This window comes from Astyanax mexicanus, chromosome 23, assembly GCF_023375975.1.
Source record: "Astyanax mexicanus isolate ESR-SI-001 chromosome 23, AstMex3_surface, whole genome shotgun sequence".
NCBI lineage: Eukaryota > Metazoa > Chordata > Actinopteri > Characiformes > Acestrorhamphidae > Astyanax > Astyanax mexicanus.
Genome location: NC_064430.1, coordinates 21,741,772 through 21,813,860, shown reverse-complemented (window position 1 = coordinate 21,813,860; position 72,089 = coordinate 21,741,772). Strand labels below are relative to the sequence as shown.

The 72,089-nt window shown below is 37.2% G+C and overlaps 1 protein-coding gene and 1 long non-coding RNA gene across 2 annotated transcripts; one reads left to right on the top strand and one right to left on the bottom strand.

Annotated features, from left to right (window-relative positions):
- The first annotated feature begins 8,968 nt into the window (after positions 1-8,968).
- On the top strand, positions 8,969-13,522 carry LOC125787222 (uncharacterized). The gene is made up of 3 exons (XR_007429139.1): positions 8,969-10,357; positions 11,130-11,263; positions 11,388-13,522. It is a non-coding gene; the product is annotated as an uncharacterized LOC125787222 (long non-coding RNA).
- Positions 13,523-18,953: 5,431 nt separating this feature from the next.
- On the bottom strand, positions 18,954-69,971 carry c3b.1 (complement component c3b, tandem duplicate 1). The gene is made up of 42 exons (XM_049471098.1): positions 69,960-69,971; positions 69,646-69,675; positions 68,568-68,760; positions 66,168-66,333; positions 63,595-63,665; positions 63,302-63,393; positions 63,132-63,214; positions 62,814-62,901; positions 61,494-61,596; positions 61,058-61,172; positions 60,430-60,545; positions 60,191-60,334; positions 59,897-60,112; positions 57,636-57,836; positions 54,974-55,132; positions 54,274-54,397; positions 52,302-52,370; positions 51,433-51,666; positions 49,550-49,988; positions 47,030-47,115; positions 46,464-46,603; positions 44,574-44,783; positions 43,959-44,025; positions 42,805-42,891; positions 42,518-42,721; positions 40,403-40,478; positions 40,163-40,322; positions 38,568-38,678; positions 36,999-37,143; positions 35,099-35,262; positions 34,390-34,545; positions 34,204-34,263; positions 32,815-32,905; positions 31,746-31,797; positions 31,252-31,339; positions 29,699-29,788; positions 28,322-28,427; positions 25,182-25,271; positions 24,460-24,543; positions 24,308-24,388; positions 21,599-21,746; positions 18,954-19,257 (listed from the first exon to the last, which is right to left on the bottom strand). Exons 6-42 carry the CDS (start codon positions 63,307-63,309, stop codon positions 19,113-19,115), a joined length of 4,740 nt encoding a protein of 1,579 aa, XP_049327055.1. The 5' UTR covers positions 63,310-63,393; positions 63,595-63,665; positions 66,168-66,333; positions 68,568-68,760; positions 69,646-69,675; positions 69,960-69,971; the 3' UTR covers positions 18,954-19,112.
- Positions 69,972-72,089: the final 2,118 nt, after the last annotated feature.

Here is a 72,089-nt window from a genome sequence, read left to right as displayed (position 1 = left end):
GGTTTCCAAGACTTATGGGAAAATACTTTCTGGGCTGACAAGACAAATTAAACAGTAAAACCTACAGTAAAATATGGTGGTGTTGGTTTGATGGTTTAAGGCTGTGTTGCTGCTTAATGGCCCGGGAAGACTGCCTGTAATAATTGGAACCATCCGTCAACCTGTTTGTGACCCTAAGCTGAAATGAACTTGGGTTCTGCAGCAGGACAATGATCCAAAACACACCAGCAAGTCCACCTCTGAATGACTGAAGAAAAAGAGAAATGAAGAATTTAATGGCCTTGTCAAAGTCCTGACCTGAAACCTATCAAGATGCTGTGGAATCATCTTAAACAGGACGTTTATGCTCAAAAACCGTCCAATGTTGCAGAATTACAACAATTCTGTAAAGAAGAGTAGAACCAAAACTCCTCCACAGCTCTGTAAAAGACTCATTGCAGGTTGCAGCAAACGCTTGATTGCAGTTGCAAGTGTGGAACAACCAGCTATTAGGTTTAGGGGGCAATCACTTTTCACACAGGGCCATGTAGGTTTGGATTCATTTAAAAACTGCATTTGTGTTTACTTGTGTTGTCATTGACTAATATTAAAAATCGTTTAATGATCTGAAACATTAAAGAGAGACAAACATGCAAAAAATAAGAAATCATTAAGGAGACAAACACTTTTTCACACCATTGTAGTTTATGTCAAGCACTTGTTCTTTTATAGCTCCTGTCTATACTCCTGTTGATTGTGGAGTATTGATAAGAGCAGAAATATAGACACAGTGAGATGCTCCATGTGGGGTCTAATAGGTGTTTTAGTAGCATAATGACAATACTCTTGCATTTCACTTTTAGTGTCCAGATAACACAGGACAGGCACATCAGTATGGAGGCTATAGCTACAGCTAGCTCACCTCCCTCCCACACAGAAGTCTGCATGTTGTACAGCACTGTTACAATTGGTAAAGAACCTTAACATCAAGCATTAATTACAGTATATTACAAAACTGGTGAGTACACCCCTTACAGACCTAAACCCAACTGAGCACCTGTGGGGCATCCTCACGTGAAAGGTGGGGGCGTCTAACATCCCCCAGCTTCTTGATGTCGTCAAGGTGTGGCAAAGGATTCCAGTAGCAGCCTGTGCAGTTCTGACACTTCGGGAACAATTTGGTCATTTTCACTTAGGGTTGCACCTACTTTTGTTGCCCGCCATTAACATTAATGACTGTGTGTTGAGTTATTTTGAGGGCAGAGTAATTATACACTGTTATACTGTAGCTATACTGACTACTTTACATTGCATCAAAGTATCATTCCTTCATAGTTGTCCCATGAAAAATTATATTAAAATATACTCAAAATTTTGAGGGGTGTACTCACTTTTGTGTGGTACTCACAAAAACTCACATAAACATTTCTCTAATACAATCAAGGTTCTTTAAAGGGACACTCACTAGGATTTTCTTAATTATCCATCCATGTTATGAAGAAAAAGATTTTTTTTTTTTTTTGGCATCGCAAAAAGAACAGTTACATCTGTTACATCAAGGAATGGTTCTTTAGATGGCCGAACGGTTCTGTAAACAACATGCTTCACAACATATCACAAACATGGTTCTTTATGGACGCATGGTATATTCTATGGCAGAGGTCACTAATAGGCGGACCGCGGTCCGGGTCCGGACCCAGACGTTGTCCAATCCGGACCCAAACCAATAAACTACTGAGAAGGATTTAATTCTGACCGTGTTCATTTAAAGAGGCGGAACGTTTATTGTCTTTACAGCGCAGTAAACTTACAGACCAATCACGTGTGCTGTAAAATCACCAAACGCTCTCCTCTGCCAATCAGATCTGTGCAGATGCGAGAGTGCGGAGCCACACAGGCGAAGCAGGCGGTGAGAAGTGGGATAATAAAGTGAGAAAGGCTCATTTTTTAGGTGCGCACCTAAAAAAGAAATAAAAAAAACTACCTTTATAAAACATACTAACAGTAATGTAACCTCGCGGTGTTACTTGGAGGAACTAAAGATAAACAACCAAGACAAGAGTCCAAAATATTCCACTTTACTCAACCTGATCAGAACTCAGCAAGAAAAAAAACTCCCTCGCTCGCAGGCGCGCTCTCTCTCTACTCCTAAAACAACCCTACCTCAAAACTAAGGCAACCCCCAGGGGACAAAAAGCATTGGCAACTCCCCCCATCAGTTTTACCCACAACAAGTCTGATACAGTAATAATATTAATTAGAATTTTTAAAAAGCTGATATTTTGGCCAAGTTCAGCAAACATTTCTCTATATATTGTACGATTTGTTTGTCATGACAGACAGGCGCAAATCTAATATGAATAAAATTAAATAGAATAAAACATTTTGAAACAAAGTTAACATACAGATTCACATTAATAGACTCGATAAGTTCAGGGTGTTTCCTTTTATTTTATGACAGGTTGATAATGTAATTATTGTGACAGACCTATTTAAAACAATACATATTGTTGAAATATACTGGTATGTGTAATTTGTTGTGTCTTTCAGTTGTTGATGACCTAAATCACTGACTGAACTACTAGGCTTCTTCAGTATACGGGATATAATACTGAATTAAGTTAAAAATGGCGACGGTCCGGACCTTGGCCTGGCAACATTTTCTCTAACTGGACCGAACTGAATTCTAATTAAATACCCCTGTTCTTTGGTATAGATTTTTAAAAAGAACATTTTATTAATGTTTTTTTTTTGTTTGTTTATCACATTTGTACACCTTTCTCTAGCTCACACATATGATGTTTTATTGAACTAACAGTGGTTCTTCTATGGTATCTCATAAAGAAAAAAAAAACACTGTTAGTAGCAGTGATGTCAGTAACGTGTTACTTAGTAACGCGTTACTCTAATCTGACTCTTTTTTTCAGTAACGAGTAATCTAACGCGTTACTATTTCCAATGCAGTAATCAGATTAAAGTTACTTATCCAAGTCACTGTGCGTTACTCTCTCTCTCTCTCTCTCCACCTCACACACACACACACACACACACACTCATGTAGGATTTTCTGGTATGAGAGAGGCAGTCAGACAGCTTGTCTTTCTTAAAGCTTTTCTGAATTAGTTTTTTTTCCGTTATGATCAACAGGAAGCCAGGTATGCGCCGGTCGCTGTCGACGTCCAGCAGGGATGAAATTATTCGCTGGTTTAAAGAGGAGCAGACCCTCAGAGTTTGTTTACAGCAAGGCGAGAGTCGAGTTGCCCCCTGGTTTCATGGTGAGTTCAAAGTTTGGGCCATCTGTGAGCTTTAATCCAAGAAAAACCTCTCTCTCTCTGTCTAAGTGTTCTGCTTCTAATTACTGGGTTTGTTATTATTATTATTTCAAAGGATTGATGCTATTTCTTTATATTTGTTTGCAATATTACTAACATAATAAATAATTATCTTACAGTCAATAAATTGAAATACGTGATTAAAAGTTTTTGATTTGAGCTCTTTCTCTTTGTACACAGGTATTATTACTCGTGAGGAGGCGGAGGATTTGCTGAAGTCAGGCTGCGCTGGAAGCTTCCTGGTCCGTGTTAGCGAGAGGATCTTTGGATATGTTCTTTCTTACAGAACATAGTCTATGACTCCTGCAAGTTTGGGCAAATTTCACTGCATTGTTTATTTGATATTAATTGTTTTTTTTTAATTCATGTTTAAAATTAAATTTCTCATGATTTTCCCATAATGCCAAAACAGGTCCACTACCATTTGAAAGAGTCTGTCCTAGGCTATCACCTCTGCAAGTTTGGGCAAATTTCATGCTTAAAATTAAATTTCTCATGATTTTCCTATAATGCCAAAACAGGTCGATGACCATTTGAAAGAGTACAACATAGGCTATCACCTCTGCAAGTTTGGGCAAAATTTACTGTATTTATTATTTTATAATATATATTTTTTTATGCTTAAAATATTTTTTTTTCATGATTTTCCCATAATGCCAAAACAGATCCATGACCGTTTGAAAGAGTCTGTCCTAGGCTATGACTCCTGCAAGTTTGGGCAAGTTGTACTGTTTTGTTTATTTTATCTTATCTTCATTTTGTTATATTCTATTTTTATTGTATTATTTTATTTTGTTGTCTTACTTTATTTATATATCTATTTTAACAACAGCTCTTGGGTGTAAACTGAATCGTGAGATCACAATTTCGTTCCACCTCATGAACCACATGTGATACGAATGACAGTAAAATCTCCTTGAATCCTTGAAAACAGGTCTAGTACCATTTGAAAGAGTCTGTCACCTCTGCAGGTTTGGGCAAATTTCACTGTTTTGTTTATTTTTAATACTTGCTAGTATCAGATGTAAATTCATTCTCCAATAAGCCATCACAGGGCCACTGTGAGGCAGTCCTATCAGTTCCATCAGCACTGCGTATTTCTGCAGGTTTCACTATAGATAGCCCCTTGCACTTGAGGTATTGGATTTAAGGTGATGGTTTTAAACTCACACCCCCTGTTTCTAGCACAGGTGTCTTTAACAGGTGATTTCTAGACTAGACTGTTTAGAAATATGCTGAGCAGTTTAATGGTGGAACAGTTAAGTGGACCTTTTTGTGTTATTTGTTTTGGCATTATTGGAAAATCATGAGAATTTTCATTTAAAGCATGGATTAAAAAAATAATAATAATATAAAATAAACAATACAGTAAAATCTACCCAAACTTTCAGTGGTCATAGCCTAGGACAGACTCTTTCAAATGGTAGTGGACCTGTTTTGGCATTATGGGAAAATCATGAGAAATATAATTTTAAACATGAATAATAAAAAACTAATTGATACAAAATAAACAATACAGTGAAATTTGCCCAAACTTGCAGGAGTCATAGCCTATGTTGTACTCTTTCAAATGGTCATGGACCTGTTTTGGCATTATGGGAAAATCAGTAGTAATTTAATTTTAAACATGAATAAAAAATAAAAATAAAATAATATAAAATAAACAATACAGTGAAATTTGGCCAAACTTGCAGGAGTCATAGCCTATGTTGTACTCTTTCAAATGGTCATGGACCTGTTTTGGCATTATGGGAAAATGATGAGAAATTTAATTTTAAACATAATAAAAAAATAAAACAAATGAATACAAAATTAACAATACAGTGAAATTTGCCCAAACTTGCAGGAGTCATAGCCTATGTTGTACTCTTTCAAATGGTCATGGACCTGTTTTGGCATTATGGGAAAATCATGAGTAATTTAATTTTAAACATGAATAAAAAAAAAAAAAAAATATATATATATATATATATATATATATATATATATATATATATATATATATATATATATATATATATATATAAAATAAACAATACAGTGAAATTTGCCCAAACGTGCAGGAGTCATAGCCTTGGACAGACTCTTTCAAATGGTACTGGAACTGTTTTGGCATTATAAGAAAATCATGAGAAATTTAATTTTAAACATGAATAAAAAAAATAAAAATAATATAAAATAAACAATACAGTGAAATATGCCCAAACTTGCAGAGGTGATAGCCTAGGACAGACTCTTTCAAATGGTAGTGGACCTGTTTTGGCATTATGGGAAAATCATGAGAAATTTAATTTTAAACATGAATAAAAAATAAAAATAAAATAATATAAAATAAACACTACAGTGAAATTTGCCCAAACTTGCAAGAGTCATAGCCTATGTTGTACTCTTTCAAATGGTCATGGACCTGTTTTGCCATTATGGGAAAATCATGAGTAATTTAATTTTAAACATGAATAAAAAAAAAAAATAATAATATAAAATAAACAATACAGTGAAATATGCCCAAACTTGCAGAGGTGATAGCCTAGGACAGACTCTTTCAAATGGTAGTGGAACTGTTTTGGCATTATGGGAAAATCATGAGAAATTGAATTTTAAGCATGATAAAAAAAAAATACAAAAATGAATATAAAATAAACAATACAGTGAAATTTGCCCAAACTTGCAGGAGTCATAGGCTAGAACATACTCTTTCAAATGGTAGTGAAGCTGTTTTGGCATTATGGGAAAATCATGAGAAATTTAATTTTAAGCATGAATAAAAATAAAAATGAATATAAAATAAACAATACAGTGAAATTTGCCAAAACTTGCAGGAGTCATAGCCTAGGTTGGACTCTTTCAAATGGTCATTGATCTGTTTTGGCATTATGGAAAAATCATGAGAAATTTAAACATGCATACATTTTTTTTATTAATATAAAATAAACAATACAGTGCAATTTACCCAAATTTGCAGAGGTAAGAGTCTAGGATGGACTCTTTTAAGAGGTACTGGATCTGTTTTGGCCTTTTGGGAAACTCATGAGAAATTTAATTTGAAGCATGGATTGAAAAAGTAATATTAATATAAAACTCTCTCTCTCTCTCTCTCTCTCTTAAAAACCGATTGGATTGTTATGGTATTATATCAAATAGATAATGTACTGCACTAAATCTACAGTGAGGTGAGTTATTTTAATCCGTTTTCTTCTCGTTTCTGGGCTTAATGTATGTCTGAATTAATATAACCGACTGAAACGTGTCTGTCTCGCTGTGTTTTTTAGCGTGCTCTCCTCCTGCGCGTCTGTTTACCGTAAAATCGCGCGTATACGCGCATCAAAGTTTAAAGCGCGGATGACTTGACTAGGAATTTCCGAAGCGCGGATAGCTTGACTCCGGTAAAACACCAGCATAGATATACTCCTTAATAACTGCCCACATCTTCCCCAAGGTACACAATAAGACACTTCAGCAGACACAGCCGGCCCATCGGGAATCCTCACGAATCTCCCGATTAGCCACTCCGGGCCTGGACACACTGACAAAGTTGTAATTAACTGATTTCCAATTTCCAGTCTTCATTATTCATCTTTTAATAATGCTTTTTCCGCCCAATTCCTTTGGAGGGGAGTGCAGACGTATGTTCTCAGTCTTCAAACTGATTGGGCATAAAAAAGGCCACTGCAAATTTCATATTTCTTTATTTGTGGATTTCATGCATCTGTTTGCCAGTATTCATGCCCTTAGTGCTGTCATTATCAGCCAGCATTGGCAGAGCAGCCAAAAAAATATTGAGAGCATGTGTGCTGTTTGACAAAAAGGTTAATTTATATAAAATAAAAAAACACTTGAGGCTTGTAGTGTAAAGACAGCCACTGACACTGGTGATTTTTTTTTTTTTAGATTTTATATAACATTTTATTATTTTATTGTTTATTCTATTATAATTCAGGTCTAAGTGATTCCTAAATGGCCAGTGAGTTTATTTAACTGCGACTGAGTGAATACAGCCCAAACCCAAGGTGTGTTAAAAACAGTCCGGTGTTCTGTCGAATTTTGCTACCCATCGATACATGCTTCCCAAAGGTACTGCGCATGCGCCGACCTACACAATTTAATTCTTTCTCGTGTTTTATGTATAATTAATCTGGTTTAGGGGGGGTTATGTGCATTAAACAACCTGGACGCACTATCATTGCACAGAAGTGTAAATGGAAACTAAAAATTACACTTATTATCATAAATAAATACAAAAGCAGTTTGTAATGAGCTATATTTACTATAACTTTGCCATGGTACAATGAATTATGCACTCCAAATCTAATAACGTACATCTACTGGAATATCACTGGGTACATGCCCTAAAATAGTGCTTCTTTTGTATTTTTACAGTTAAATATACATTGGGGCAGCACGGTTCGACAAGGTAGCAGAATTCGACAGAACACCGGCCCTCTTTCTCCAGTCCAGCTCCGCCCGCCCTCTCATCAACAGACTTTTGGAAGAAACCAAAGTCACTGGAAAAGAGGGGGAGATCTGAGATTTTGGAGGCATGATATTTAATATAATTAAAATAATATATTTCACCGTTCCTATTAAATTATGATTATTTACGTTTATATATCACGTTTTAATACAATATAACATATAATGAATATATTAAAACACACAAATTAAAAACCTTTCGGGCAACAAAAAAACCCTGAACCTAGTTTTGAATGGTCGTGGCTCCACTCCACTGAATCAGTAGCCACAAAAAAGACGTCCTTTTCTCCGGGAGCTGCATGGGGACTGCAGGAGTCCAAAGCCTCGCTGCGTTTTATGGGGAACAGTTATTAATATTGGGTCAAATAATCCAGTATTTCCCGAAATTTAGCGGCCGTCTGCGCATGCGCGAAATTTAGCGGCCGTCTGCGCATGCGCGAAATTTAGCGGCCGACTGCGCATGCGCGAAATTTAGCGGCCGACTGCGCATGCGCGAAATTTAGCGGCCGTCTGCGCATGCGCGAAATTTAGCGGCCGACTGCGCATGCGCGAAATTTAGCGGCCGTCTGCGCATGCGCGAAATTTAGCGGCCGACTGCGCATGCGCGAAATTTAGCGGCCGACTGCGCATGCGCGAAAATTAGCGGCCGACTGCGCATGCGCGAAATTTAGCGGCCGACTGCGCATGCGCGAAAATTAGCGGCCGACTGCGCATGCGCGAAAATTAGCGGCCGACTGCGCATGCGCGAAAATTAGCGGCCGACTGCGCATGCGCGAAATTTAGCGGCCGACTGCGCATGCGCGAAATTTAGCGGCCGACTGCGCATGCGCGAAAATTAGCGGCCGTCTGCGCATGCGCGAAAATTAGCGCATGCGCAGTCGGCCGCTAATTTTCGCGCATGCGCAGTCGGCCGCTAAATTTTCGCGCATGCGCAGTCGGCCGCTAAATTTCGCGCATGCGCAGTCGGCCGCTAAATTTCGCGCATGCGCAGTCGGCCGCCCCTTTTTTTTTTCTTTTCTTTTTTTTTCTTTTTTTTTATTCGTCTTGTGGGAACACACAGCTAAAATTAGGTAGAAATTAACTAAAAGTGTTTTGGTAAAAAGCTAGCTGACTTTTTAACACTAGCCAGATTACCATACTTTAATTCAGTATTAATAAGATTCAGAAGTTAAATATCTACAAAAACCCTGACGGATTACACCGGAGTACCGAGAGGAGCTCTCAGGCCTGTTAGGTATTTTAACTACCGTTAGCTAACTGGCTGTTTCAGGTCTCGGTGAAACGCGATCTGATTACTGAACTACAGCGTGGTTTAAAAGCTGCTGCTGATTGAGAAAAACACACCCTGTGCTGGGAGAGAAGGTCGTGAATCAGCTCTTAAACGGCGCTGGGTGTTTGTTTTGTTTCTGAACGAGCAGGTGCCGCTGCAACTGGATTTTATAAAGATATGAGAAAAGAATGCTTTCGTCGTGGATTTAACATGAAAAGGTAAGCTGCTGTTATGTTCTGATCTGTGCAGGCAGTTTATGCACTTAACGTAACTCCGTTAGACAACTAACTTACAGAGCTAGCGTTTGTTGTGTCTCCGGCTTAGTTTTCTGCAGTCCATGATTATTAGCTAAGGTGTTTAGTTTATTTTGACCCCAAACAGCAGCATTCACTGCATTTTGCATACTATTAACTAACCGCGTGAATCCACTGCACGTGCAAGTTAGCGTTAACTTCATCACGAACGAGTAACGGATTAGTAAACACACTCTTGTCTTTTTTTTGAATCCTCACAGTTTCTGTCAGAAAACACTGAAAGAAAACTTCTCTGTCTCTGTTTATACAGCGATGGTTTGGGTTTAAAGCTGGGTTTGTTGTGCTGGATGTTTGGTTAGGAGCAGGAGATTTTATAAGATGTGTGGCTGCATAATTGTGAACTGAGATCGCGGTCTGTGAAGTTACACCCGCAGCTAACCAGTGACTTTAAAAAACAAATAAACACAGCTGTTATTGGACTTTATGGGTTTAAAAATGAGTTAATTAATTTTAAAAGACTAGGCTACTAATGTTGGCCCTGCTGAGTCCAGCTGATCATCCAGAAATAAACATTACCTATGCTGGTCAAAAGCTATTTAAAGAGCTAACCTCCCAGGGTGTGTTTGTTTTTTTTCTGGTTTTGAGCATTTTTTTAAGGAGGGAGTGTACGTCTGTGCTGCAGTAGAAGAGTGTAATTTTAGAAAAGTTGCTGTATTTTTCTCACTGTCTTAGATAGTATAGACTTTAAACATGTTACTAAAAATTAACACTGGACCGTGTTTTTAAATACTTGCCATTCTGGATGTCCTGAACATTTTCATGCAGGCCTGTGTGTTTTAATAAATATATTTTTTATGTCGGTTAGTTTTATTTATATAAAGTAAGACCTGTAGACCTGTACTTTATTGGATAAATTGATACAGCTACCATGAACTGTTTTGTTTCTGTTCTGTAAAAGCTGGCCCAGTTCCAAAAGACACAACATCCTCAGTGTCCTGGAGCTCCAGCTGAAGCACTGGCCACTCCACCTTCTCCATCCCCACCCAAAAGAGGTTGATGAATATATGTTAATACATTAATAGCTTAATATTATTACTCTTATTTGTTCTTATTACTGACTTACCGGGGGAACTAATTAAGGGACGGAAACACACACAGAGAAATGTGTTGGCAGTGCTGTTGCTAATTGTACTGAGTGTCTGCAGTGTACTGGGAGGATTGTGCTGGGTGCTTATTGTTTCTCAGGTGGTAAATCATGTTTGTTGTTGAATGTGCATTTTTTTTCCTTCCCATCTTGTAAAATCCTGCCTTTGCAGTCCACTTTCCAAACAGAGAGGTGTAATACGCTGTTTCGATCTTACAGCTGCTGCTCACACTGCTAATAAATAAAAAACAAACACAGTTGATTTTATCGGAGCGCCAGTACCCAAACCCGACTGACTAAAACTTTCAATCGTAACCACCTTACACTTAACGATTGAGATGACACGACCGCAACTCAACTGCAGCTCGACTCTAGCCAGACTCTCGTGATTTTATCCTGACTCTGGAAATTTGTCTGCAACTGTGAAATCATTGGAAAATCGTTAGGTACCTGAACACTCTTCTCTCTTCACCCTTAATGTAGCAGCTACCCACTGGATAACTGTTTGCCTGTTCTATAGCGACTGTAATTTCCTTCTGTCTGTTTCTTACACTCTGTAGGTACTTATATATTTTTTTTTATTGAACGTGGCAGCGTGCCGACAATCACAAGTATTGCAAATGTTGGGATAAATTTCAGCCAATTTAACTTTACTATAATGTGCTCTGTGTACTCTGCAGGTACTTCTAAGGCAGCTAGTTGAAGGCGTGATTGAGGTCCATGCCAGAGGGGTTCTGCACTGTGACCTCAAGCCATATAACATCCTGGTTCAGATGTACAGTTAGGAACCACGCCTTCATCTTCTGTTCTTCTGGTATGGGTTTTCAGTGAACACTACAGGCAGAGAACTGTCTTCGTAGAAGCTACTATTACTGAATAGAGATTCAGGTCAAAAACATTCCTTAACGCTCAGTCACTGTCTCTAATTTAATTTTCAGGACCTTCCTCATGAGTGGTTTACCCATGAGGCCAAATCCTCCACAGTGTTGCAGATAGGAATCATCCTGCTGTGTGTGAGAGGTGACCCTTCAACACCAGCACGGAGATCACCTCAAAGAAGTCTCAGATCATCTCTCCACCATCTGCTCTATGACCCCTGGCTAAGTATACACCACGACACAGCCACCACATCAGGCACACCTCAGTCAGGTACCATATAAAACAATAATAATAATAATTTTAAAAAATCTATATTTTCAATCTGTAGTTTAGAGAGTTCTCTAGTAGAGCTGGGCGATTAATCGATTTTATCGATAAATTCGAATTTACAGTTAAGGACAATGTGTTTTTATGAAAATCGATTTTCTCTGAGTTTTCTTTTTCACCACAGACGCTCCTCTGTGTGCACAGAGTGAGCTTAGCTAGCTCCCTCCATACCTCCCTCCCTCCCGCGCGCGCACCCCCTGCCCCTCCCTCCCTCCCTCCCTCCCTCCCTCCCTTGCACGCACAAACACACACACACACATACACAAAACACATGACGGCGGAGCTTAAGAGCAACTAGCTCCGTGATCTGGAGTTGGTTCGGTTTTGCGGCGTCGGACAGGTCCTCGCTGTAAGGTGAACCAATTTATCACTATACCTTAAACAGAAGCATGTAGCGGAGTGGGAGAAGTGCTACTACCATAGGAATGAACGCAGCAGCAGCACCAGTTCACCATTCAACGTTAAACAAGGAACTGTCCCTGGCACATCTTCCAACCGTGTACCAGGTTTTGTATGCACTACAAGTTAAGATGTTTTGCATATTCATGAGAAAAGATCTCATTTTATAGAACACTGGCACTTATTTAAAAGCTTTTGCAATTCTAGCCCAATAGGGAAAAGTATTTACTTAAGAGCATTAAAATTGTACTTGTTTTCTATTGTCTACTTTGTAAGTTTTATCAAAAAAGGGCACCATTTCATTTATTTCTATTTGTTTTTAAGGGTGTGTTTATTCATTTATTTATTTTTTAAGTTTGAGGGTGCATTGTGTCAGTACCTAAACTATGTTGGAGAAAGCTTTCTAAAAGTCACTAGATGTTCTCACTGTTTACAATAGTTTTTTTTTTGCTTGTTTCTGGATGCACTTTAACCACAAATGGAACATTTTAAGTGAAAACAAATTAAATAAGAACTAGTTTTTAACCATTTCTTTATCATCTTTAGTTTGATTTTTAGTAGGGGGAAACAATCGATTTAAATCGAAAATTGGATAAAAAAAAAAAAAATCTAATATATATTTTTTTTTCGGCCATATCGCCCAGCTCTCTATACTCTAGTTTAGAGGGTTTTTTATAAAACACACCTAAGGAAAATAGCAGGTATTAATAAAGCTATTGATTCCATACTTTTAAAAAGGTAATGATTTTCTTTAACTATATAAATGTTTTAATCGTTTTGTGTATTGTATGCTTTTAATTGCTTCCTGTTTTGTATTTGTGTTCATGTACTTAAGGCTTTAATCCTTTTATCTTGATATTGTTTATCTTTTGATGTTTATTAATTACTTAACTGTATTTATCTTTATGTAGTATACTGTTAGTGTTTTAATCCATACACTTTTTGTATATATTTCTTTTATTGCTTAGTTACTTGCTTTTATTAATGGTTATTGTATTGGTGTTTTAGTCTTATTTTGGGCTTATATTCATTAAAAACATTTTAACGTTTGTCTTTTAGTGCTTTAATTAATTAATATTGTACTTACCTTTTACTATTTTACTATTAATCTTTCTGTACTTAATTCTGATATTTATACATTATTTTTTATTTAATTTTCTTTCAGCTTTGTATTACATTGTTTATTAATTGTATGTCTTTATACTGGATTTTATATTTGCATTGTATATATTTTTGTTTCATTTAATGTTTATGCTCTTTGTCTTTTTCAGATTTTTACATTTTTCAATTTGTGTATTGACCCAAGGAGTATGGGTTCCTCTCAAGGTTTCTATCTCTCTTTCTGAGAGAATTTTCTTTGCCGCTGTCTCCTTTATGCTTACTCAAAAGAGGTTTGGACACTTTTTTTTTTAACTGTTCTTAATTTTGTTTGTTTCTTAACTTTGTCAATAAATGTTTTTTATTTCTATCACTTGTGTCTGTTTATTTGATCACACTATCGCTAAGTTTCTTGAAATGTGTTTATGGAAAAAAAATGAATTTTAATATTTTATTAAATGTGGATTTGATGCCCACATTCAACCACTTTTTAACACTTCAACTAAACACTGAAAGAATCAATCAGAAATTATTGATTTATTATTAATGTAATGAATAGAGATGTTCTGAAGTTAAAAGCTGATTATCCCATGTGTCTCATATTCCCAAATATGATAAGGTTGATAAGGTCATGTCAGCTCCAAGGACAATTTCAGTTTTGTATTTCAGTGAAAGTTATTCCTTTAATTGAATTTATATAAATAATGTATCTGGTAATATACAAAGGCTCTCAGTGTTGTTACACCTTTTTGTTATACTTAAAACCAAAGTGTAATTTTCAACAACTCGCCTCTATGTGATGTTTGACCACTTAGGAATTACACTGACATTACTTCTACAAGTCATGGGATAGTAGGTTTGAGGCTGATCATGAAGTGTTACCTCAATGTATTGGCCAGTAATTTATTATTGAAGGTTATTCATTCAAATTTATTGTGACTGGTGGTCTGCCTACAATTGTCTGTGCAACTCTGAGAAATATCTATATACAACTTTTAAAACGAAGCTTTGGGATTTACATGTGCAAAATTAAGCCCTGCATACAGAAATATACTGATAACTTTCTGATGCTTTAAAAAATAAGAATCAAAGGAATCAAATTCCTAAAGATAAGCATTAGCATTTCAGAAGTACTGTCCGAGTTCAGCATACACACTAGAAAAACAGAGAAAAAAAATCACAGTTCTTACAGTCTGCCTGTCTTACCAGGTTCCATGAGACACTGCAGTATCCCTTTATTCATCCAATAACATAAATCATACATTAATAAAACATCTGTTTTATTAGAAATACTTGTTCAAATTACAAATTAGCACCCACAACTCCACAGAGGTTGGAGGACCATAATTTAATATAATTATATATTTAAGTTACATGATTTTGAGCATATTACTACATTATTTTGCCTTTCAAAAAATGCCAAGTGAGCAAATCAAATCTAAAACTTTTTTTATGTTCCCCCTCTGCATGTGATACATAGAGATCAGTAACATCTTTCAGTAAAAATGGTCTGTAAAACAATATGAAATTTGAAAAGGAAAAAAATACAAGCTACAAAAAATGTAAATTTCAAAATAAATTTATGGTGATCACTTGATTATGACAGAAATGGACACCTGCTAAAACCACATACCTATCCTTTAGGTTTGAGGTAAATCTGTCTACCACAAACCAAAATATACAATTACAGTAGAGGAATCCTGCTTTAAGATATTTGGCCTCAGATGCATCAGTAGCACTTTACAATTAATTTACATTGTTTAACCATACTTATGTTAGAATGCCTCAACTAATTATTATTATGACACTAGTTAAGATATTAATTCCTACAAAATGTTAAAACTGATATCGCAATTCATCTTTATTTACAACATTATTAAGCATTACAATTTAGAAATGTTAAATAATATTTACCACTTAATTACCACTTAATGTTTATTACAGTCGTAAGTACTGTTATTTTTTACCCTGATTGTAAAGAGTCATGATTGTAAAGAGATGCATCAGTAGCTGGGTAGAACAATATGAATATGACTGCTGTCTAAATAAATTAAAAAGGCATTTTTTTTACGGCAGCCTCACGCTGACACAGGGTCCCAAGCAGTGATGTTAGTAACGCGTTACTCTAATCTGACTCTTTTTTCAGTAACGAGTAATCTAACGCGTTACTATTTCCAATGCAGTAATCAGATTAAAGTTACTTATCCAAGTCACTGTGCGTTACCCTCTCTCTCTCTCTTTCTCTCTCTCTCTCCACCTCACACACACACACACACACCGCGTTCCCTTCCCCATCCCCCTCCGCTCTCCCCCAATCACACGCATCTCGCTTTCTCCCCTGTCTCTCTCTCTCTCGCGCTCGGCGTGTTTTTAGTTTCCGCCCATTCTCGTTTTTCCGCCAGTTCTCGGGCTCCCTATCTCTTTATAAAGGCGGGTTTTCCCGGCCGCGTCCCAATTCACTAGCCAGGGCAGCGGTCTGCACAGATCTGATTGGCAGAGGAGAGCGTTTGAAGATTTTACACCACACGTGATTGGTCTGCAAGTTTCCCATGACGCAGAGCGCGTATACCATAAAGACAAGAAAAGTTCTGACGCTTTAAATGAACACTGTCAAAATTAAATCCTTCTCAGTAGTTTATCGGTTTGGGTCCGCATTGAACAACGTCTGGGTCCGGACCCGGACCGCAGTCCGCATATATGTGATCCCTGGCCTCGACCATATACACGGTTTTGTTTTATCAAACCACTCCTTGCTGCCCTGCAGAGAACAACAGGTTCAATGTTCAGTTTTACAGTGTTAAATATGTCAGGTCAAGAAAGACTTTCTTTATTTTATATTGTTTTATAAAAACAAGTATTTATGTTAAGTGAAATCAAGAAAGACCATATTTTATTTTTTATTTAAAAAATTATTTATGTTAAGTTAATTCAAGAGAAATTGTCTTTTAATTTTATAAAAAATAAATAGTTCAACTTTAAATGTCTAGAGATACATTGATGCTGTTAAAAAATGCTTTTTCCAATAAAGGGAGTATTGGCAAAACTGGTTATAATTTAAGTTAAGGCGGCGGGACGTGGTGTCTGCAGCTGCTTAAAGTAACTAATAAAGTAACTTGTAAAGTAACTTAGTTACTTTTAAAATCAAGTAATCCATAAAGTAACTAAGTTACTTTTTAAAGGAGTAATCAGTAATCGGATTACTTTTTCAAAGTAACTATACCATCACTGGTTAGTAGTAGGTAAATGCTCCACACAGTCAGGCCAGCAGTCCAGACACCCCTGAGCTGCAGTCCCCACTGATCTACTGTAACTAAACTGCTCCCTCTCCTGTCCTGCTCAATCACCCGCAGCCTGCACTAAAGGAACAGTCCTGTAAACTCCTCACAGATCCTCATTTAACACCAAATGTCGTGCATCAGCCAAGACATGTGCACAGATCACTTTCAGACAATAAATAAAGCTTACTTAAGTAGACATTTTGGAGGGAGGGAGAGATACGTTTTAAAACTCCCCAGCAAACTGATTGGATGTTTCTGTGGAGAGGAAATTTCTTTGGGGGCTTTGATTTGGCTGCCTACCACGGGGCAAAAGAGTCTAAAAGCGGAGAGGGTGCGCATTTCTAGCGCAGAAAAACGGGCCAAAGAGTCTAAAAGTTGCCGTAGTTAAGTAGTTTTATATTAAGAGACATCATGAAATTAAACATCAATTTGAAAAATCTTAGTTTACACAACACTGTCAAAGATAAATGGTGTGTAAATGAAATAATCAGGAAAAAAGTATTATTTAAAGTGGTATATTTCATTATTTGTTTTATTACAGATTGTGGCCCGTGACTTCAAATATATTTCTCCTTCTGGCCCCCAACAAAAAAAGTTTGGACACCCCTGAACTACAGTAAAAGGCAGAAAGCGGAAGGTAGAAAACATTAGGTGTACAGTTAGCATGATGCTAACTGATGTAGATACGCATTTATTAGACATACTCTTTAGCAATTAGCCTCACAGCTCCAGGGCAGAACTTAAGAAACACACTAGATATGGCGAGGTGCCACGCTGCAGATCTGTTTATAGCAGTTGTTTAAAGTAAGACAGCTCCAGCTTCTGTTCTGCAAAACCTCATCCAGGGGGCAAACCTCAATAAGGGCTCATACACTAACATGCTTAGCCATACTCCATAAATAAATCCAGTAGCAGACTGGATCCTTACTGGGCAGAGGACTTGCCCTGGCGCTGAGAGAGTGAGTGTTTTGCTATAAACTGAGTCTGAGCTGTGCTGCAAACTGACCTGGCTAATGTCAACACCCCGCGGCATGTAAACACAGCGCCCGTCGGAACGCTCCTTAATCTTTAATCTGTTTAAATAATCACATAAAACCACACGAACCGGCAGCGCTGGGCGTGTGTTCCCAATCTAATTGAGCCGGGCAGACGTGATGGCAAGCACTGCTATTGTAGGAAGCTTTATTTAGATCTCTGAGTGTGAGTGTGTGTATAGGTGGATTTCCAGGCCTCTGTAGGCTTCTGTACAGTCATTAGCAAAAATCCCCTTATAGCCTAATGTAGAACACGTTCCGGTGTTTAGTTCTGGGCGATGAAACTGATCTCTGATATGGTTTCCACAATAATGATGATAAGCTCAGGGTGTTAAACAGCTCTAGTCCTATTTACACTGAGATAGACAGAGCTTGCAGCCTATTAGCACAAAGGACTAGCGTCAAACAAACATAGCAGCCAATCAGGATGCACCATATATGATCATTTAGATTCAAATCAGACACAAAGAGTATTACACTACCAGTCAAAAGTTTGGACATACCTCAGTGTGTTTTCTTATATTTTTATGATTTTATATTGCAAATGTAATATTGAAGATATTAAAGTTATACAGGAACACATGCTGAAATATTCTGCAAACAAAAATTGTTAAAATCTAAATATGTTTTATCATTTAGATTGTTCTAAGTAGCACATTTATCTTTGAGTTCAGATCTGCACACTTAGTATTTTAATCTCAGGGTCTTCATGAGGGAGAGTCACCTGGAATAGTTTTCTCAGAGTCTTGAAGGAAGGAGTTCCTGGAGGTGCTGAACAATAGCTGCTGCTTTTCCTTCACGCTGTGAAGCTCCAACTCATCCCAAATCACCTCAAATCACCATCTCAGTTTCAGGGTATTGTGAAGGACAAACATTTTTTTAATTTATTTATTTTTTACTACGTTATTCCAAATATGTCCCTTAATTGTTTTCATGTCTTTATTATTTGATCTGCAATGTAGAAAATAAAATAAACGAAGAAATAAAGATGTGTTACTTTTAATTTAAACCTTTTTCAGCAGAGAAGAAGATAAACCTGTTGTTTTCTCTGTTTTCTGGTCTAATTTAAAAGCAGAAAGCTACTCAAAACCAGGAAATCTTTTCATTCTGGGCAATGAAATCCCATCATTTATTCTTTCAGTTAGCTTATCTTAATCCAGTTTAAACACTGGACAGTGGCTGATTATCACCCTGTTAAATTAAATAAGCGTAAGATAATGACAGTATAGATAGTTCTGTTTGATTGAGCATGCACGCTCAGCACATGGCAGAGCGGAGAAAAAGTGGACCATACCATTTGCACAGCAGGCGTCCTGTGGACAGCAGACTGTTCTTATCGGAGACAAACTTATGTTTAAAAAATTACGACAAAAACACAAGTTTTTGTGTTCACTTTTAGTGGTGCTGGGACATGTTTTACAAAAAAGGGCTAGCTACGCCCATGAAAACCACACAGACTGGTGCTGATGATAGCAATGATAATGATCCAACAAGTTTATTACATTCACTTTATTAGCGCTTAGGAGTTTGTGTCATTTTTTGGAAAAATTATATAGTGTTTGAACATTGTTATAACTAAGCAGATAAACATCTTCAAAACAATCTGTGAAAGAGTTATACTACTCTAAAACTCCTTATTTGTTAGTTCTCAGTTCTGGCAGCCGGTTTTCAGAAATTTGCTGGTAAACGTCTCCAGCTCCTGACATTTGCTCTTCACAGCAGCCTGATTCACGCAGTCCTCGGAGGACGGCCAGTGCTCCATCCATGTGCTCTTACTCAGAATGTATGTGTACCTGCCGGGGAGAGAGCAAACACGTTAGCATGCTAGGATAGCACTGGCTTTAGTTTAGATACAGTTTAAGCAGTTACAGTCGAGGGCTTCATCTGAAGCAGGGGTGTCCAAACTACGGCCCGCGGGCCATTTGTGGCCCGTTTCCTTTTTTGGAGCGGCCCGCGAGGTATTTTAGAAATAGAATGAAAGTTGGCCCGCTGTTAAGCAGGTTTTTATAATATGAGATTCAAAGTTTGAACGCTAGGTGTCAGAAAAGGGCCAAAGAGTCGGAGAGGGTGCGCATTTCTAGCGCAGAAAAACAGGGCAAAAGAGTCTAAAAGCGGAGAGGGTGTGCATTTCTAGCACAGAAAAACGGGGCAAAACAGTCTAAAAGCGGAGAGGGTGCGCATTTCTAGCGCAGAAAAAAGGGGGAAAAGAGTCTAAAAGTGGAGAGGGTGCGCATTTCTAGAGCAGAAAAACGGGGCAAAAGAGTCTAAAAGCGGAGAGGGTGCGCATTTCTAGCGCAGAAAAACGGGCCAAAGAGTCTAAAAGTTGCCGTAATTAAGGAGTTTTATATTAAGAGACATCGTGAAATTAAACATCAATTTGAAAAATCTTAGTTTACACAACACTGTCAAAGATAAAGATAGTTAGTCAAGTAAAATGGTGTGTAAATGAAATAATAAGGAAAAAAAGTATTATTTAAAGTGGTATATTTTATTATTTGTTTTATTACAGAGTCTGTGGCCCGTGACTTCAAATATATTTCTCCTTCTGGCCCCCAACAAAAAAAGTTTGGAAACCCCTGATCTAAGATGTGTAATCTATTGTAGATCATATTGGTCTTTTAATTATTTATATGAACTGCATTAAGAGGGAGTCTGATTTTGGCAGGGAGACAGGATTTGGCACAACACCTAAAAAGACAGTCTGGCAGTATGACAACACACCTACAGTAGGTATGGAAAGTATTCAGACCCCTTTTAATGTTTTACTCTTTGTTTCATTTTTATTTCTCATTAATGTGCACTCAGCACCCCATCTGCACAGAAATAAACCAGAAATGTAGAAAATTGTGCAAATTTATTAAAAAAGAAAAACTGAAATATGGCACGGTCATAAGAATTCAGAATACATAAGAACTGCTGTGACACTTATATTTAACTCACATGCTGTCCATTTCTTCTGATCCTGCTTTAGATGGCTCTACTACTTTATTGGAGTCCAGCTGTGTTTATTTGAACTGATTGGATAAGACCTCACCGCTCTACAGTGGCTTGCAAAAGTATTCATACCCCTTGACCTTTTCCATATTTTGTCACATTACAACCACAAACATAAATATATTTTATTGGAATTTAATGTGAAAAACCAACACAAAGTGGTATACAGCTGTTAAGTAAAAAGTAAATTATACCTGATTCAACAATTACAAAACAAAACTGAAAAGTGTGTTGTGCAAAAGTATTCAGTCTGAGTCAGTATTTTGTCTGAGTGCAAACAATTGCCAGATAACTGCTAAATACTAAAACAAAAATTCCACCTGTGTGTAATCTAATCTCAGTACAAATACAGCTGCTCCGTGGCGGCCTCAGAATTTGGTTAAGAGAACATTGGGGGCGTAAACAGCATCATGAAGTCCAAAGAACACACCAGACATGTCAGGAATAAGAATATGGAGAAGATCAAAGCAGGCTTAGGCCATAATAAAGATTTTCCAAGCTTTGAACATCTCACTGAGCACTGTTCAATCTATTATCCGGAAATGCAAAGTGTATGGCACAACTGTAAACCTACCAAGACAAGGCCGTCCACCTAAACTTACAGGACGAACAAGAAGAGCACTGATCAGAGATGTAGCTAAGAGGTTCATGGTGACTCTGGATGAAATGCAGAGATGCACAGCTCAGGTGGGGGAATCTGTCCACAGGACAACTATCAGTCCTGCACTGCACAAATGTGGAAGAGTGGCAAGAGTAAAGCCATAAAAAGTCCAGTTTGCCAGAAGACATGCTGGGAACACAGCTCACATGTGGAACAAAGTGCATACAAAAGAAAATTTAACTTTTCGCAAGCCACTGTAACCAGTTACCACATTCCACCAATAGCGAAATTACACAAACATATTAAAACAGCATCTCATATAGGCTGCCTGTTTCGGTCGCACCTATGCCTATTGAAAATAAATGCATTATGATACAGTCCAAATATATTTAAGAACGTTTCTCTCGAGTTCTCTTGAGTCTCTGCCACAGATCAGGTCTGCTATGTCCTGGAGTGTGACGTGATGTGCAGATGTGATGAATCGAGTATAAACCATTAAACACAGGGTTTTATAGAACAGATGTGATGTGTGATGTTACCCGCTGGAGCTGCTGCCTGCGTGCCATATATCAGAGGGCGGGCCTATGATGAGATAGTCCTGCCCCTGCAGCAGGTTAAGCCCCTCCCTGCAGCCAGCGTGAGATAGAAAAACTCTAGTGTCCTGCTGCTTCAGGCCAACCTCGGTACCTGCACACACACACACACACGCAAACACACATATTCACATAGACATATACACTCCAAAAAACTGAATAAATTGTGGTTTAGATATAGCATGATTATTGTTTATTAAATAATCATATATTCATATATTATTATTATAGTTGCAAGAAAAAGTATGTGAACCCTTTGGGATTACTTAGATTTCTGCTTAAATTGGTCATTAAATGTGTTCTAATATTCATCTAAATCACAACAATAGACAAACACAGTCTGCTTAAACCAGACAAAAAATGATATGTTTGCATGGTTTTATTGAACACAACATGTTAACATTTACAGTTTAGGATGGAAAAAGTATGTGAACTCCTAGGCTAATGACTTTTCTAAGAGCTAATTGGAGCCAGGATGTGATGAGATTGGATGTGTTGGTTAAAGCTGCCCTGCCCTATAAAAAAAAACACACACCAGTATTGAGTTTGCTGTTTTTAAGAAGCATTGCTTGATGTGAATCATGCCTCGCACAAAAGATCAAGCGCTCAGAAGACCTGCGTTCAAGAATTGTTGACTTGCATGAAGCAGGAAAGGGTAACAAAAGTATCTATAAAAGCTTTGATGTTCACGTGTCCACGGTAAGACAGACGTTCTACAAATGGAGAAAGTTCAGCACTGTTGCTACTCTACCTAGGCATGGTCATCCTGTAAAGATGGCTGCAAGAGCACAGCACAGAATGATCAATGAGGTGAGGAAGAATCCTAGAGTGTCAGCTAAAGACTTACAGAAATCTCTGGCACATGCTTTTGATAACATTTGTGTTGACAAACGTACAATAAGGAAAACATAAAACAATGTCTGACACTACAGAGGAAGCCACTGCTGTCAAAAAAAAACATTGCTACACATTTTGCACGAGCACCTGGGTGTTCCACAGCACTACTGGCTAAATATACTGTGGACAGATGAAACCAAAATTGGGTTGTTTGGAAAGAACACGCAACGCTATGTGTGGAGAAAAAAGGCACAGCACACCATCATCAAAACCTCATCCCAACTGTGAAACATGGTGGAGAGAGCATCATGGTTTGGGGCTGCTTTTCTGCCTCAGGTTCTGGACGGATTTCTGTCATCAACGGAAAAATTAATTCCCAAGTTTACCAAGACATTTTGCAGGAAAACATAAGAACATCTGTCCACCAACTGAAGCTCAACAGAGGATGGATGATGCAACAGGACAACGACCCAAAACATAGAAGTATATCAACAACCAAACAGATGAAAATAAAATGCCTTCAAGAGAGTCCTGACCTCAGACCAATTGAGATGCTGTGGCACGACCTCAAGAGAGCGAGTCACACCAGATATCCCAAGAATATTGCTAAACTAAAACAGTTTAGTGAAGAGGAATGCTCCAAAATTCCTCCTGACTATTGTGCAGGTCTGATCTGCAACTACAGGAAATGTTTGGTTAAAGTTTTTGCTGCCAAAGGAGGATCAACCAGTTATTAAATCCAAAGGTTCACATACCTCCCACCCCCTCACTGTGAATGTTAACATGTTGTGTTCAATAAAACCATGCAAACATATATATATATATATATATATATATATATATATATATATATATATATATATATATATATATATATATATATATATATTTGTTTGTTATTAGTTTAAGCAGACTGTCTGTCTATTGTTGTGATTTAGATGAAGATCAGAACCCATTTAACCCTTGTGTGGTGTTCATATTTTTGTTACTCGTTTACTTTGTTACTTGTATTTAATTCAGCAAAATTAAGCAATTCTACATTAAAATGCTTTACACATGCTTGCTTCACCTAAATTGCAAGCAATATAAACAGCTTACATGGTTAATATTTGCCCTTTACCTTTCTTATGTTACATTTCTTTCAAAAAGTGCTACTCTTTTTTTATTAGTTTTTTAATAAAATGTAAAAGAAAATGAATTAAACTCAAGATATGAGTAGAAAATTTGTTTAGTTTCAGTTATTCAGTTGTTTAGTTATTAGCCCTTGGCCAAACATACTGTATGTAATATAAATGGTTAAAGGGGGAGGGGGGGGGGTGTACAGTGTGTGCTTATCGAAAATGTGTTTTGATATATGTTTTCCACAAAAAATGAGCCAATGCCAATGAGATTGAGTTAGAAAAAATATCTTTTTAGTATCATTTGATGAAAAATGAAAACGGGTCCCACAGACCCGAACACCACACAAGGGTTAAGACCAATTTATGCAGAAATCCAAGTAATGATACATTTATAAATATTTTTTACAGCATTTTGTAATACAATATATACAATTATAATAATTCTGAAATAACATTCATATAAAATAACAAGCTAGTATTTTTAAGAAATTAAAATATATTGGTAAAATTAGTAAAGAATTGTATTAATTTTGCCATATTTTATACATATTTGTGATTTTTTATTAGTAACTAAATACTAAAATATTAAATGTATTTGTAGTACTCGTGTCCAGTCACCAATGAAGGCTTCTGATCGTGAAATAATTCTATATATCTATATATTCTGTGAGTGTGATGAACACAGACAGGCCCTTACCCTCCTTTATGACCTGCAGGATCTCCATCTCGTATCTGTCGTACTGGCTGGTGTTGACGCTCAGCACTCTGACCTTGAACACTGGAGGAGAGACAGCAGGTTACAGAAGCACTGACACTCTTTCAGATAATGTGCTCAGCGGTCACACTTACCGTGGTGAATTCCAGTGCAGACAACTTTCTCCCGATCACTCACTGATGAAGACTCGCCCACAGCCTTAACGACACAGCAATCACCTGTACAAAGAGGAGGAGAGGGAAATGTGTTTCTGCCTCAGTGGGGTTGAGATCTGAAGAGTCTGACCTCTGCTAGCAAAGAACATTATATTTTTTTATTTTTCATCTTGCATGAAGCTGGAAAGGGTTACAAAGGTATCTATAAAACTCTCCCTAGACGTGGTCGTCCTGTAAAGATGACTGCAAGAGCCCAGTGCAGAATGATCAATGAGGTGAGGAAGAATCCTAGAGTGTCAGCTAAAGACTTACAGAAATCTCTGGCACATGCTAACATTTGTGTTGACAAATCTACAATAAGGAAAACATTAAACAAGAATAGAGTTCATGGGAGGACACCACGGAGGAACACAGCAATCACCTGTACAGAGAGGAGCAGAGGGAAATGTGTTTCTGCCTCAGTGGGGTTGAGATCAGAAGAGTCTGACCTCTGACAGCAAAGAACATTATATTTTTCATTTCATTTTCATATTGCTTTGACAAGCTCGCTTTTCTATCGGCAAAATGGCTGATATTCCCCAACAATTAATGCAATAATAATCTATTGTTGCTGTTCAAAAATTCATAGCCTGAATTTAGTGTCTTAAACCAAATGGAATTACAGGTGAACGAGTCTAAATGCATACAGACAGTGTTCTTACCCTGAGTGCAGCGGCAAGTGTTATCTTTGCAGATATGACTGAGCTGCTCTTTGTCTTCTGGAGGGGAGTAGAACACGCTGCATCTTTTATCTGTCACAAAACACACACACACACACACACACACACACACACACACACAAACAGTTCATACTACTTTTTCCTTCACCAGCACCTAACCATTTCGCACACATGCAGTACTAGTTATACACACACACAAATGGATGCACTGCATCATGCAAACCTGACTTTTACCTCAACAATAAACTGATTAAAGAATTAAATAACATTGCTGTTTCCTTAAATGAGCTGCTGCCATACCTTCACCGCGTGAGCACACAGGTCAGTATCCTCTGCTGAGACGTGCAATGCACCACGCTGTTATGATACGAATGCGCCAAAGTCAGAGCTCACCTGCCTCTTAAAGGATAACTAACATGCTGATTGTTTTATTTCACATTATGCCCAAAACACATCCATGATTAATAAAGTGTGTTTTCACACCAGCACTATTTGGTCCGGTTAAAACAGACTTGTTCATTTGTAACTTTAGTGCAGTTCCTTTGAGCAGGTGTGAAAACAGTAATCGCACTCGGGTGCGGATCAAAACAAATGCTAGTGGAGGTGGTCTCGGTCCGGTCCCAAACGAATTTTGGAGCGGTTCACTTGTGGTGAGAATGTGATCCAGTCTCGATCCGACCCAGATACCTAGCTTAACTGCTGATAAGAAGTCTCTGTACGGTTCCATGCACTTGCAGTCAGTCAATTTTACAATTACAAGTTTACAATTTTACACAGATACACGTGCTGGAACACAGAATATTCTCACTTTATTTACTTTCTTGCTCCCGCACCAGACAGCTCTACCAAGCAGAGGAGACGATGTGCTTGTGTGATTAATTGGTGCACATTTTGGTGCGTTTAAGTTTATGTCTGTATGAAATCAAACCAAACAGAGGGAGAAAACTTTCCAAACTCATAAACTGATCTGGACACCCCAAGACCATTAGTACATGTCTTTTGCACATTTCAAGCTGCACAAAATGTATTTTTCACACCCTTACAATACCAAAGACACACTGGCTGCGTCCAGAAACCCCAAAAGTGTCTCCTTTTTCCTACTGATCCTCCTCCTCTCCTCCGTGACCCGGAAACTGATTTCGTGACGCCATCTTGCCGCCTGTCCGAATACCGTAGGAGACGAAAGAAGCCGCTTAAAATCCTCCACGAAGAGGCTTCCAACGGAGGTTACATCAGTGTATCCTACTCCGGAAGACTTTTAAAGATTTTCCAATGACATCACTGCATCCACGCCCACAGAGCACGCGGAAATGGGGAAGACAACGCACAAATATACGTCATAAACATATTAATTAACTAGGTTCCTTATCTAATTAAACAGCCAGTAAAGCAGTAATATAATTTATAGTTTAGATAAACTGTATGCTCAGTAAAACTATATTTATGACCCTATGTGTAATATGTTATACATATGAATACATATATTATTTATAATATATATATATATATATATATATATATATATATATATATATATATATATATATATATATATATATAATTTTAATTAATTCATTTATTTACTTATTTATTTTAACTTAGGGACTGATGAGGAAACTGAATCCCTCATAAGGCTGAGGTCAGACAGGGCTGCCAGAGTCACTGGCCAGAGATGCGGCCAAAAATGCGGCTGGGAGTAAACAGGATTTCATTGGAATATCTAAATATTTAGCTGTGTGTGATAGTAATGTTCTGAAACATGTGCTGAAAGTGAGCGTTGTGATTCCTCCTCCTCCTCTCCTATCCTCGATTCCTCCATCTTCTTCTGGGGTAGGAGAGGAGGAGTAGTAAAGGAGGAGTAGGCATGGAGGAGTAGAAAAAATTTCTGGACGCAGCCACTGACATGCCCTAAATCAAGCTGCAAGGTGCACAATTGACATCTCGCCTATATATCGCTAAAACAGGGCCCATGGTGTTCACTGAGTGCTAAGTGGTAATTGGTGCAATGGCTCGGTAATATACATCTGCAAATCAGAAAAAACGTTTTGCCTGAATGAAACATGCGATGTGTTTCTCACATTGACTTTAATTTCTTTATGAATTGAATTAGACTGAACCTTTGACGAAAAGCCCACCTCCGCATTCTGATAGTCAGAACTTTTAGCCGATGCTCCCAATGATAGGGGCTTAGTGCTGCCCATGCAAAAAAATCTCAAAGTAGCTCCACACTTCATTGGTAGAATTAAGAGGGTCCTGACATTTAAAACGAGGCACTGAGAACTTCAAAGGTGCACAGGTAGTTTGCTCAAAACCCTGTTTATACACACAGTACCCTGAAGTACACATTGGATTTCTTTCACTATTTAATCTTATATTTGCTATTTATAGGTTTATGTTTGAGTAAAATGAACATTGTTGTTTTATTCTATAAACTACAGACAACATTTCTCCCAAATTCCAAATAAAAATATTGTCATTTAGAGAATTTATTTGCAGAAAATTAGAAATCACTTAAATAACAATAAAAGAGGCAGAGCTTTTAGACCTCAGATAATGCAAAGAAAAAAGTTCATATTCATAAAGTTTTAAGAGTTCAGAAATAAATATTTGGTGGAATAACCCTGGTTTTTAAAGACAATTTTCATACATCTTGGCATGTTCCTCTCCACCAGTCTTACACACTGCTTTTGGATAACTTTATGCCTTTACTCCTGGTGCAAAAATTCAAACAGTTCAGTTTGGTTTGATGGCTTCTGATCATCCATCTTCCTCTTGATTATATTCCAGAGGTTTTAAATTTGGTAAAATCAAATAAACACATCATTTTTAAGTGGTCTTTAAGTGGAGTGGATGTGTATTATCTTATCTATTTTATTCTTATTTTATAGTTTTTTTTACATAACAATTGCTCTTTTGGGTGGAACTGGACATTGATATTCCAATTTCATTCCACCTCATGTACCACATGTGATGCGAATTACAATAAAGTCTCCATGATTTCTTGAATCCTTGAGTAACGCCTGAAACACGTCATCACTTGATTACTTTACTGTCCCAACTTTTTTTGGAATGTGTAGCAGGTCTTAATGTAATATGTTTAAGCTGCAGTGCTGTACATGTACCTTTGTTGTAATACTGGTACGCTGTGACTGTAGAAGGCTGTAGAAGTCCCACTTTAAACTTCTGCTGCAGTCTGAAGGTGAGGATGTCTGCCTCTCTGCTGGAAACCTGTAGACACACATTAACATACACTGGTCGACATCTATAAGATCTATGAAAAATCAAATTGAGGTTATTTCCAACAATGGGGTAAATATCTATATTTAATCACAAGAAAACTACATTTGTATTAAGTACATTTATTCATGATTTAAATAAAATAATGTTGTAGATAGATAGATAGATACTTTATTCATCCGAAGGAAATTTAGAAATTTAGGCATCCAGCAACAACACAACACAATAAGAAACATATTCAAACATAAATTAAAAAAAAGAAGAATAGAAAATATATAAAGCTATAAAAAAAACTTTCTATACAAGGTAAATATATATCTGTAAACAGAGCAGTGCAGTAGATGTTGCCAATGGTCCTTAAAGAATTAAATAATTAACAGAGCAAAGTGCAATGTGCAATGACATTGATTATGAAAGTGACTGATGTGACAGATAAATATAATATAAATATGCATCTGTAACAAATATAGTTCTAAAAAGAGAATGTGAATATGTGAATACCCAAGTAAAGTGTACTTGAATGTAAGTAAGTGAGGTTGGGGAAGTGTTAATGTAAATAATAATTAAGTAGTTGAATAATGTCCATGTGGTGTGACTGGGTTAAACTCAGTCAGCAGCAGCACCCCGTCCCTGACGGGAGGAGTTTATCTGTATTACCCTTGTATATCTGTATTGTTCAAATGCCTAGATGTTGTTTTTTTTTTCAAACTATGAAGAAAAACTACTGGAATTATTATGGAATTATTTATTAAACAAAAAAGTGTTAAACTAGAATATGTTTTATATTTGTAGACTCTTTTAAGTAGCACCTCTTGCTTATATGACATCTTTGTATATCTTGGCTGGATTTTCTCAGTCAGTTTTATGAGGTAGGGTCATTCAGGCTTTCAGTTAACAGCTGTGCTGAAGTCCTCAAGAGTTAATTACTTGAATAGCTTGCCTCATAATGTGATTGAGATTGAGTTGTAAAGTTGTGAAGAGGTAGAGTTGGTGGTATACAGTGAATAGCCTTATTTGAGTACTGTTCTAATCCATATTATGGCAGGAAATACACAACTCAGCAAACATAAAATGTTTTAAGAAGTGAAGGTCAGTCAGTCTGAACAATTTTAAGAACTTTGAAAGTAGTCACAAAGACCACCAAAACAATATGAAACTAGCTCTCATCAGGACCACCCCAGGATACATTTATTAGCGTTATCAGCCTCAGAAACCACAAATTATATATGGTATTTTACATCATATGTACTGTACATTTTTACCTTAAACAGGTGAATGATGAGAGATCCTCTATCACTCAGGTTGTCCACCACCTGGAAGTTGTTGATGTAGCGATCCACGGAGTTACTTAGCTGCAGATTTAACACACACAGACACACACACATACACACACACACACACACACACACACACAGCTGAATGCATGTCAAGCCAAAACATTATGACCCCTCACACAACCTTGTCTCGGTGAGGGTTATAATAGACAACAATTCTTGCAGGAGGCTTCTGATCAGCAGAAGTGAGTGTTGACCTACAGCCAGTGGTCTGAGGAGGGAAACATGATTTTGGGCCAGTTTTTCAGTCACCAACAGTTTTTCGTTGGTTTCCGACAAAAACTCTGCTTGGAGGCAAATCAGGGATCACTCAGCACTCGCGCTTTTGCATAGTGTAAACTACTGAAAGATGCTCGCTGAACTGTCAACAACTGATCTCTGACCAGTTGCAGACGCCCAGCAAATATTCAAAATATTAAATATCTGACTCAGTCGGCACCTAGGAGTCAGGAGCAGCGGCTACATACAGCCAATTAGATCACAGAAAGAAATAACCACAGATCCAAAACACACCAATGCTGGTTATGGAGAGTCTATTCACTCTCTGTCTCCCCTGTTTGATCAGTGAATGACTCTAGAAGGAGCCCTCAAGTGAGTCCTCTATGAATGGGGTGAATAAAGCTAAAAACTAAAACTTTAAATTAAAAATAATAATAAACTACTTGTTCTGAATATTTTTTTTTATTTTAGAAAGTAGAAAAAAGTATTTTATGGAAAAAGCAAAAGTGCCTGTATTTTTCAGTTTATCTAAAGAAAACAGGTTTTACACTGTAAAGCACTAGCTTTACTGCTACTGTGAGCTAATTGATTAGCGAGCTGATGCTGGGGATACAGGTAGAGCATGTTTAAATGGTTTATAACTGGAGTTCAAAACTTTTAAAATTATGTCTGAGGTATTAAAACATTTCTGTTCTGTGTTGAGGACATAAGGACATATTTTAGTATAAAACTGATTGCTCAGTTGTTTTATATGAACCCATATCCTGTAAGGTTGTTTGAACTATGATGAAAAAAATATATCATAATAATAATAATAAATGCCTCTCTGGTCAGATTTTGTTTACATTACTCACCTGTCTCTGTCGCGCTTGGCGTGACTTTAGTTTCCGCCTGTTTTTATTTTTCCGTTCCTCCTTATAAAGGCGCTTTTTCACGGCCGCGTCCCAATTCAACAGCCGGAGCAGCAGGACCGCGACCCTGACAACACGGGTTTGATCCCGCGTGAGGAGCGCTGTGTTTATTTATTTATCTGATTGAAAGAGGAGAGCGTTTGGTGATCTTACACCACACGTGATTGGTCTGTGAGTTTACTGTGCCGCAATGCACCTATACAATTAAATACTTCTCAGTAGGTTTGGGTCCGCGTTGGACAACGTTTGGGTCTGGACCCGGACCGCAGTCCGCCTATTAGTGACCTCTGTACTAGATCATACTTGATTGTTGGTTACTGTATTGTACTGTAATATAAAAATGTCACTCACCAGCTCCAGGTCAGAGATTTCCGGTTCAAATCCGGTGGGCAGGCTGATGTCCAGAATAACCATCCGCACCTGACGTGGCCCCAGAGCTCTATTTGGACAAGTTTATTTGGTCTATTTAGGTTTAATGAGTGTGTAGTGCATAGCCATATTGCTGTTTTTTGTGTGTTTTTGCGCAGAGGTTTAAATCAGGCTCAGGTTCATAATGACAGTTTACAGGGTGGGGCAGGCCAGGCTCAGGCTGAACGTGCACAGGATGCGACACGGCTGGTTTAAAAGATACAGTCTAGTAGGAAAAGTCGTTGCACTTCGACTTCGCCCCCCCCACCGCAAGACGCCTCCAGGTCCACCATATCTATCTTTTTATTTGTTTTGATTATACAAATTATACTATTTTACACCTCCAAAACTGTCTGAGTTTATCATTAGAGGATTTTTTTCTCTTATAACAATATAGCCCCTATAGCAATAATATAAAAGAAATATAAAAGACTCACCTCACACTGATGTTAAGACTGTAGGACTTCTCTACTTCCGCTGGACGCTTCTCTATAAAACAGAGCAGAGGTTAAAAACTAGTTCCTACAGAGTTCTAATTCTAAAACATCACATCTAGTATAAATACAATGGTGCTTGAAAGTTTGTAAATATATTAGAATTTCCTATATTAGACTTTTTCTGCATAAACAAATGAATAGAAAGATTAAAACAAACCCAGTTAAACAACATGGAGAGGATAACATGGTCTTGAATTTCCTCCATTTGTAGTAAATAAATGAGTAAAATATTAGTGGCATCCGGAGATGAACCTAAGCTATGAGATGTAAACAGGGGCTTTTAATAAACTGCAGTTTTAAAGTTCTAAATGCCTCGTTTTAAATGTAAGGGCTCTCGGGAATCTGCCAGTGAAGCGTGGAGCTACTTTGAATCTGGAAAATGGCGGAAAAGCGATTTATCTGCAGGGGAAAAAATATAATATATCTCACTCATTCTAAAGCCTGTTTGGGCAAAGTGCACAAAATGCTGGATCTCAGAAAGCTGCTGGAAAGCACAGGTGGGCTATTTAACAAAGGTAAGTACTTTTTATCACAATTTAATACACCCAAAGTCCATTTCACACCAGAGTTCTCCTTTAAATTTATGTTAACACATTTGTCAGAATAGTGAAAAAAGTACATGAACTGAACTGGGCTGATGCCAATATCCTATTTTTTTTAATGTATAAACTGTATTTTAACACAGTGTCACTCAAATACTCTGTTTAGACACAATAAACAGCTCGTCCTTATTTTACACTGCTGTGAAAAACGTATTTGACACCCAAATGTCTATTTTTGCACATTTGTCATACTCATTCACAGCACTGTAGAGACGTTCACTGCTACTGTAAGCCCTCAGGTATGTTTGCGAAGCTAAGCTGCTCAACTGGATTGAGTTTATTGGGTATAATTATTAGCATTATAATACTGACTGACTTGAACACGTAAGCCAGGAAATCATCTCAAATGTTTATTTCTGAGGAATCTAGCGGAGGGGTTAATTATGTCTATAATGGGGGAAACTCACCAGTGCTCTCGCTGATGGACACATCAAGCTCAAATCCATTACAGTTGCTCTTCTCGTGGACGTCTGGCAGCTGATTATACGCTGTTACCACCTGCAGGATGGAAAGAGAGAGAAGGTCAGAACTACAGTGGAATAAAGTATAAAATTCATTTTTTTTACTGTTTGTTGTTTGGCTAGAGTAATATTTTTATTGAAATTGGAACTTATTACAAAAAAATAAAACATAACTTCAGTGCAGTGAACAGAGAACAGTAGCTCCTTAATACCTAGCCAGCTAGTTTAACTATAATGTTAGCAATGTTAATAAACAAGTGGACCCTGTTTAAAATCACCTCAGCATGCTTTCTTTAGTAATTTAACCCACCATTAGTATTCATTATTACACCCCTATTCAGGAGGGGGTAGACTGATGTGTAAATTGGAATGTGTTTTCTGAGATATTATATATATACTGTAATTTGTGGGCACTAGGGAACCCGTATTTAAAATGTGGGAGAGTGCCTGAACTTCTGTGAGACTGTTGTGAGACTCTGTTAAACTGATACACATCAGATTTTGATTTAGATTTTTAAAATGTTAATACTGTAAACCAGGGGTGTCCAAACGTTTTTTGTTGGGGGCCAGAAGGAGAAATATATTTGAAATCACGGGCCACAGACTCTGTAATAAAACAAATACCGTAATGAAATATATCACTTTAAATAATACTTTTTTCCTGATTACTTTCATTTACACACCATTTTACTTGACTAACTATCTTTATCTTTGACAGTGTTGTGTAAACTAAGATTTTTCAAATTGATGTTTACTTTCATGATGTCTCTTAATATTAAACTCCTTAATTACGGCAACTTTTAGACTCTTTGGCCCGTTTTTCTGCACTAGAAATGCGCACTCTCTCCGCTTTTAGACTCTTTTTGCCCATTTTTCTGCACTTGAAATGCGCACCCTTGCCGCTTTTAGACTCTTTGACCCGTTTTTCTGACCTAGAAATGCACACTCTCTCCGCTTTTAGACTCTTTTTGCCCGTTTTTCTGCGCTTCAAATGAGCACCCTCGCCGCTTTTAGACTCTTTGCACTGTGTTTCTGCGCTTGAAATGCGCACTCTCTCCGCTTATAGACTCTTTGGCTTGTTTTTCTGCGCTAGAAATGCCAAAAAAGGAAACGGGCCGCAAATGGCCCACAGGCTGTAGTTTGGACACCCCTGCTGTAAACTATTTAACTGGCATTTCTGATTTTTCTTCGAGCAGGTCTTTCCCTCTCTCACAACAGCTACTTTATATCTCCACTTTAATGCAGTAAAGTTCCATCATTATCTTCAGCCTGATGCATTGGGCCATGTGCTGTTATGCATTATGAAAAAACACAAACGTTCTGGGTTTTTTGTACCTCCAGTACTCCTTGGCCATTTCCTGAGGCAACCACTGTAAAGTCCTGGTCTAGAGGAACCTGCAGTGATTACAATCGTGAAAATCAGCGACAACTCAGAGGTATCCAGTATGAATCTGCAGTGTGCAGTAATGTTTGCAGTAAGTTACAGCATGCAGGAGCATAGACTGGTGATCAGTGACTGACCCGAGATGACCGGGCTACATGGGCCAGTGAAGGGGTGAAGGCCCAGCGCATTTCTGAGCGTCCAGGAACACGGAGCTCCACCTGCAGGCTCAGCTGTTTCTCAGGAGGTCTCTTCACCAGAAACTCCGACAGAGCCTGCAGCACTACCAAGGTGGACTAAAAGAGAGAGAGAGAGAGAGAGAGAGAGTAAGAGAGACAGAGAGAGGGAGATACAAATAAATGATTTATTTTTGACACAAAATTGGATATTTTCAACCATTACTCAACTATTATTAGTAAAGTGAGCATTTGTGGCCACATATACCATATACATTTAAACAGAGATCTTTGAGTTTAGTCTGTTGGCACAATCTATGTGAATACTGGGTGTGTCCCCAGTCCCTGACACTCACCTTTGTTGAAGATCATATGTTATGATTAACTGCCTGGTCTGGTATGTTGTTGGCTGTAAGAGCAAGCATCATTTTATGTGATGCTAACTCTGTGTTGGCTGTATGTTATACTGTTTACTCTATAGCGATTTCTTTCCCCAATTATTGTACAAAGCAACTGATTTAAAATGTTAATTTTGTTACTTAAAGTTTTAAGTCGTATTACCTCAAATTAGCACAGCCTTCTGTTAATGAACAACTGATCAATAAGGTTTTGATTGATCTTTTCTGTGCATCACACCGACAGCACCCCTAAACTGTGGTATTGATAAGTTTACCTGTGTGGTTCCGTATCCTCCTCTATATCCCCGCTGCTCATTTAACCACTTAAATGGTGCGATTGCCTCCAGCATGTGGCCTCCTTTCAGCAGGGCTAACAGAGCATAGCCTGTAGCTTCCAGTGTGAAGAACGAGTTGTCTGAGTCGGGCCAGTGAGTTTGGTCTGAGAAGGAGATGAATAGAGAGAGGTATTCATGAGGGATATTATTATTATTATTATTAACTCCATCCCTGCATCTACAAACACTGAATAACACTATAGAACAGCATTGTTTCCTCACACACGTAATCTTAAAGGCTGCAGTAACCTGATGTGGTTAATATCCAGTTTTTTTAATATACCATTTTCACCCAGTCTTTTCTTCTTCTTATTATTATTATTTTTTTATTATTATTCACTAACAATTACTTTTTCACACAGGGCAAGGTTGGTTTGAATAGCTTTTTTCCTTAAATAAAATAATTAAAAGTATGCAACAAAAGCAAAAACAAATTAAATCTGTAAAGGGGCAAATAGCACTGTATTTGTGACAGTGTATGTACATTTTTTATTTATTTATTTTTTTTCAGGAACGCCACAAGTAAAAATGTGCATACAAATAAAAAAAAACACTGCATATGAAACAAGAACAAAAGCCTTGTGCATCTTTTATGCAGCAATATAAACATGACAGATTACAAAAATAACAGCTTCTACATGCTGATCACACTGATCTGTCACAAATTGCTTTGCTGTTTCTTAATTTACCTGGTAACTGATTTAAACCAGGAAACAAAATGTATCCAACCAGATGTAAAGCCTGTCTCTGAGACAACACTAAAATTTAACCATTTTGACAGATAGCTCCCCCAAGTTAAGCTATTAGGGTTCACAATCCACATTATTTTTGTGTTAGATATTGTATATAAGCCTCACAGCTCCAGTGGAAGACTAAGGAAGAAAGCATTATACAGCATCCATGACTTTGTAGATCATCTACAGAAGGGGTGTCCAAACTACGGGCCGCAAATGTTTCCTTTTTTGGAGCGGCCCGCGAGGTATTTTAGAAATAGAATGAAAGTTGGCCCGCTGTTAAGCAGGTTTTTATAATGTGAGATTCAATGTTTGAACGCTAGGTGTCAGAAACGGGCCAAAGAGTCTAAAAGCAGAGAGAGTGCGCATTTCTAGCGCAGAAAAACGGGGCAAAGAGTCTAAAAGTGGAGAGAGTGCGCATTTCTAGCGCAGAAAAACGGGCCAAAGAGTCTAAAAGCAGAGAGAGTGCGCATTTCTAGCGCAGAAAAACGGGCCAAAGAGTCTAAAAGCGGAGAGAGTGCGCATTTCTAGTGCAGAAAAACGGGCAAAGAGTCTAAAAGCGGAGAGTGTGCGCATTTCTAGCGCAGAAAAACGGGCCAAAGAGTCTAAAAGCGGAGAGAGTGCGCATTTCTAGCGCAGAAAAACGGGCAAAGAGTCTACAAGCGGAGAGAGTGCGCATTTCTAGCGCAGAAAAACGGGCAAAGAGTCTAAAAGCGGAGAGTGTGCGCATTTCTAGCACAGAAAAACAGGCCAAAGAGTCTAAAAGTTGCCGTAATTAAGGAGTTTAATATTAAGAGACATCATGAAATTAAACATCAATTTGAAAAATCTTAGTTTACACAACACTGTCAAAGATAAAGATAGTAAGTCAAGAAAAATGGTGTGTAAATGAAATAATCAGGAAAAAAAGTATTATTTAAAGTGGTATATTTCATTATTTGTTTTATTACAGAGTCTGTGGCCCGTGACTTCAAATATATTTCTCCTTCTGGCCCCCAACAAAAAAAGTTTGGACACCCCTGATCTACAGTTAACATGTATCTAATATACTTTACTGAACCAGCCCATTAAAACTAAAACGTGAGGAGAAGGATGATCATAAGTACCTGGTGAGGCAGCTTTCATCAGCATGCTCTTCATACAGCCCTGTCCACTCACAGCCAGAGCGTAGCATGCTATCGCCACAGAGTATGGCCTCTTCAGCCGGGGGAACCGCTCCTTCAGATACTCGCCTGATTTTCTGAGCTCAAACTACACAGCAGTTTATCAGATTATTACTAACGGGATTATGTCACTGTACGGTCTAAGAGCACTTTACTACACTCTTAACTTGTTCAACATTTAAATGTTAAAACTGTTCTGTTCTGAATGAATCAGTTAAAATGGCTTGAGCATTTCAAGCACTGAAGCATTAACATGGGGTGTTTATAGGGAGAAAATGTTTTCACCATTATTGCTGCCATATGGAATCATTTTTGAAAGACTGAATAAACCAACAACCATTTAAATCAATCATTTTCATAACCACTAAATAACCCCTTTTTTAAGAGTGTATATATAGCTAAAGAACATTTTGAAGAATCATTTTATATGAGCATTAATTCTGCCTGGCCCAAAAATAGGTCACCACCTGGATTTAATTAAGCAAATAGGTAAGAGTTTCTTATTGCATAATTACTGCATCGGTGATAATGTTTAATCTGGCAACAAGTTATGTAACCCTAACTGCTGCAGTGAGTAGCTTCTCATTTGTTAAACAACCATGTGTAAAAACTCATCCTGTGGTCATGAAAAAAAATGTTTATTTGTTTTTGGAGGGTCAAATTATTGCAAACTCTGTGCTGCCTGTATGTTATCATGTTCCTTCTACAACCTTTTCTATATTGCATCAGGATTATACTGATGTTATGCTGTCAGTATTTGGTATATGACTAATATTATTCTCTTAAAGAATAAAGCTAGATTTAAACATTTGAGATGTGGTTTATTTAGCGACATTCAATGTTCCCTTAACATTCATTTTTGTCAGTTTTGTTGAATTGAATGTAAAATTTAGATTTAAGTTTAATTAACTCATATACTGTTAGGTAATATCAACTATTCCAGGTTTAAACTTTAGTTTGTCCAAACTTTTGATTGATGCTGTCCTTTTTGCTGTAAAGATGCTTGAAGATGAGGAAGAAGACACCGCAGACATTGCCTTAGGTGTAATACAATTATTTGTTACAAAGACTAAGACAATATCTTCAAGGCTTCCTAGGCCAGCCCTGGAGAGAGATGTTTTGCCGATTCCATGTTCCTGCTCTCCCCCTCCCCACTATGGGGAGCTGCTTATATATGGGGTTATGGTATACATCTGGAAACTCTTAAGCATACTCAAGACATACACCTCTATACGAGGAGTCTACGTGAAGAATAGTTACACACATTAGTGAAGAGAATTAAAGAGAATATAAAGAAAATACATAAGCTGAAAATGTACCTCAGTGCTCTACATAAACACACTGGCTTTACTGAAAGAAGCCTCGAGGGACCCCTGTTTATAGACTATTCGGGTTTTAACTTATTTGTGTAGCAAAGGAACGAGAGTGATGTCTTCCTAAAAGTTAATAGATGAAGGCATACTTCACTGCTAACAAAAAAGATGAGTGTGTGTGTGTATGTGTATGAGTTACCTCTGTGTTGACTGGTGCATTACTGCAGGTAACAGCGTTCTGAGCCTCAGCCAAAGCAATCAGTACAAATGCAGTGAGAGTCTCTTTGGATTCAGCACCTCGAAGTCCTCCCTGCACACATTTACACACACACACACACACACACACACACAATACAGTACTTATCCATCACACTTTCAGTATATTTCATATTTCATACCTGTAACTTTTATTTCTACTGGCTGTCCATTAGGGACTGTTATAAAGCTAAAGCCTAAAGTTCTTAATAGATTTTTTTAACGTGTTATATAAGAACATATAATTTCATAATGTATCATACTGTTCCTTCTTATTTATACTTATTATTTATTATCACTTGACAGTTCCACATGGTATTTGTTTCTAAAACATCACCAAATTAGATATTTTAAGAAAAACTTAAGCGTGATCATCGTTCTGTGAAGAGGTTTGTCGCTGATTCAGAGCACAGACGGGTTTGTGCAGATAAAGGCAAAATGAGGAAGGTTTCTGATTAAGAGAGCAGCTACTAAAATGCCATTACAAATCAGCAAACACTTCACTGGTGGAAAATGTCCCCAAACTAAGGCAACCTGCAGGGAAATATCTCTGTATACCCGCAACCAGTGCTCCTTCTGAGCGTGTTTTTAATGCAGCTGGAAACACTGTAACCTGTCACAGGGCATCTCTCAAGCATGAAACAGTTAATAGGCTTGTGTTTTTGTCAAGAAACTTGGATACATCTTTAAATCTTTTTTTTTTTCATGTAGCAAGGCAGTGATATTTTTTATTCTTAGATTGATGGGAGATTTTTGCTATTGTTAAAATTTAGCCAAGTTATAATAAAATGTTCCTGTTTGAATCCCTAAAAAATATATAAAAGAAAGATTTAAGTGCTCTAGATGGGGCTGTTTTACTTTTTTGGCACATATACATATTTTTCATTTAAATAAAAAAATAAAATAATTCAATTTTGTTGTTTTTGTTATAAAAGAAATAAAATATATATATATATATTTTGTAACTGTGAATCGTTTATGAATGTGAAAAAAATCGAGATTACTTTTTCCCAATATCGCCCACCACTACCTTCAACACATGTGAAGTCAGACTCTGCCTCTTATCCAATGGCAGCCAATGTGGAATCACCAGGTACCCAACACAGGTCTGATACCTCCAGCCAACATCACAATGGTAGTGATGTGGGAATAGAGCATCATCTATCCACTAACAGAGAGCAATTGTGCTCTCTCAGACTCCGACTGCTGATGCTGAAGCGGCATGGCCCAGGATTCAAAACTTACAAACCTCAGGCAAGAGTGTCAGCGACCTAAAATGCTGAGACACTTGGAGAACCTATGAACATTTATGTTTGAGAGTTTTCTTGGTCTTTCAGATCTTTTTTTGACCTCCATAGTTCCACAGTTTATAGACACTTCCCACTTTTTTCATAAAACCCTCTCCTTTAAGGGCACTGATTTTGTTGGCTTTATAGACAGTTTCCCAGAGTTGCCCATGCTAGATAAATGCTCTTTAGGGTTTGAAAAGTTAAAAGAACTTATGAAACTTTCAAATTTGATTGTGTAACATTCTCTTACCGACAAGGTAGAGCTGAACACAGGGTTGTCTTCTTTAAAGGCTCCAGAATAGAGGAGCTTATTTTTAAGCAGGTAAACCAAGGGCCCACATATATGTTGCTCATCAACCCCGACGAAGGGCTTAGCCATAGAGAACACCTTCACCACAAACGCTGTGATCCTGAGAAAGAGGAAGAGGGAGGGAGTAAACATGCTTGATTCACATACTAAGCATAAAAATCCTAGAACTGTAAAAAATACCAGGTGCTAGATCCCTCACTGCGGTAGGGCGGATACGAATCATCACTTTTGCGATAGTGAAGCTGTTTCTCATAGCCTAGAACAGAGGAAAAGACAGATCTTGTCAACTCCAAGGTAACTACCATAAACCTACAATTAGTTTGCACATTAATGAGCTGCAAATAAAAATTTGTAGAGCCTACTAGACTATCTATACCTGGCACAGTTTGTGTAGGTAGAAGTCTCTGCTTTTAGAATATACACAAATGTCTACAGCAGGGGTGTCCAAACTACGGCCCGCAAGCCAATTGCGGCCCGTTTCCTTTTTTGGAGCGGCCTGCGAGGTATTTTAGAAATAGAATGAAAGTTGGCCCGCTGTTAAGCAAGTTTTTATAACGTGAGATTCAAAGTTTAAACGCTAGGTGTCAGAAACGGGCCAAAGAGTCTAAAAGCGGCGAGAGTGCTCAGTTGTAGCACAGAAAAAAACGGGCCAAAGAGTCTAAAAGCGGAGAGAGTGTTCAGTTGTAGCGCAGAAAAAAACGGGCCAAAGAGTCTAAAAGCAGAGAGAGTGTTCAGTTGTAGCGCAGAAAAAACGGGCCAAAGAGACTAAAAGTGGAGAGAGTGCGCAGTTGTAGCGCAAAAAAAAAAACGGGCCAAAGAGTCTAAAAGCGGAGAGAGTGCTCAGTTGTAGCTCAGAAAAAACGGGGCAAAGAGTCTAAAAGCGGAGAGAGTGTTCAGTTGTAGCGCAGAAAAAAACGGGCCAAGGAGTCTAAAAGCGGAGAGGGTGCGCATTTCTAGTGCAGAAAAACGGGCCAAAGAGTCTAAAAGCGGAGAGAGTGCACATTTCAAGTGCAGAAAAACAGAGCAAAGAGTCTAAAAGTGGAGAGGGTGCGCATTTCTAGCGCAAAAAAATGGGCCAAAGAGTCTAAAAGCGGAGAGAGTGTGCAGTTGTAGCGCAGAAAAACAGGCCAAAGAGTCTAAAAGCGGAGAGGGTGCGCATTTCTAGAGCAGAAAAACAGAACAAAAAGTCTAAAAGTGGAGAGGGTGCGCATTTCTAGCGCAGAAAAACAGAACAAAGAGTCTAAAAGTGGATAGGGTGTGCATTTCTAGCGCAAAAAATGGGCCAAAGAGTCTAAAAGCGGAGAGAGTGTGCAGTTGTAGCGCAGAAAAACAGGCCAAAGAGTCTAAAAGCGGAGAGGGTGCGCATTTCTAGAGCAGAAAAACAGAACAAAGAGTCTAAAAGTGGAAAGGGTGCGCATTTCTAGCGCAAAAAATGGGCCAAAGAGTCTACAAGTTGCCGTAATTTCAGGAGTTTTATATTAAGAGACATGAAATTAAACATCAATTTGAAAAATCTTAGTTTACACAACACTGTCAAAGTTAAAGATAGTTAGTCAAGTAAAATGGTATGTAAATGAAATAATCAGAAAAAAGTATTATTTAAAGTGGTATATTTCATTATTTGTTTTATTACAGAGTCTGTGGCCCGTGACTTCAAATATATTTCTCCATCTGGTCCCCAACAAAAAACGTTTGGACACCCCTGGTCTACAGCCTAGTAAGTCCAGCCTAGTAAGACTCAGAACCTACAGACTTGTCTGGTAGTCAGGATTAGAAATATAAAAATGAATCCATTATCAGTTACTTATCTTTATCTGTCAGGAGCTGCAGTTTCTCTTTTAATCACTAGATTGAACTACAAAGCTGGAGCACAGCTCAACTTACCCAAAACAGTGTCTGGTTTTCCCCCCTTTTAATTTAAAACTTGCACAATGTGCAAGACTAACACGTCTTATGGAGGAAAGAGAGTGAAAAATGTTAACAACAGGATTCCCCTCTCAGGAGTGCATCTTTTAGCCCATACAATGAGTAGCTGTTAGCACAGCAACACAACAGAGATAACAAACACTACTAACCACATGAATCAGAACACTGTGCAGACCAAAATTAACAAAATTTGCAGCAAAAGCAGGTAAACTCGTTGCTGTTATATAAAAAGCTATATATATTTATAAAATTAGATTTACATTTAGATAGTTCCTATTTAAAATTAGAATATGCTTTGTTTTTGGTGTCACAGTGAACTAATACAGATGGTAATACCTGCTCGACCAGAGATCCATCCATTTCTCTTACCTGCCTGGATGTACTTGATAGCTTCCTCTCTGCGTTGCATTCCCACACTCTCCCACTGTTTACTGCGGTCCAGATAGTGGGCAGCTATGAGTGGAAGTATGATGCTGGCCAGGTTCTGCTCCACACACCCACCAGGCATCTGGATCAGTGAGGCCAGAGAGTCCTTATTGATGGAGTTGTCAATGCTGTCTGCCAGCAAATCACCTACACACACACAAAATACGTGTTCCAAACATGCAGAAATGACAAGGTGCTTCAGATTGGGAATTCAATAGCTGATAGCTCACCTCTGATGTTGACAAATGTTTCTGGAAGTGAATTAGGAACCACAGAAATCAGTTCAGCTCTGTTTACACGAATCTGTTGCCTCCCATCTGAAGACCAAATATACACAGATATGGATTAACCAAACGAACACTTACTTATTCTGTTATTAATCCTAATTCAGAAAATATTCTGAATTATTTAGACAGTTTACCAAGCATATTTCAGGGTTTCATTATTTTAGGATAAATGGAACCAATGTTAGTTACGTCAGAAACGTGTTAATTAGGGTGAGGAACTGAAGAGGGGACTTTATACAGGGCTTAACCAGCTGTTTTAACCACCTTTTAAAAGCAGAACAAAAGACAATGGTGACTTTTAAATAAAAAAAAAACAGATCTTTTAGATAATAAGGTTAAGTACTAATGTTGGATGAACAGTGCTATCTTTGAGTTCTGTCAGATCAGTATGTCAGTGGTTTCACAGAGCATTTGAAACATGTAAAACTCATTATTATTGGTAAATTTTATTCAGTTATTCAGAAAGGTAAATACTGACTTGTTTAATCTAATAATGTGAAACACCACGTCGGAGCGCGTATATCAGTTCCTGTATCGTTTGTTTGTGAATGTGCCACAGTGTATTTGTAAGGGGGTAAATGTATTGACACGTTTGTGGGTTTTGTTGGATGGAGATTGGAGAGTTTGTGTTCTTTGCTTTGCACTGGTTTTTGGCTTGTCATCGAATACCATAGAATAACCAAGGAAGAGGAAGTTTTCTCCCATGTGGGATCATTTTGATCTCATCACAGAGAGTAAGGTAAATTATTATTCTGTAAAGGAGACTAAATACTTTTTTTGAAAACCATGTATCCACTTCACAATTATGTGCTATTGTGTGTTGTTTGTTTCACTTAAAATCTCAATAAAATACATTTAAGTTTGTGATTGTAAGGTGACTCAAGAGTTAGGGTTAGTATGAATACTATCGCAAGCCACTGTTTTAGTCCACTGTTTTAGTAATATTAATAAGTTTGTCTTATTAATTGTATTACAACTAGGCTATTTGCATTATTTTTTCCACATTTCACTCAACTGGGCTGTGCAACAGAAATGCCACCATAAAGTTTTTTTTTTTATTATTATTTGAAGAAGATATTTCCGACATTCCTACTCACCGCCGTCTCCTTTATCAGCAGGGTTTAACACGTAACTCCTCACATCCAACTTCTGGATCCCTTCCAACTGGAGCAAATACATACAGAAAGGACAACAAGTGTAGATAAGGAACCGTTATGAAAGTGAAGAAATTACAAATGAACAGACAACCCTTTAAAGAGGCATCAAACTCTGTTACTACTTCTTCAAAAAAACATCTGACAAAACCAAAGCACAGCTGGATAACATGCCAGTTCCAAAATCTCATAACTGTTACATCAGTCTAGATTACATGACCATAATTTACCGACCATAATTTACATAATCCTTACCCACAAGAGAAAGTCCTAATTAAAGCTAAAGAAATCTATGAAATATGATGACAACTTAATGGAAATATGGTGTTGTTGATACTGGAGAGCAGCCCATCACCTCCAGACTAGAGATGCACTGAATATTTGGCAACTGAAAGGATTTTTATTAGTGTTATAATTATTTATACAACAATTAGTATTATAATTATAGTAAAAATAAGATTAAAACTATTTACACAAACAACGCTAATAAACTTATGCAGATCTTGTGCAGATTTCTAACTGCTAAATTTCCGATTAATCATTCCGATTAACTCATACCACCACACGAAGAGTCTTCCTGATGGCATCTTGTCCAGCGAATGAGCGTGCTGTGGCTGTGACCTGCAGGGGCAGCTCTCCGACTTTGAGTGGGATGATGGTATAAGGCAAAACCACAGAGGAACGTGCTTTAACAGTGACCTGCTGCACGTGTCTACCAGTAGATGCCACACTGCATATGTCCTCGGTCTTCTCCAGGTATACCAGCACCTACACACACAATACACACATCACACCATATTCACTCATTAAAACGAAAGCAAGGCTGGAGTGTATGCTCCTAAACTTTGAATTGAAGCTTCAAAAATGTCAACGAACCACTGGAAATGGGTGGGACTGGTTTAGCGTTTTGCTGCTGTCCCATTTCTCACCGGCTCTGTGAGACACTAAGTTCCTGATTTCTATATTTATAGCAGAGAATCATTACTGTTTTGGCTAAGAAATAGAAATGGAAACATCTCCTGCATTCAACAGATCAGGAGGATTTATAAAATAATATTTTACATAAATGTCCCCAAGAATTGATACAAAATATAATTCAAATACGCTACAAAAAAGTTTTGTAAACTCATGTTTCTAATGATAACATTATAGACTATTTTCACATTACCTATATAGATTATGGAGATATTGCTTAATTAATAATTAATCATTAATAATTAATTAGTAATATATACCTAATTATTTTCAGTTGCCCTTATACATTCTTTAATTAATCATTTTAGCAAGAAAAGATTTTTACAGCTTTTTACTAATTGTAGAACAGTAATCTGTGTAAAGTGTAAAATCTCACATAGTTCATATTCTATATTCGTTTTTCTGTGCTAGAAATACGCACTCTCTCCGCTTTTAGACTCTTTGCCCCGTTTTTCTGCCCTATAAATGCGCACCCTCTCCGCTTTTAGACTCTTTGCCCCGTTTTTCTGCCCTATAAATGCGCACCCTCTCCGCTTTTAGACTCTTTGCCCCGTTTTTCTGCGCTAGAAATGCGCACCCTCTCTGCTTTTAGACTCTTTTGCCCCGTTTTTCTGCACTAGAAATGCGCACCCTCTCCGCTTTTAGACTGTTTTGCCCCGTTTTACTGCACTAGAAATGCGCACCCTCTCTGCTTTTAGACTCTTTTGCCCCGTTTTACTGCACTAGAAATGCGCACTCTCTCCGCTTTTAGACTCTTTGGCCTGTTTCTGACACCTTCAAACTTTGAATCTCACATTATAAAAACCTGATTAACAGCGGGCCAACTTTCATTCTATTTCTAATATACCTCGCGGGCCGCTCCAAAGCAGGAAATGGGCCGCAAATGGCCCGCAGGCCGTAGTTTGGACACCCCTGTTCTAGATGTTGTGGATTTGCAGTTTGCCATAATTTATTATAGCAAATAGTTGGCACTCTTCTCTGAGGATCCATTGCCCCATATCTTTTCCACCACAATCAAGAAAAAGCTTCCAAAGACTTCAATGGGGCTTAATTTGCCCGTCAGTATTTGTTGAAAACACTACACACTGATGGTGAGTTAGTGGTGGGGGACACACCTATTATGTAAATACATTATGCCACGAGCCAATAGTTATATTAAATTTAATATTATAAGTTGCCAATTGTAAATTACAATTTAGGATTACTAAACTAAATCTAGTTTTTCCTATACTTAAACAATAGACATTATGTAAAAATAACATTTGCTTAACTTTTTTTTAAGGGAACTGTTTTTCTTTACAGTGCATTATTTGTCATTATAGACCAGTACACATATCAACACTTAAATAATAAAAAAATACAGGATATTTAGTTTGTTTGCAGTAATATCCATAATTATTGATGGTGTTAAACTTTACCTATAATAACTCACTAATGAAACCGTGATGGGATGGGTAACACTAATGGTCTGACCTGCAGTTCTGTGTTCATGTAGTTGTGCAGCACGGCTTTGACCTCCAGGTGTTCGTTTCTGGCGGTGGTTCGAGGAAGACGCAGATCGATGAAGAAGGGCTTCCAAGCTTTGAGGTTAAAAGACTCCGCCACACAGAAACCTGCAGGAGAACAAAGCCAGTCGAGGAGAAGAGGAAACTATTACTGGTCCTCAATTACACTGTACTAAAGAGGTAATCAAGAGACAGTTACTGTAATGCAATGGGCAATTCTGTAGTACAGAGAGTTACTGTAGTACGATTAAGCAAAATTGTAGTACAGAGAGAGAGTTGCTGTAGTAAAGTTACAGTTTCTGTAGTAATATTGGGCAAAATTGTAGTACAGATAGTTACTGTAGTATAAAGGGCAACATTGTCATTTAAAGAGACATATTGTGGTACATAGAGAGTTACTGTAGAGCAGATAGTTACTGTAGTGCAATGGGCAATACTGTAGTACAGAGAGAGTAATGTTTGTAGAGAAGTAATCACCGTATTAAAGAGAGTTACTGTAGTTCTACTGTAGTTAATAGGAATTACTGTGGTTACCTGTGTCACGTGAGGCGCTAATACCCAGAATCCCCCACTGAGTAATGCTGTCAGGGAGAGCGGAGACCATCGGCATAGAAGCCAATCTATAAAATCAATAAAAACACACATTCAGACACATGACAATGTGTCTTGGGTTTTCTAGCACTTCTTTCCAGTAGGAGATGGTGTACTAACTGAAACATGTTAAACACATACGCTGCCGTTTTATGGAGGACCAAAACTGACAAAAGTAAAAATAAATAAATAAAATTTAAGTAAATCACTCAGTAAAAGTAATATGGTGATTAAAACAGTTAAGAATAATTATAATTCAAATAAAAATAAATACATTTACATAAAAATAAATATCTTAATCATTTATTTATGGGTTTCTTTATTAACATTGTTTAATTTTTCTTTTGATTCATTTGTTAATTTATTTACATAACTATTTATTTCTGCATTCATTTATTTCCCAATTTATTTATTTCTGTATTTATTTATTTCCCAATTTATTTCACATTTATTTATGTCTTGCTCCTTTGGCGGTAACTTTTGTAATGTGGGAGATTTAATAAAGATCACTTCGTAAGATCGTAAAACATTCTCTCATCCAGTTCTTTGAGGCGAGCAGCAAAAGCAGCTGCCTCTCTGAGCAAATCTGACACCAAACTTCTCCCCGACATTTCAGCTCCTGTACTCTTATACTCATATCAGCTCCTCTCTCTCTGGGCTTGATTGCTAAGCCTGTATGTAAAAGAACATGCCCCTTCATTATCATGATCATTATCATTATCAAAGAAAAACAGAAATAAATAAATTGGGAAATGGATGAATGCAGAAATAAATAAATCGGGAAATAAAAAATACAGAAATAGATGAATTGGGAAATAAATTAATGCAGAAATAAATACTTCTGTAAATAAATAAAGGAATCAAAAGAAAAAACAATGTTAATAAACCCATAAATAACAAATTATTAAGATATTTATTTTTATGTATATGTATTTTTTTTATACTAATTATAATTGTTATTTACCATTTAATTATCATATAACTTTTATTGAGTGAATTACTTACGTTTTTATTTTTTATTTATCTTTAATTATGGCAGTTTCGGTCCTCCATACAGTTTAGGTGCAGCTACAGATATGAAGAAAAATCAGATGAGAAAGAAACACAAAGTCTTCACTCATTTGTTATGTGAGAAAACAAACACACTGGTGCTTGAAAGCTTGTGAACCCTTTAGCATTTTCTATATTTCTGCATAACTATGACCTAAAACATCATTAGATTTTCACAAGTCCTAAGCATAGATAAATAGAACCCAGTTAATTTTTTTTTTTTTTTTTTTTTTGAGGAAAAGGATACTATTTTACATATTTGTAAGTATGTAGTATGAAGTACAGTCATATGAAACAGTTTGGGCACCCCTATTAATCTTAATCATTTTTAGTTTTAAATATTTGGGTGTTTGCAACAGCCATTTCAGTTTGATATATCTAATAACTGATGGACACAGTAATATTTCAGGATTGAAATGAGGTTTATTGTACTAACAGAAAATTTGACTGGTGCAAAAGTATGGGCACCCTTATCATTTTATTGATTTGAATACTCCTAACTATTTTTGACTGACTTACTGAAGCACACAATTGGTTTGTTAACCTCATTGAGCTTTGAACTTCATAGCCAGGTGTATATCCAATCATGTGTGCAGTAGAGCTTAGATTCTCTGCTCGGGCCGCATCTGTTTTTAATGCTATGTTTATTTTATATAAAGCTCTGACAGAATTGAGAGTTTATACAACTAACTAAAACAAACTAAAATTACAGATAGAAAACCTATCGTTTTGTGTTTAATTCATTTATAAGCGCTGTTTTCATCAGTTTTACAGCAGACTGTGTTGTGTTCCTCAGATTGAGTTCTCTAATGTGATGAGTGTTTATCTGTGTTCTATTGGTTATTTTAAGCAGCAGTTTTACATATATTTTGCACCTAAGGCTACTAGCGTGGGGACTGTTACAGTTTTTGTGGACAGTATTGTTTCACAGTAACTGAATTTTCTTATAGTTTCTTTTGTTGAGTTTTATTACATAGCACATTTTTTAATCCTGCATCTCACAAAATATTAAAAACTAAAACTAATACTAGAATTAATAATAACTAACAAGAACCAAGCACTAATAAAAAATATAAACAACTAATTAAAACTAACTAAATTGAAGGAGAAGAAGTAAAAACAAAATAAAACTATAATTAAACATTCAAAACTATTATTACCTTGTAAGTAACAAATCAAACGAATTTTAAAAAGTTGCACAAGTTAGAATGTTATAATCACACAGCTCTGGGCGCACACATGAGCTCCTCCTTCATTTGACTTCTCAAAAAAACAAAAAATTTAAATATTTATTAATTTCTACTTAAGTAGGGCAATGAAGTATTTTTATTTAGTTGCTTAACACTCTGGGGGTCACAGGTTGAGAACTGCTCTAAATAATACTTTAAACAAGGACTTAAATAACACACTTACCCGTCCCTGGCACCAGTCTCAGGCACTCCCGGGAGTTTGATGTCCGTCCAGAGCCAGGACTCAAAAAACTTGGTGCGAACGTAAATATCATCCAGAGAGGCATAATCTTCTTCATCCTCCTCCTCCTCCTCTTCCTCCTCTACGGGCCTGAGAGCACTAACCCCAACACCACCAAGTCCAGGCCCTGATCTACGCGGAGCTAAACCAGCACCAACAAAGACTGACTGTAAGTGAATCCTCTCTGATGGGACAACCCCCATGCCAGGAACAGGAAGTCCATGAAGTCCAGGCTGTCCTGCAAGTCCAGGAAGTCCATGATATACAGGCTGTCCAGGAGGTCCAGGAATTCCAGGAGGTCCAGGCTCTCCTAGAATTCCAGGAAAGGCACCAAGTGCAGGCATTCGTGGAGATCCTGGACGTACTGGAACTACAGGAATTCCTGTATTGTTTACAGTAAAATCAAGTAGTAAATAATGATGTTCTAATGTAAAACTGTGGAACACAATGCATCTCGGGATGCCATAAGAATACACCTGCCACCTGTATATATATATATATATATATATATATATATATATATATATATATATATATATATATATAAACAGTATACAGACGTTTCCCATAAATGTACTGCTTTGTTGTGAGACTAAGCACCAGACAAAACACATAACTCTGCCGCATGAAGAAGTTTTCAAAATGTTACTCAATTACTGTAAAAAGTAACATACAGTATACAATCTATTTAATATATTTGAAGCAACAATTTGCTCTCACTATGTTTGGCTATCATTCATCTTCCTCTTAATTATATTCCAGAGGTTTTCAATTTGGTAAAATCAAAGAAACTATTTATCTAAGTGGTCTCTTATTTTTTTCCAGAGCTGTATAGTGATTGACTGCCTGGCCACAGTGTTTAGGCTATAAGTGCAAGTCTTTTTTTTTTTTACTGTAAAGCATGACTTCATTCTCGCTAAAAAAAACTGAGAAACAACTTTGTAGTATTTTAATCTTCATTTGCAGTGAAATTCTTTACAGTGCATGGCTAGCTCCAACCCCAAACATTTACAGTACATATGCTTATTTTAAAAGAGTCATTACAGTATTATAATGTATTTATTTATGCCAGAGTGTACTCTAACATCAGCCAGTACTTTACTTTACAGTACTTTAATATTATTATTATACAGTAATATAGTGGCAACTGTTTGATGTTAACCTACTGTAAAATTTACAAAAAACTTTTTACGGTGTACTTGATTCATAAATATGACATAACAGAGAGATTTTATTAAAATAACTGTAATTTTAGGTAATATTTTAAACAAAAACAGGTAGAACAAGTAAACACATCAGTGCCTCAATGCTAAGGCTTCATAACATGTATTAAACTGTCCCTGCACAATAAAAGTTTGTTGTACATTTTACAGTAAGTAAACAGCAAAAAGGTTGCAGATAAAAGACTGAAAAATTCAGTCTGGGAAAAGATTACATTTTATTACTGTATAATGAGTATGTTTTGAAAGCACTGGACTTTAATCTACACAGATTTCTCTCCTGAAAACCTTTTATTTGAGTGAGTAAAGTGCTTCCTGAATTTTTGCACCAGGAGTAAAGGCATAAAGCTATCCAAAAGCAGTGTGTAAGACTGGTGGAGGAGAACATGCCAAGATGCATGAAAACTGTGATTAAAAAACAGGATTATTCCACCAAAAATTGACTTCAATAGCAAAATTTAAATAGCAAAATCAGAGAGAAAATCAGAAAGTGGTCTGTATAAAATATAACTGTATACCCAAGAGTATGCACGATTACACACTGATGGTGAGAGTTAGTGCCTTGTTTGTCATACGCATTTAAAGCAACATCCACTACTGACTTACCTAGATTTGGTCCCTGCCCCTCCACGGAGTCAGGCTCAGTCGGAGTGGGTGTAGGTGGGAGGATGACACCCAACGACTCGCCCCAGTAACTGGAGCAACACTCGAGGAAAGCCAGAACACACATCCAGTCCTCTGTGATGTAGAGAGAGCGACGGCGGCAAGAATATGGCATAGGGATCTCCTTCATTCCAGCAGAACAGCAGCGTTGCTGAGACTCTTCCAAGTACTTTTTCTCTGAACACACAAACACACAAAACACACGATGTTTGGTGAATAGAATGGAGCTCATTCGAAGCACACATGAACTCCCAAAAACGTTTCAAACTATTTATTTGGGTGAGTAAAGCACTTTCATTTATTTATAGTAAGCTTAGAATACCAATATTTGTAACAGTGACAGTAAATGCTGCCTGACAGCACTAGACTGAGGAATCCTGAGTGTTTCAGAAAGCCAGGGCAATATTATCTAGCAGTTTGGCTTACATAGCTTGTTTTAACACGATAAACACGCAGACTACAGTCAAATATACTCGCCTCTGAACATCGAAAGAGCTAGCACTGCTGCTAGTTAGCGGCTAATGCTAATACACCTCCAGTCTCTGTGCTGGAGAACTAAACTCAAACTCCTGTCCTGAGTGGCTTTACTGCACCCTACAGCTGGCTGGTAAAATTCATACATAAGGCACACTGCTGATTTTTGGGGAAAATTCAAAGATTTTAATTAATACAGCACTTTGGTCTTTATAACCACTGTAAAAAAAATTATAAGAAATCAGATTTAGTCCAATTATCATCTACTTTATTTAAAAATGTTGATAGATAAAAGTGCATCTGCTCTGAAGTCTGAGCAAGTTGTAGCTAGAACTTACCCAGCTGGGCTCGGAGATTCATCCGGGCTGCAGAGCGCTTCTTCCTCTGATTAGCAGAGCAACGATCCACTAATGGGGGAAAAAAACTCAATATCAGATTCCTAAAATCCTCCAAAAATACTATAATTGCAGATTATTCAGCTTCAAAAAATGGTAAAGTTTTTCATTTTGAAAGAGGACATTTCAGGACAGCTTTATTCAAGAACACAGTGTTTTTGGAAGTTTAATTTTAATTTAAAATAAACAAAGCTGTCTTGAAACATTCTTTCATATTGCAAAGTTGATGTTAAAGTGGACTAACAGTGGCTGGAGAGAATGCTTCATGAATCAAACTAAGGACAAAAACTGTGAACTTTAAGAACTTTACGCACTCATTCACTTTACCAGCCTTAAGCTATATAGCATATTTGCACTACTGATATATACTATTTATACTGTCATTCCATTTCAATCACCATCAATATTGCACTATTGTCTTCCGTCTTACGTATGTTTATTGTTTCTTGTTGTATTGTACATATAGTGTCTCACACTCTTTTATATTGCATATCTATTTCTTTTTTTTACTTATATTTATATATCTATTTCTCCCCCACACTACTGCACCTTGTTTTTGTCTCGTGTATGTCTATTTGTGTCCTGACTGTATTGTACCCATAGTGTCTCCCATTCTCTTTTACTATATATATTATCTGTACTTGCTGTAAAATTGGGAAGGAGAGTAATGTAATTTCAGTTCTCTGTATGTCCTGTACATATGCAGTATTGACAATAAAACTACTTGACTTGACTTGACTTGACAGTTCGCTGGGGTTAAAGACCACTGTGTTTCTCCAATTCACTCGCCTTATTGCGTTCTTTTTCTCTATCATTCTCTCACTCATGCCCTATCTCCCGTACGATTATGATTACGAACAATGAGCAGTATTTATACTCATGCATCTCTAGTCAAAACCAAACACAACATATGCTGTTCTGGTCAAGAGCTGATTAAGTGTTTAGTATGTTTCCAACAAGATGTCATTAAATACCAGCTTCAAGCATCTGAAACCAGCTACTAGAAGGATAGTCTGATCTGATTTGCTGTGTAGAATTGTGTACTCAACCGAGTAGTTTTAAAACTAGACTCTAAACGACTCGGAAGTGCTGTGGAATCATTTAATTAATTATGTTACTCACCTACAGTACAGGCCAAAAGTTTGGACACACCTTCTCTTTTTCAATGCGTTTTCTGTGTTTATTTTCATGACTATTTACATTGTAGATTCTCACTGAAGCATCAAAACTATGAATGAACACATGTGGAGTTTTATGTACTTAATAAAAAATGAGCTGAACCTCCACAGTCACCAGACCTGAACCCAATCCAGATGGTTTGGGGTGAGCTGAAGCACAGAAGGCAAAGGAGCAACAAGTGCTGATAAACACCTCTGGGAACTCCTTCCTTCAAGACTGTTGGAAAACTTTTCATTTCAGGTGGCCACCTCTTGAAGCTTATTGAGAGAAGAAAGCCAAGAGTGTGTAAAGCAGTAATCAGAGCAAAGAGTGGCTATTTTGAAGAAACTAGAGTATATTTATATATATTTTATATATATAAATATTTTTTTTGTTGATATTTTACCTTTTTTTGTTAAGGTCATATAACTCCACATGTGTTCATTCATAGTTTTGATACCTTCAGTGAGAATCTACAATGTAAATAGTCATGACAATAACTTTTGTAAATAAAATTGTACTGTTTGTTACAAAATAAATTTTGTCACTGCCTATTGATTTTGCCAAGATCAAAAAGTCAATGTTTAAAAGGTTTATTTTGCAAATCGCTTTGTTAAGATGCATCTATTATAATAAAAATTAAGTTAATAAAAATTATACTCACATACATTTCACCCTCACAAAACATACAGCACTAAATACACACAGTGATATTGAGCATCATACGGCATCAGCGGCAGTGCATACGTAACAATACCTGAGCCTGTTTTTACTCCGTAGCTGGACTCAAAAGTTAGTCCTGATTCTACGAACATCTGCATACCATTCTTCACTCCCCTCAAAGTACAGCCCATATCTGAGCGGCCCACTGTGTCCCAGATCTAGAGGAGACAGTGTAAGATGAAGACAGGTCAGCCGAGCTGTCTCTGTATGTATGATTTAACCCTTGTGTGGTGTTCATATTTTTGTTACTCGTTTACTTTGTTACTTGTATTTAATTCAGCAAAATTAAGCAATTTTACATTAAAATGCTTTACACATGCTTGCTTCACCTAAATTGCAAGCACTATAAACAGCTTACATGGTTAATATTTGCCCTTTACCTTTCTTATGTTACATTTCTTTCAAAAAGTGCTACTCTTTTTTTATTAGTTATTTAATAAAATGTAAAAGAAAATGAATTTGTTTAGTTTCAAATTTACAAATGAAGCAATGTTTATTAGCCCTTGGCCAAACATACTGTATGTAATATAAATGGTGGTGGGGGGGTGTACAGTGTGTGTTTATCGAAAATGTGTTTTGATATATGTTTTTCACAAAAAATGAGCCAATGCCAATGAATTTCAGTTAGAAAAAATATTTTTTTAGTATCATTTGATGAAAAATGAAAACGAACACCACACAAGGGTTAAGTAACTTGGATAAATAAATAAAACGCACAATTCATAATTCATCACCTTGCTCTGAGTCAGGCGGCTCTTGCTCAGCAGGAAAACGGCATTGTCCACAGCAACCAGGCCAACCTTCGCCCCTGGATGTCCTCTGATCTGGAAGCGAAAACTGTCTCCTGGCGAGTACGTGTCTGAATCCTGACCCTTTGCAGGTCCGACTGTTAGCTAATACAGGAAAGGCAGTAAACATGCATTTAATTACACCTACTTTATTAGTCTTCTTTTTTAATACAGTTGGAAACAGCGTGCCAAGTCTTGTCATAGTTATGGATGATCAGTTATCATTCTCAAGCCATGTTGCAAATGTGACTCGGTTGTGCAGAATTTTCCTTTATAACATCCAGAGAATTCAACTGTTTCTCTCTAAAGCAGGGGTGTCCAAACTTTTTTTGTTGGGGGCCAGAAGGAGAAATATATTTGAAGTCACGGGCCACAATCTGTAATAAAACAAATAATGAAATATACCACTTTAAATAATAGTTTTTTTCCTGATTATTTCATTTACACACCATTTTACTTGACTAACTATCTTTATTTTTGACAGTGTTGTGTAAACTAAGATTTTTCAAATTGATGTTTAATTTCATGATGTCTTTTAATATTAAACTCCTTAATTACGGCAACTTTTAGACCCTTTTGCCGCGTTTTTCTGCGCTAGAAATGCGCACTCTCTCCGCTTTCAGACTCTTTTGCCCTGTTTTTCTGCGCTAGAAATGTGCACCCTCTCCGCTTTTAGACCCTTTTGCCCCGTTTTTCTGCACTAGAAATGCGCACCCTCTTATAAAAACTTGCTTAACAGCGGGCCAACTTTCATTCTATTTCTAAAATACCTTGCGGGTCGCTCCGAAAAAGGAAACGGGCCGCAAATGGCCCGCGGGCGTAGTTTGGACACCCCTGGTCTAATGAAACTCCAACTGGAGACTCATTTTTTCAAAGAGTTTCTAAACTCAACTTTCTCCTAGGTGTCTAAACATTATCAAAGCATGATGTATCTCTTGATTCTAGTCTCTACAAATTAGCCGTGGATATGTTTGAAATAATCAACAAAGCACGTTTGTAAGTCGCTCTGAATAAGGGCATCTGCTAAATACACTAAATGCAGATGTAAATTTCAGTGCTGGTCGCCCCAGCTAGGCCAGGAGTTCATAACCTTTTTGTGGTGCAATTTCTTTTTAGGGTTTAAAATATTTCACGTTTAAGTTTGTAAAGTTTCTGGAATCAGGTGTTTTTCACTATTATCGTTTGCTTTCCTGCTTTCAGTTCTCCAAAATGTAAACACACCAGATAAGAGACAAGACAACAGCCATACTCACTGTATATCAGCTCATTATACATTTAAACATATTCTTAGCATTTTAATCCCACATATACAGTAGTGCCTCCTGTTGAATTTGGAGCAATAGAAAGAAAACAGACATCAAAGTTTGCATGAGCTGCAGCCAGGGTTGCCAGGTCCAGCAAAAAAAAAAAAACCTAATCTGTCCAAAGTCTGTCTAAACCTGCCCATCAGAAATATAAACTAGAAATTAAAGCTCAGGTGTTCCTAATACAGCACATTGCCATTTTGAATGCAATACAAAGGGAAATATTAATACTAATGTAACTACTAATAAATAAAAAATATATACAAATAATAAACAGACAATGGTATTTTACATGAACTAAAAAAACATTGAGTACTTTTCAAAATACATTGCCCTCTCAGTAAAATTAAGACAAAAAACTTCCTCACAATAGACAAAAATTATAAAATATTTGATGTTTACATCTCAAATAAAGACAACTGCATAACATTTCCTGGAATAAAACAACATCCTGCATGTGTCAATGTCTCTTATTATATGCTTTGTAATTTTATAAAGGTACATTCTCGAAAATCTGTCTGTGGCTCTAAAAGATTAGCTGTCAAGATTCAGTAGGCCTCACCAATAGGAAACACAAATGGCATTAATGGTAATGTATTAAAATGTTCCATTATGTTTTAAAGTTCCTGGGGTTAGGGTTAGGGTCCACAAATATGTTCAATTCGGTTCAGAAACTGGAATAAATTAAATGTAAAGTAGGAAAAACACCACCGTTTATACATGCACATTAACATCTGAGTGAGTTAGGGTGATTTTTTTTATACTTATTTCGCTTAATCTGGCAACAAAATCACTAAAACAGTAGCAGTGGCTCTCAAACAGCAGTGTTCAGTGAACAGTTATTACTGCTGGTTGTCATGGTTACAGTGGAACTTTACTGCAGTAAAACCTGCAGTGAAAACCATAAGTGAAACATCTGAGGGATTTTATGCAACACATTAAGTAATTCCCTTAGATAAGGGAAAAATCTTTAAAGAAGATTTATACTTTTGGGAAAAACTTATGGAGTTTCATGCAACCTGGGCACGGGTCCTGGTGCCTGCTTTTCCTTACAAGTTTTAGACTTTCCATCCAACTAATCAGCTCATTACTAAGCAAATTCACAGATGTAGTTGATGTGTTAAAGCAGGGAAAACCTCTAAAACGTGCTGGGAAGGGGCTGCCAGGACCAGGATTAAAGATCACTGTTAGTGCTGAGGGGACTTTAGTGTTTTTTTTTTTTAACCACCAGGGCACCTGGATGAGCGGTTGCCCCCCTCACCCCATAATATACATGTAAAACTGTAATAGAAAAAAAGACTTACTTTTCCCACACACTGTCTCTCAACTTCCACCAGCACAGACTCTGTCACAACCTCTCCTCCCTGCTGCCATGGCAACACGTAGTATGCCAGGAGCCGGAAGGAGGGCAGAAGGTCCGGGGTGATGGACAGAGGAAAATTAGTCACATCCTGACCTGCGACAAGCACCTTACCGGCTTGGAGTATCTTCCCCTTATTTACAACCTGAAGACAGAGACGGGGAGAGAGAGAGAGAGAGAGAGAGAGCGAAGAAAGATGGTCAGAAAGAGAAACTAAGGAGTCGCTATACTAGCTACTTCTGCTTATTCTTACTTATATGTGGTAAATACTGGTAAAACTCTGAAAAATCGTCAGTGTGCTTTAAAATACGGTGCTAATGCTGCTGCACCCAGCCTTAGTGGAAATCTGTAAATCTAAGCTTACTGTAAATAAATGGAAGCACTTAACTCACCCAAATAAACAGTTTTCAGAAGTTTATGTAGATTAACAGCCTGTACTTATTTCACTTTAAAAGATTTTTTTTAAAGAATTACAGGTTTGTTCACTTACGCCTTTTGTATGAAAATTGAACAGAAAATATATGTTCACTGAGTGCGCCTTGAAGATTAGCTGATTTCCAAAAGCTGTAAAGTTTAAGTTAAATTACTTTTATTTCTAAAAATCAGGAAAATAACAGGAAAAATACCACAAGCTAGCAAGTTTGAGCATTGTGCCAAATTTTTGGCATGTTAATGCTTTTTGTAGAAAATTGCTTTTTTTGTTTTTAAAAAAGCTTCACCTTCTTATTATTTTTATTTTAAAGAAACACAGCATGACATTTTAGGGTGCAGGAGCTACTCCAAACTAGCATCCGTTATGGTATGAGAAAAAAAATTATCCATGCAAGCCAGCGCAAAATGAGCATTAATCACCATGCTGTCAGTACCTGCACTCACTCCACAAAGCTGAGCTTATTACAGTACCTACAGCTTATTACAATACAGCCCTAGTAAATACTGTAAGTAAATCCTACACATGACTGTTTCATAGGCAGTTGTACTAATCTCTTAGCTCTGTACTCTATTTAAAAAAAATGTTCTGTCTCTGTTTGCACTTCAAGCATAGTCTTAATATGACTGGTTATGGTTATGCATAGTTAAATTACAAGAGATTTAGGAGAAATAAACACAAACCATAGTCTCAATATGACTGGTTGTGGTTTGCACTAATTGTTTGCACTATATAAGACCTAGAAAAGTTGTATTATATAAGTTATTATTTTTTTATTCTTAATCTTATTTCTACTTCTTATAGAATCAATGTGTGAGAGAAACTAGTCTGTTAAGTTTGTGTTATATGATTTTTCATAAAATGTTTCATTTTTGAGGTTTTCTCTAAAATTTTATTTTTAAATCTTGTCTCGTCTCGTCTCGTAAACCCAGTATCGTGTCTCGTCTCGTCTCGTCTTCTGAGATTAGTATCTCGTCACACCCCTAGTATATACTGACGGAATGTGCAGTAACTTAATAAGTGGAAGCAAACATGTTAGAAAATGAACCAATTACCCAACCCCACACATGCCACCAGAAGCGAATAGCTTCCACATCTGCAGAGGAACCACACCAGAGTCAAAAAAAAAACAAACCCAAGACCAGAGATCAGGACTCTGGACCGCTCTCGGGCTCAAAACAGATTTCACACTTGACCAAATCCAAGGGGTTGTATGTTTGGGGCAGTTTTGTGTGTTCATGTGTTAAATGTGGATATAAATATGATTTTGTTGTGGGGGTTCCACTGGTGGAGTGTTATTCACCATCTTGTTATTGGGTTGGAAGTTAAATAAGAGTCCCCACCGGAGAGGACTTACTGCTTGTATGGCAGTCTTTGATGTTTTCCCCTGATGGTTACGTAATTTATCCTATGGTTTAGCTAACATTAAAGTTATACTTATGCATAGTTTTGGGAATCACAAATGATTCTATAGATAAAACATACACGAAATATACAAAAATAAATTAAAATGAACACTGTCTAGAGTAGAAACAATAATTAAATAACACTGTGGAGTAAAATTTGTTAACACAAAAATTCGATTCTCTATATGTTGTTGAATTAACTCTAAAATATAGGACTATAATCTTGTGGCAGAGTTATTTTAGCACTGTACTCAGTGGGGTTAAGTGTTAAATTCAACTTTGTAAAAGATAATGCAACACTGTCAAATTTGCTGTGCTTGTGCTTTACAGAAATATAATATTCAGACTCTTAAATGGCCAAAAACTTACAATGTAAGAAACATGCTGAATAAAGTTGCGCTCCTTCTGAGAGAATGTCTTGATGTGTAGCTTCATATTAAGGACCTCTCCCACCTTCACTTCGGCATTGCCTTTTGAGACGTAGAGCAGATTGACACGATGTGGGAGGTGCGGCTCGTACGCCTCCACCTGCAGAATGCCCTTCGCCTGCTGCTGGTCCTTCAAACCTGGCATTACCGTCTCCGCCTGGGAAGTCAACCAGCAAGTGAATCCCTGTTCAGACTTCTGTTCCATGAGTTTCACATGTGTAAGTGTCTAACTTACTGTTATGAACTGATGGTAAAGGGACACAGGCATGCTTAAAGATGTTTTGATGATGCCGTTGTGTACGGTGACTGGATCGGACAGTAAGTTGATTTTGACGGGAACGTTTGGAGCTGGAGAGCCATCATGGTGACTGACCCTAAGCTGAGGACAACAGTCATGTCAAAACATTTCTACTGCCAATGTGATTGTAATAATGAAATTATCAAGATAAACCACTGGATGAGCCACAGACTTACCGTCAGGTCGAAAGGTAGGCCTGATTTAAAGATTCTTGGAGTGCCTTTAAAGGACAGCTCGTACGATGCTAAGACGATTTTAATGCCCGACTTCTCAGCCTCCACCAAGTCGCTTCCTGCGAATGACAGCATCCCAACATTAGACACATTAGAAATGCTAAATAAAAACACATCTTTCAGAAGAAACGGTTAGCGATGGGGTTTCTAGTAGTATGTTAGCTCAGAGCTTACTTCTTTCTCATCTAGCTATTTGTTGACACAATTCACAGTTTGAAAGTTCGAAACAGGATGGTCTCAATGCCAACAGCTGGGCTTAGCAGAGTTGGACCTGAGTAGCCTCTATGCTAACAGCTGGCCTCAGCAGGGTTGGAGCCACAATGCTACTAGAGACAGTATTGGAGGTTGGAAGTTAACTGCAATGCTAACAGCCAGCTTCAGCAGGGTTAGAGCTGCATTACTAACAGACACCTTGCTCTGCAAGGTTGGAGTAGACAAACAAAACAAGGGAGGTTAAATATAAAGCCCTTGAGGAACTGCTGCATTGCAATATTTTGAAACTTTGACTACAATCACAATTACAGAAACCTTTGCAGTACTAAAGCATGCAATGAAGAGAATATCCCCATACCTGAGCTGGTCAGGACGGAAGCTTTGACATAAATGGAAGAGCCCACTAACCCCTGGATGTTGGGGTAAGCCCTCTGAAGCTCCTCCATAGTCAGGGTGGCACTACCTTCATTCAGCTGGACACAAGAATCAATGAATTAAATATAAACAAACCAAACTGATAAAATATCACAGACAGACCAATCAAGATTCAAAATCCCATCCACAGAGCACATAGCACCTCACAAAAAAAAAAAAAGTGTATAAGTGAGTCTGATATACAATGCCCATGTACAATCGCCAGGATATTGCTTATGATTTAAGGGGCATCAGGGAGATGCAATCAATACCTGGAAGAATTCTGCATGTCACAGAAGAGGTGCGATGTCTTCAATGTGTCCCCACAAATAAAAATGAGTAAACTGTCTTATTTTATTTTTTTTCAGGATTTCACTTACGTCCTTCACTTGTTTCATGGTGGGCAGTCTTATTTTATTTCCATTCAGCTCCACTCCAAACACCACATAAGCAACTCCTTCCACTGGTTCACCATATAAATACCTGAGAACACACAACATCCATGTGCACAGGAGATCATTTCAATAAGACATGCTGACCAAAATTCCAACAAAGCGAATATTGCAGCAAACATACAAGATTATGTTAAAATGTTGTTTTTGTCAACTTATGTGTCAACAATATGCTGCAAATAAAGTTTTCACACCATTTTTCAGGCTTGGTATCAGTGACTACAGATCCACACAGACTCAGACTGACTGCTTACCACTTGAAAGATATGAAGTGAAAAAGAAAAAAGTTTAGCATTAGCACGCTGAGATAACCCACCACTAGGATATACCTGCTAAACTAAAATACGATTTGTATATGCCTTTCTCTCTTCATTTCAGTTACATGTTTTCTAACATGCTTTCTGTGTCTGTAGGAAATGAGCAATTACGTAACATAATCAGGACAAGCTTACCAAGACACAAATGGACCATGCGAATGCAAGATTCTCTACCGCAAAGAGCTAAACAAAGAAGCAAAGTAGCTACCTTGAGAAAATTCAGGGAAAAATGGGCTTGGTCCATACAAACGCAGTGACGGGCGATCTTAACAAAGAAGAGAATCTTATCTGGCCCATTTTATTTGAATTTAGCTACTCTACCCTACTAATGTGATGGAAATGTATTTGTTTAAGGTGATTCAGTATCAATAAGGAGGGTGTAGCATTTTGTTTCATTTTGTCTATTCTATTATTTTATTTCTCAACCATTTCCATAGTCAATACGTGACAACTTACAAGGATTGGAATGTTCATACGTGGCGCACAGTGCAGGTGACCACACGAACTCAGCCCGTAGGGGGGTTAGAAACATACGTGGCACAGGTTACTGACCAGAGCGGCAGGTTCTGTAAGCTACGTGTCACAAAATGTTAAGCTTCACCCTCACCCCAGGCTCTAGAAGGTACCGGACCGGCCAGGACTGGCCAGGTGAGGTATGTGAGGACATGGACTTTTACCATGTAAGGCAATATGCCTGAGGGAGAATAGAGAGGGTACAAATACGTTGAGAACTTGGCTCTGCGGGGAGCAGAGAATACATTACAAGCATGCGTTCAAATCTGTCTTTTCTCCATTAAATAATTCGCTACTCACTTGATCCAGACTCGGATTTCGTGTTTTATTCTGTCACTATTTTTTTTTCCACCACAAAAACAATGAAATAAACAAGCTTCACATAAATAAGATGTAAGTCAAACTGGTTGAGACTGACCTGGCAGACACCTTCACCACAAACTCTTGGTCTTCCAGATCCAAGTGATGCTTCAATGGTGTAAGAGTGACATTGAATGCTGGAAGCACTGAAACCCATATGGGAGAACAGGATTAGCCTTCTCACGCCTCTCACTGTGCTCAAATTTCACATGGAGGGCACCAATATAAATGCTTCCAAATTATGTGGACTGACATTTATTTGTTGCATTATTTGTTGGTTTACTTAGTAAAAGAAAAAATATACATCACCAAAATTCTCCAAAACACCCAATAAACCAACATATTTTTGACTGTAAGCTAGTTTTAAAATACATACCATATTTTTTAACCTCAAATTCAGTGCTGAACGTGTTCTCTTTCCGGTGGTCAAACTTTGCCACAATCTTCCACTTTCCTTCCCTATGAGACAATACATATCCCTGGGTAAAGTTACTTCAAAGCTTAACAAATAAAAAAATAACATGAATATGTATTGTTTATACACACTTGACCATGTCTGAGAGCGCATAGGTGTCTGAGTAAATGCCTTCATGTGCTCTGCTCTGGACTTCAGCATGCACTGTAATGCCATCAGGATTCTGAAATGACCAAAATAGTCATAGCTACGCTCACAAAGGCTTCATTCACATAAATGAAATTAAGTGACAAAGTGTAAGAATGCAATTCTGCTGCACACTCAAGGCTAGTCCTGCGATGACAATGGCACTATATCAGTATATGTATTTTTAATTCCTAAAAAAAATAATAAAATAAAAGCTAATAAAGCGGAACTTTCCTACCTGAATTTCTACGCTGATCGTGCCACTGAACGCCTGAAATCCAACGTTAGACACAAAAGCTCGGTATCGCACTGCAAAGGAGAAGACAGGTTAGTAATGGTGTCAATCAATAAAAAAAAGAAAAAATATATATAATCCAGGGGCGCCGAGAGGTCTAGTAGTGTAAAAAGTGCTGCCACTATGATCGGGAGATTGGTGGTTCGAATCCCGGTCATGCAGCTTGCGATCGGCTGCTGGAGCCTCGAGAGAGCACAATTAAACTTGCTGTCTCTGGGTGGGAGCTCTTTCCACACATCACTCCAAGGATAATGTCGATCAGCACAAGGCTGCGTCTGTGAGCTGATGTATCAGAACCGCGTCGCTGCGCTTTTCTCCGAGGGCGCCGTGATGCTACTCAGTAATGCTACATCAGCAGCAGTTCAAAAAAAGGCGGTGGTTGACTTCACATGTATCAAAGGAGGCATGTGCTAGTCTTTACCCTCCTTGTATTCTGACATCACTTGTGATAGGGGGTAAATGAGTTGAGTAGCAGATGAATGTGTGGGACAATTGGCCTTTGCTGCTGTGTTTTCAAACACAGTGTTTTTAATGGGACATGCAGTGCAGATGTAGTAAACAGAGTGAGCACTGAATGCTGCACATGCCGTGCTCTTAGTGTGTAAACAACATGAAGCAGCAGAGACAGCGTTTGCTCATAGCAGTATATTAACGGACTGATATATCATATGAAACTGCGCCTTATTAGCAGTTTAGCTATTAATAAAAGTATATTTGATAGCTGGGTCGGATCAAGGCCAGATCACGTTCACCTCTCTCGGGGCGGGGCATATTATGGCGGAAGTTGGGGGTCAAACTTGGCGGCGTAATTAATTTGCACTTAACGCATTAATGCCTGTAACGCATTACTGATTACAAATTTATCATGAGCATTCACACTTTGATCCCTAATCACAAATTTAGACAATGAGCCCAAAAACAGAAAATATCATTTCTGTTCCTTGAAATAACCTGCTCGTGCATCTTCACAGTGTGAACAAGGAAGGTCAGTTTCCTCTGCTGAGAAGTGCAGAGGCTCTGCACTGTTAAAATACCAATCTACCAAAGTCAGAACGCACCTGACTCTTAAAGGGAATACCAAATGACACGTTGACTGGTTTATTTCACGTCACGCCCAAAACATACCTATGATTAGTTAAAAGAATTAGTACATGCATTTTGTGTGAGTTTTTTCTGCTTCACAAATCTCACAAAAATCTAACAATTTAAAAATTAAAAACTGTATTTAAAACAATTAAAACAAAATTGGAAACTACAATATATTATCAAATTCATGTCAGGTACTATAGTAATATTTTTGTAATGTGTCCAGGCTATTGTTTAACATTTTCTTTAAAAAGACTTCTCTAAAAGACCTGACTGATTTATACCCAGACAGCAGTCAACCAGTCAGACGTCCCTTTCTATCTCACGCAGATGTGCCGTGAGCACTCAATGCATGTAGTACGTCCCTGGTCAGTACACACACAAGGACACGCCACAGCGTCCAAACCTAACGTTTACATCAACAATAAACAGAATAGAGAGAAAAAAAACAAAAAAAACATTTCTGTTCCTGTAAATAACCTGCTCGTGCATCTTCACAGAGTAAACAAGAAGGTCACTTTCCTCTGCTGAGAAGTGGAGAAGCTCTGCGCTGTTAAAATACCAATCTGCCAAAGTCAGAGCGCACCTGACTTTGGCAGCAGTGTCCAAACTACGGCCCGCAGGCCATTTGCGGCCCGTTTCCTTTTTTGGAGCTGCCCGGGAGGTATTTTAGAAATAAAATGAAAGTTGGTCCACTGTTAAGCAGGTTTTTATAATGTGAGATTCAACGCTTGAAAGCTAGGCGTCAGAAACGGGCCAAAGAGTCTAAAAGCGGAGAGAGTGTGCATTTCTAGTCTAAAAGTTGTCGTAATTAAGGAGTTTTACATTAAGAGACATCATGAAATTTAACATCAATTTGAAAAATCTTAGTTTATACAACACTGTCAAAGATAAAGATAGTAAGTCAAGTAAAATGGTGTGTAAATGAAAGTAATCAGGAAAAAAGTATTATTTAAAGTGGTATATTTCATTATTTGTTTTATTACAGAGTGTGGCCCGTGACTTCAAATATATTTCTCCTTCTGGCCCCCAACAAAAAAAGTTTGGACACCCCTGCTTTAAGGGAATACCAAATGACACGTTGATTGGTTTATTTCGCGTTATGCCCAAAACATACCTATGATTAATTAAAAGAATTAGTACATGCATTTTGTGTTTTTCAAGCCACACAAAGGTGTAGTTTTTGCAAGACACACTTGCATTAGATCACTCGCAACAGACTGCTAAAATAGGGCTCTATATGTCTAGAAATTTTTATTAAGGGTTGAATTTTTTCACAACTGTAGCTCATATTTTTTATTGATTAAAACAAAACCGGGTTCTGCAAAACTGTGCCACATTATTTGTGTAAGATAAATGAAATAGAGTTCTCAACTGGTTATTTTTTTACAAACTGTTCATATTATCAGGAGTGCAGTGGGAGAGATCACCTGTGTCTCCAGGATTGTAGACGGGTTTGTCGGTCTGGATGAAGATGTAGCCAGAGAGAAAAGACACTTTAAGAACCTGCTCCCTTCGGTGAAAGGTCCCAAACTGCGTGACCAGCTCTACGTACTTCTCCACCTTCTCTTCTGGCCGAAGGAGTATCGGATCAATCTGATAAAAAAAAAAAATACAAATAAAAAAAATCAAAAGGTAGCAGCACTTATTCATCAAGCTATATGTTAAAATGAATTACTGTTCATCACTAATGGTTATGATATAAGAGCAGCTGCTTTTCATACCATGTATAAAAATGCGGTGATTTGCTGGTTTCCCTACTGCCAGAAAGTACATAAAAAAAAAACTGCTCTATTAAAAAGAACAGTACTGTTTTTAAAGTGAAAAATAAGAATTAACAGCATTTACATCTTATATATATATATATATATATATATATATATATATATATATATATATATATATATATATATACAGATTAGCTGTACATTCAGATTATTTTACTGTTTAGTTAAAGGACCAATAAGGATTACTTTCTGTAGGAACTCATAATTGGTCAGTGTGTATCATCAGATATCATCAGCATATGTAGTATCTTGAGCTGCGATGTCATGTAGATGCATGTAATAAGTTGCTGATACTGTTCTTTGTATAAAAGTACAAAAAACAGCATCATTCTGTTTTATATATATATATTCTAAAACAGAATGATGCTGTTTTTTGTACTATTTTTTGTACTATCAGCAACTTATTACATGCATCTACATGACAAAGAACAGTATCAGCAACTTATTACATGCATCTACATGACATCGCAGCTCAAGATACTACATATGCTGATGATACACACTGACCAATCATGAGTTCCTACAGAAAGTAATCCTTATTGGTCCTTTAACTAAACAGTAAAATAATCTGAATGTACAGCTAATCTGTATATATATATATATATCATTGAATCATTATCAATATATATATATGTATATATGTATATATATATATATATATATATATATATATATATATATATATATATATATATATATATATATATATATACATATATATATATATTGATAATGATTCAATTATTCATATTCATAATGAGCAAACCTAAGGGTTCTACCAGTACAGGCCTAAACAACACAACATGTATTTGTAGGGTGGCAATATTCTGGTAACTTATAGTGACACGCCCACAAACGACTATATACAGTGCTGTGAAAAAGTATTTATAGATCTATTTACATGTTTCTTTTGTCTTTTGCTTTATTTACTTATATGTTTAACAAATACATTTTAATAATAGACAAAGATACACCTGAGTAACTATAAAAAACAGTTTTTAAATTATTATTTTTAATTTATTAAGGGAAAAGATCGTTCCAAACTAACCTGGCCGTGTGGGAAAAGGTATTTGCCCCTAAGCCAATAACCCTTAGTGGAAACAACTGCAATCAAGTGTTTGCAATAACTGGCAACGAGTCTTTCACATCTCTGTGGAGGAATTTCGTTCCATGTTTCTTGACAGAATTGATTTAATTCAGCCACTTTTTCAGGGGTTTTGAGAAAAAACAGCAGGTTTAAGATCATGCCACAGCGTCTCAATCAGACTTTGACTATAGGCCACTTAAATACCTTTATTTATTAGCCATTCAGAGGTGGACTTGTTTGTGTGCTTTGGATCATTGTCCTGCTGCAAAACCCTAATACGCCTGAGCTTGAGGTCAGAAACTAATGGCTGGACATTCTTCTTTAGAATTTACTGGTAGAGAGGTAAACGTATGGTTTCATCTATTACAGCACATTGTCCAGGCCCTGAAGCAGCAAAGCAGCATCAGACCATAACACTCTCTTTACCATGTTTTACATTCAGTATGATGTTCTTTTTCTAAAATGCCAGATAAAAGTTTCACCAAAGTCCTGGGGATCATCAAGAAGTTTTCTGGCAAAAAACCTGGGTTAAATGAAAGCTGCAGTTCTTTAGATGTTGTTCTGAATTGGTGGGACCTCCTGGATGAGTTGTCCATACCCTTTTAGAGTTACGGTAGGTTAGTCACTCTAGGGAGAATTCACTCTCCATGTTTTCTCCATTTGTAAATAATTGCTCTCATTGTGGTTCGCTGGAGTCTTAAACCATTAGAAATGTCTTTGTAACCTGATGTGACATGACTTTGTTTTTTTCATCTGTTTATCTAAATTTCTTCAGATCACGGCATGTGTTGCTTTTTAAGATGTTTCATCTGCTTCATGTTGTCAGACAGGTTCAATATAAGCGATTTCTTGATTCTACAAGTCCGGCAGTAATCAGGCCTGGTTGTCTGTCTAGTGAAATTGAACCTCAGCTTTTTCTTAAACTGTACTAAATCACAGTTAGGCAGTAGCCTTACCTCTATGGTTTTGAGGCTGCCGTAGCTGTTCTCTGCATTGAGGGTGACAAACCCCTGCCACAGTAGTACAGATTTGCCTGGGTAATCATATATTGTGAAAGAGACAGTGATTGGCTGAGCCACATTTAACGCCTCCACCAGGATGTTCTCTTTACTGCCCACCCTCAGCTGTGCTGGAGCCACCACGCTGAACCTGCAGCGGAGGAGAACATAGCCGTCATTTTCTATACAAATAACACAACTAACCTCAAGTGTAAAGCATAGACTAATTACAGTGTTCACTGCATGGAGAAAAGTACACTGTTAACCCACATTTCTGAACAATACTCAAATATTTTGAGTTAGGTGAACATTTATGGCCACATTTAAATACATTTAAACTGAGAGATTTAAATTTTAGTTAAATCAACTTATATTAACTAAGTTTAGACTGTTGCCATTGGCTGCTTCTTTTTATCTTGGCCTCTTTTGCATACTGGGTTTGACACCCCAGTTTTTCCCCAGACACTTGCCATCAGTGTGTAGTCATTACCCCCAGGCTATCTTAGGAACACTTGTAGATCATATACATACATACATATATGTCTGGTCACTTTGTTGTAGGCTGTAAGAACAAACTGCAAACTCAGTGTTGGCAATGTGTAATACTGTTTCATTTTTAGCATTTTATTTCTTTATGTAATGTTCTTTGAGTCTTGGTATCATAAGGTTTCTTCCTTATAATGTAAGGGAGTGTTTCCTTGCCACTGTGTCACCACAATAATTGGCATCTCATAAGAGGCGTGGACCTGTTTTCGCTGTAAAGATGCTTTGTGACAACTTCTGTTGTAAAAAGCATAATATAAATAAAATTGAATTGAATTGTTCTGAGGATTTCCAATGTATTTTTACTACAAATATTAAATGCAAACCCATTTTATTCACCTGCCAATTAAATTATACGTAGAATGAACTAAATCATCTAATCTAAAATCAACTGATCAGTGCAGAACAGATGATGCTGCTTTGTCGTTTTATATGAACCCTAGACTTTTTGAAGGTACGTGTGTTTGTGTGTTGATTAGAACTGTGTTCTTACTTTGGTGAAAAGTCAAAGTCCGGCTCCGTTCTGCAAACACAGATAACACACATACAAACAAACGTTACAGATGAATACATTACATATTATCACAGCAAGAAAATGTTCTTTCATACATATATTACAATAATAATGACTTACTAATACTAATAATAATAATAATAATAATAATAATAATATGTATCATAGCATAATAAACATCAAACCACACTTTTATTTTTTTAGTCTTCCTGAAACACTAATATGCATTTATATCTATTCATCTTTTGCTGAATCACTTAATATTTTTTTAAGGAAAACAATAGCTTACTTACAGTACAAAGGTATCGCGTCTGCATTAAAAACAAAAATATAAATAATATAAATATATTATTCTCTAATAAATATATATAAAACTCTATTATAAACATATTCTCTATTTGCCATTTATGTTCATTTGTAACATTTCCTGCCTGAGAAACCATTTGTCTACTTACATATCAGACCTGGCGAGGAAGAAAAAACATGTTATTTTCCACAAATTTTGCCCAATTCCAACAATTTTTCATTAAAAAAACACAATATGACCAATAAGACATTAGATACATACCGAGGCCTCCACCACCGTCTGCAATTAAATTATAGATTAGAACAAAACCTGCATTCTCATGTACAAAACAAGTACAATATAAAAACAATTCTTAAGCATGTCAATATTATAAGATCTTATGTTGAAATTGTGAAATACACATTAAATTATTATAAGATTATTATAAGATTTATGACACACAACATCTTGGAATTTTCAAGTATCTGGTTTCTTATGAGATCTTATAAAATTGTTTATGACAATATTTTATTTTAACTGGATATTTTATTGTATTATTACATGATTCTGATGTAATATATCGTTATAACAAGATGTTGTATGTCATACATACAACACAATAGGTCGTTTTTATTATTAAACTTATTTTTAAAAACTCTCAAATTTACAATATATTTATTTCTAAATTACATATTTTGTCATAACATATTTTGCATTGTGTAATTACAACACAGGTCATTATTATGACAACTTATAATTATGAAATAATTTCATATCATGAGATTTTTTCATACAGCTCAATAATACATCATTTACACCTGACATCTCTAAGATGCTAAAATGGACGATTAATCACATTAAACAGTGCAAAAATAAAGCGTTATTATAAATTACTGCCTGATAATCTGCCTCTGAAGCTCTACTCACCTGTTGTTATGTGTAATCTGGCCATTTAAGTTGTGACAGATGGAAATTAGCCATATGAATATAGCTAAAACACGCATCCTTACAGAGAACACACTACACTCTGAGTGTAAACATCACACCACAAGGAAATGTATGGGGTTAGCCTGGGTTTGGAGAAGGATTACACAACATTTAGTCAGCTGTAGATTATTGGCTGCTCTGAAGACCACAGTGCTAGAAGACCTGGCTTTGCTAGATCAATAAGATAGATAAGCATTTTTATACAAAATAGAGTTTTTCTTGCTGGATATTAATCATTAAAACGAGTACCGTATTTTTGCACTATAAGGTGCACCTGATTATAAGGTGCACTATCAATAATGTCTATTTTCAGGTTTATTATTATACATAAAGCACACTGTATTATAAGGCACATTTTAAGAGACACTGTGAGGAACTTCTAATTCAGCAGGTCTGGATGGTGATGGGGGTAGCTAAATAAGTTAAGTAATGCTAAGCTAAGTAAACAAAACTGTAATAAAAAAAGACTTTCCTTTAAAGTCAAATGAGCACTGGGTGTGATTTCTGGGATTTTTCTAATGAAAACTGTTTGTTTAGGTGAGTAAAGTGCTTTAGTTTATTAACAGTTAATACAATTAAAGTTTAGATTCCAGAATTTCTTCAGTACAAAGTTTGGAGCATTAGCATTAGCAGCTAGCCACTCCAGGAGTGCTAGCCGGGGTTAGGAGCAGCAGGCTACAGACCGATAATATTCAGCTCTAAATGGGGAAAATAGCGAGCGCAGTTAGCGGGTATTGCTAATGCTAATCCAGCAGTGCTAGCCGGGGTTAGGAGCAGCAGGCTACAGACCGATAATATTCAGCTCTAAATGGGGAAAATAGCGAGCGCAGTTAGCGGGTATTGCTAATGCTAATCCAGCCGTGCTAGCCGGGGTTAGGAGCAGGCTACAGACCGATAATATTCACCTCTGAACGGGGAAAGAGCGAGCGCAGTTAGCGGGTATTGCCAATGTTGCATCAGCAGCGATAGCCTGGTTAGGAGCAGGATACAGGCCGATAATACTCATAATGCTAATGCTTCTCCTGCCCCGATGCTGGAAAACTAAACTGAAACTCCTGTATAACTCTGTATTTCAAAGGAGTGCCTTTACTGCTCTTTACAACCTGACAGATAAAATTCATACATAAGGCTTACTGGATTATAAGGTGCA

What these genes read in the sequence shown, in the direction of transcription:
- c3b.1 (XM_049471098.1), bottom strand. An exon ending in GAGACTGGTGCCAGGGACGG is followed by an intron (nt 47,116 to 49,549) that starts GTAAGTGTGTTA and finishes TTGATTTTATAG; the next exon opens with ATTGGCTTCTATGCCGATGG. An exon ending in CTGCACTGGAATTCACCACG is followed by an intron (nt 24,389 to 24,459) that starts GTAAGTGTGACC and finishes TCTCTCCTCCAG; the next exon opens with TGTTCAAGGTCAGAGTGCTG.